Here is a 72,089-nt window from a genome sequence, read left to right as displayed (position 1 = left end):
ACCTGTGGGCAGACTCAAGCTTAACACAAATGCGGCTTTTTGAGCCGCTAGGGCTGTGGGAGAAGCTTGCTTGCGGGACTCTTGTGGGAACCTTATAACAGGGCTTAGTGACTTAATGTTGGTTTAATGAGGGACGGGGATAGCTTAGTTGGGAGAGCGTCAGACTGAAGATCTGAAGGTCACGTGTTCGATCCACGTTCATCGCAACTTAGTTTTGATGGTTTTAAAATGTAAACCATACATTTATAAGTTAATAGTTTTCAAAAGATGATTTTCAACAGATAATCCATGGAAGCGTTCCGTTGTCGTCCAGCGGTTAGCATATCTGGCTTTCACCCAGGAGAACCGGGTCTGATTCCTGGCAACGCAAGATTTCATATCTATCAATTTAGTGAAGTATTTTTTAATGTTGGCTTTCTCTCTGGGTATGCCCAGTGTATTTGTTTAGATGGTTATTCTCGCCATGATGCCAATATAATAAACCAAACATTGCTTAAATACATTTTTCTTTATTTCTTTTTGTATAAATAAAATCAATCTATAATAGTAATGTCGTTAAAAATATCTCAAAGAGTTATTTTAAATTCACTCATATTGATACATTTTTTCAATATGTTCTTTCAATAAATGTGTGATATATTAATAATATAGATGACCTATGATGACTTACTATACCTACAATAGTGGCTTAATGAGTATGCAATAGTAATTTAATGAAGTTGTAATAATGTTTTGATGGACGAGCATAAATGACTTAATGATCTTGTAGTAGTGACTTTTTTTTTTTTAAAGGACTTGCAGTAGTGACTTAATCAACTTGCAATAGTAATTTAAAGAACATTGTAAGATATATATATATATATATATATATATATATATATATATATATATATATATATATATAATATATCTATGTATTTATATATAATAATATATAAATAGGAAGAGAGAGAGAGAGAAAGATTAGAATGAATAATGTTTATTCACTGGGATGATTTAACAAATGAAAATACACCACATATTTATACTAATACAAAGCTAATAAATAGGAAGTTAATGCTCCATGTACTACTCCTATAATCTAGGCATGTTCTACATTAACATACATGACTCACCCATGTTTGTTTTTATTAAATTCTTTGACTTGGTTTAATTACTAATAATAATAATAATATTATTATTATTATTATTATTATAACATTGCCTCCTTTAAACCAAGTTGGATGTATTGGTCATCCCAATATCTCCTTCTTCAATTTAAGAAATGTCTCTGTCTTCAAGTTGGATATACTGACTTGTATTTCGTTCTGTAAACCCACTTTACTGCAATTGGCTTCTTCCCAGGAGGTAAATCTGTGAACTCCCCGGTACCATTCTTTTCAATGACACGTATCTCCTCATCCATCGCCTTAAGCCAATGAGTTTCTGTAGTAGCCTCCTCAAAAGTTAAAGGATCACAATCTGCAAAGAGAGCAAATTGAATAATATCTTCATCAGACAGGTCATTATCATGACCCAAAACATAATCTTGCAAGCGAGCTGGTATGTGGCGCTCGCGCTGAGATTGTCGAACTGACGATTCTGGCTGTGAAGGAGACTAGTCATGATCTGGAATCGGTTGCTCATCAACAATATTTTCAACAACAGGAATAACAACTGAACTTTCATCTTTAGCTAACCAATCCCAGGCACCATATTCATCAAAAGTGACATCACGACTTATAACAACCTTCTTAGTTTCAGGATTGTATAGTTTATAAGCCTTTGAAGCGTCACTATAACCAATGAATATGCATTTCTCACATTTATCATCCAACTTCTTTCTCAATGGATCTGGCACATGTGCATATGCCAAACATCCAAAAACCTTGAGATATTTGATAGAGGGTTTTCTCCCACTCCATGCTTCTTTGGGTGTCTTATCACGGACACTTTTAGTTGGACACCTATTCAACACATAGACAGCACAAGCAACAGCTTCTGCCCAAAAAGGCTTAGGCAGATTCTTGGATTTCAACATGCACCTTACCATATCCATGATAGACCTATTCTTCCTCTCAGCCACTCCGTTTTGTTGTGGAGTGTATCTAGCTGTCATTTGGTGCTGAATACCCTTTTCTTTCAGAAAATCATCACAGGCAATATATTCTGTACCTCTATCAGTTCTCAAGATTTTAATGTCATAACCACTTTGCTTTTCAACAAAAGTCTTAAATTGTTTGAAAACATTACACGCTTCAGACTTTTGCTTCAGAAAGTAAACCCATGTTTTCCTACTGAAATCATCAATGAAAGTAATAAAGTACTTACAACCTCCATGTGAGGGAACCTCCAATGAACACAGGTCTGAGTGAACAATCTCCAACTGTTTTGTAGCTCTCCTTGACTTGCCCACGGGAAAGGGATCTCTATGCTTCTTCCCAATCACACAAATCTCACATATTCGATTAGGGACATTCACAACAGGTAAATAAAAAACAAGTTCCTTTCTCGCAAGATAGTTTAATCCAGAGAAATGAAAATGCCCAAACCGCATATGCCATAACCAATTATCATCACAAACTTCAGAATTAAAGCAATCAAGGAGAGTATGCTTAATTTTCAAAGGAAATAGTCGATTTTGGGACATATTTACCTTTGCAATCAAAACTCCTTTAGCATCTTCAATGGTACAACACCCTTGAGCAATATGTATCTTATATCCTTTTACTGACAACTGACCCAAACTCAACAAATTTTGGTCTAGTTCAGGAACATAGAACACATCGGATATAAAATTGTGAGTACCATCCTTCAATTGAATAGAGATTTTACCTTTTCCCAAAATTGGCACCTTTGACTTATTGCCAAACGTTACTTCAGACCGGACTGATTCATCCAGTTCAGAAAACAATTATATTCTTTCTTCCCACACATATGGTTACTACACCCAGTATCCAAGAACCATATGTTCTTATCTGTAGAAAAACTATTGCTGGCAAAAAGTAAGGTTTCAGAACTCTCACCAGACTTTTCAGCAGTATTTTCAGCAATGTTTGCTTGATTTCCATGATTGTTGTCCTCATTATACCAACAATCTGCAATCTTGTGTCCATACTTGCCACAATTGTAGCAATGAAATGGAAATTTACCTTGTTTGGTATTACCTCCACCTCTTCCTTGGTTGGAGTTACCATGTCCTCCTCCTTGGTTGAAGTTACCACGACCTCTTCCACCAGAACCTCTTCTTCCTCTTCCACGACCTCTACCAGATCCTCCACCTCTTTGATTAGTGCCAGTCACATTAAGGGTGACTTAACTCTTCAAAGCTTCTTCTGCTAGTGGTTCCGATTTTGACGCAATCCTGTCAATATGACTTTCTACCATACCTTTCAGCTCTGCAATTGATAAGAGCTCGGTTTTGTGTGACTCTGTTATTGAAGCCATCACCACATGGTCATACTTCATCGGCATACTTCGAAGAACTTTTTCAACCACTGCACCATCTTCAATTGTATCTCCGTATAACCTCATCTTATTCACCATATCAATAAGACGAGTGAAATACATATCTACTGTTTCTGTAGAGGTCATCTCACAATTATCGTACAACCTTCTCAACGACTGCAACTTAGACTTCTACGCCCGATCAACTCCTTTGTGTGACACCTTTAAGATGTCCCAAGCTTGTTTTGCTGTTTGGGCACGAGCTAATTGCCCAAAAATGGAATAATGAAAACCTTGGTGAATCTGACCCAAGGCCAATTTATCTCGCCGTATAGCGGCTGCATCAGCTCCTTCGGGTGGACCGGGATCAACAAAGCTCCAAAGATTTTGAGCTTGCAAATGTGTAGACATCATAATTTGCCAATAATTGTAATCGAGTTTCCCGTCCAATTTGGGACCCGACCATACAATATTGAAATTTGTTGCCATATTTAACTACGAGAAATATTTCGGGGTTGAAAGGTTGAATTGACTGTCTCTGATACCAAATGTAAGATATATTAAATATAATATATATATTATATATAATATATCTATGTACTTATATATAATAATATATAAATAGGAAGAGAGAGAGAGAGAAAGATTAGAATGAATAATGTATATTCACTGGGATGATTTAACAAATGAAAATACACCACATATTTATACTAATAGAAAGCTAATAAATAGGAAGGTAATGCTCCGTGTACTACTCCTATAATCTAGGCATGTTCCACATTAACATACATGACTCACCCATGTTTGTTTTATTAAATTCTTTGACTTGGTTTAATTACTACTAATAATAATAATAATAATATTATTATTATTATTATTATAACAAACATGCAATAATATCTTGAAAAACTTGTTAATTTACTTAATGGAATTGTATTAATAGTAATTAAAAGAACCAAAAATTAGGGGTGGGAATTTCGATTTACAGTTCGGGTCCAGTTTTTTTTCTCGGTTTGATTTATATTTTTCGGTTTTGAAAATAGGAAACCATTCTATTTAACATTGAAGTTTAGTTTGGTTCGGTCAATTTGAGAACATTAACATTCTGTAGTTCTTTAGCGCAATTAATTAATTATTTATTTATTATTAATTAAAAATTTAAAATCGAATGAACACATCAACGATGCATATTTCAAATTCCTCAATCAATAATGAGTCCAACAAACAAGACAACACTACATATTTAAAAATCCAATGTCCAAACATAAAATAAAACTTAATTCAAATTACAAGATTGCAATCTAAGTGTCCAATAGAAATACAAAATTGGGATTTAAAGAATTGAGAATTTAGTAACTAGTAAGTCGTATATATACTCGCGTAATTTTCCAAATATAAAAACATTTAGGTATAGATAGATACATATATGTGATGAAAGGAAATGTCACAGTTTTTTATGCTTACATTAGACTTTATAATAATTATAGAGTTGTTATTAAAGATGATTGGCTTTGGCTTGTGGTAACAATTGAATCATGCACAAGAGATGTTTGATGTAGTGGAATGAAATCGGTTTGTTTCTCATGAACGTAATCATCGTGGCTATGTTTTAACTTTTAATCAGAGTTTGAAGACGCAATAATGACTGTGCGGAGCAATATGTGGAACATAATATCATATGGTTACAAAAAGCTAAACGTTCGTTTATTAAGAATAAAAAGTTCTTATGAGGTGCAGGGATAGCTCAGTTGGGAAAGCGTCAGACTGAAGATTTGAAGGTCACGTGTTCGATCCACGTTCACCGCAACTTAGCTTTGACGGTTTTAAAAAGTAAACCATACAATTATAAGTTAATATTTTCAAAAGATGATTTACAACAGATAATCCGTGGAAGCGTTCCGCTGTCGTCCAGCAGTTAGGATATCTGGCTTTCACCTAGGAGACCCGGGTTCGATTCTCAGCAACGGAAGATTTCAAATCTATCAATTTAGTGAAGATTTGTAGTGCAATGTATGGTTTAATGTTGGTTTTCTCTCTGGGTATGCCCAGTGTATTTTAATAAACCGAACATTTCTTAAATACATTTTTCTTTATTTCTTTTTGTATAAACAAAATCAATCTATAAAAGTAATGTCGTTAAAAATATCTCGTAGAGTTATTTTAAATTCATTCATATTGATATATTTTTTCAATATGTTCTTACAATAAATGTGTGATATATTAATAATATAGATGACCTATGATGACTTACTATACCAACAATAGTGGCTTAATGAGTATGCAATAGTAATTTAATGAACTTGTACCAATGTTTTGATGGACGAGCATAAATGACTTAATGAACTTGTAGTAGTGACTTTTTTTTTTAAAGGACTTGCAGTAGTGACTTAATCAACTTGCAATAGTAATTTAACCAACATGCAATAATATCTTGATAAACTTGTTTATTTACTTAATGGAATTGTATTGATAGTAATAAAAAGAACCTAAGTTTAAGAGTGGGAATTTCGATTTACAGTTCGGGTCCATTTTTTTTCTCGGTTTGAAAATCCAATGTCCAAACATAAAATAAAACTTAATTTAAATTACAAGATTGCAATCTAAGGTGTCTAATAGAAATACAAAATTGGGATTTAGAGAATTGAGAATTTAGTAATTAGTAATTTGTATATATACTCGCGTAATTTTCCAAATATAAAAACATTTAGGTATAGATAGATACATATATGTGATGAAAGGAAATGTCACAGTTTTTTATGCTTACATTAGACTTTATAATAATTATAGAGTTGTTATTAAAGATGATTGGCTTTGGCTTGTGGTAACAATTGAATCATGCACAAGAGATGTTTGGTGTAGTGGAAAGAAATCGGTTTGTTTCTCATGAACGTAACCATCGTGGCTATGTTTTAACTTTTAATCAGAGTTTGAAGACGCAATAATGACTATGCGAAGCAATATGTGGAACATAATATCATATGGTTAAAAAAGTTAAGCGTTCGTTTATTAAGAATAAAAAGTTTCTATGAGGTGCGGGGATAGCTCAGTTGCGAGAGCGTTAGACTGAAGATCACGTGTTCGATCCACGTTCACCGCAACTTAGCTTTGATGGTTTTAAAATGTAAACCATACAATTATAAGTTAATAATTTTCAAAAGATGATTTTCAATAGATAATCCATGGAAGCGTTTCGTTGTCGTCCAGCGCTTAGGATATTTAGCTTTCACCCAGGAGACCCGGGTTAAATTCCCGGCAACGGAAGATTTCATATCTATCAATTTAGTGAATATTTTTAGCGCAAAGTATGGTTTAATGTTGGCTTTATCTCTGGGTATGCCAAGTGTATTTTGAATAAGCCAAACATTGCTTAAATACATTTTTCTTTATTTCTTTTTGTATAAATAAAATCAATCAATAAAAGTAATGTCGTTAAAAATATCTCATAGAGTTATTTTAAATTCATTCATATTGATATATTTTTTCAATATGTTCTTACAATAAATGTGTGATATATTAATAATATAGATGACCAATGATGACTTACTATACCAACAATAGTGGCTTAATGAGTATGCAATAGTAATTTAATGAACTTGTAACAATGTTTTGATGGACGAGCATAAATGACTTAATGAACTTGTAGTAGTGACTTTTTTTTTTAAAGGACTTACAGTAGTGACTTACTCAACTTGCAATAGTAATTTAACCAACATGCAATAATATCTTGATAAACTTGTTTATTTACTTAATGGAATTGTATTAATAGTAATAAAAAGAACCTAAGTTTAAGGGTGGGAATTTCGATTTACAGTTCGGGTCCATTTTTTTTCTCGGTTTGAAAATCCAATGTCCAAACATAAAATAAAACTTAATTTAAATTACAAGATTGCAATCTAAGTGTCTAATAGAAATACAAAATTGGGATTTAGAGAATTGAGAATTTAGTAATTAGTAATTTGTATATATACTCGCGTAATTTTCCAAATATAAAAACATTTAGGTATAGATAGATACATATATGTGATGAAAGGAAATGTCACAGTTTTTTATGCTTACATTAGACTTTATAATAATTATAGAGTTGTTATTAAAGATGATTGGCTTTGGCTTGTGGTAACAATTGAATCATGCACAAGAGATGTTTGGTGTAGTGGAATGAAATCGGTTTGTTTCTCATGAACGTAATCATCGTGGCTATGTTTTAACTTTTAATAAGAGTTTGAAGACGCAATAATGACTATGCGAAGCAATATGTGGAACATAATATCATATGGTTACAAAAAGCTAAGCGTTCGTTTATTAAGAATAAAAAGTTTCTATGAGGTGCGGGGATAGCTCAGTTGCGAGAGCGTTAGACTGAAGATCACGTGTTCGATCCACGTTCACCGCAACTTAGCTTTGATGGTTTTAAAATGTAAACCATACAATTATAAGTTAATAATTTTCAAAAGATGATTTTCAACAGATAATCCATGGAAGCGTTTCGTTGTCGTCCACCGCTTAGGATATTTAGCTTTCACACAGGAGACCCGGGTTAAATTCCCGGCAACGGAAGATTTCATATCTATCAATTTAGTGAATATTTTTAGCGCAAAGTATGGTTTAATGTTGGCTTTATCTCTGGGCATGCCAAGTGTATTTTGAATAAGCCAAACATTGCTTAAATACATTTTTCTTTATTTCTTTTTGTATAAATAAAATCAATCAATAAAAGTAATGTCGTTAAAAATATCTCATAGAGTTATTTTAAATTCATTCATATTGATATATTTTTTCAATATGTTCTTACAATAAATGTGTGATATATTAATAATATAGATGACCTATGATGACTTACTATACCAACAATAGTGGCTTAATGAGTATGCAATAGTAATTTAATGAACTTGTAACAATGTTTTGATGGACGAGCATAAATGACTTAATGAACTTGTAGTAGTGACTTTTTTTTTTAAAGGACTTACAGTAGTGACTTACTCAACTTGCAATAGTAATTTAACCAACATGCAATAATATCTTGATAAACTTGTTTATTTACTTAATGGAATTGTATTAATAGTAATAAAAAGAACCTAAGTTTAAGGGTGGGAATTTCGATTTACAGTTCGGGTCCATTTTTTTTCTCGGTTTGAAAATCCAATGTCCAAACATAAAATAAAACTTAATTTAAATTACAAGATTGCAATCTAAGTTTCTAATAGAAATACAAAATTGGGATTTAGAGAATTGAGAATTTAGTAATTAGTAATTTGTATATATACTCGCGTAATTTTCCAAATATAAAAACATTTAGGTATAGATAGATACATATATGTGATGAAAGGAAATGTCACAGTTTTTTATGCTTACATTAGACTTTATAATAATTATAGAGTTGTTATTAAAGATGATTGGCTTTGGCTTGTGGTAACAATTGAATCATGCACAAGAGATGTTTGGTGTAGTGGAATGAAATCGGTTTGTTTCTCATGAACGTAATCATCGTGGCTATGTTTTAACTTTTAATAAGAGTTTGAAGACGCAATAATGACTATGCGAAGCAATATGTGGAACATAATATCATATGGTTACAAAAAGCTAAGCGTTCGTTTATTAAGAATAAAAAGTTTCTATGAGGTGCGGGGATAGCTCAGTTGCGAGAGCGTTAGACTGATGATCACGTGTTCGATCCATGTTCACCGCAACTTAGCTTTGATGGTTTTAAAATGTAAACCATACAATTATAAGTTAATAATTTTCAAAAGATGATTTTCAACAGATAATCCATGGAAGCGTTTCGTTGTCGTCCACCGCTTAGGATATTTAGCTTTCACACAGGAGACCCGGGTTAAATTCCCGGCAACGGAAGATTTCATATCTATCAATTTAGTGAATATTTTTAGCGCAAAGTATGGTTTAATGTTGGCTTTATCTCTGGGCATGCCAAGTGTATTTTGAATAAGCCAAACATTGCTTAAATACATTTTTCTTTATTTCTTTTTGTATAAATAAAATCAATCAATAAAAGTAATGTCGTTAAAAATATCTCATAGAGTTATTTTAAATTCATTCATATTGATATATTTTTTCAATATGTTCTTACAATAAATGTGTGATATATTAATAATATAGATGACCTATGATGACTTACTATACCAACAATAGTGGCTTAATGAGTATGCAATAGTAATTTAATGAACTTGTAACAATGTTTTGATGGACGAGCATAAATGACTTAATGAACTTGTAGTAGTGACTTTTTTTTTAAAGGACTTGCAGTAGTGACTTAATCAACTTGCAATAGTAATTTAACCAACATGCAATAATATCTTGATAAACTTGTTTATTTACTTAATGGAATTGTATTAATAGTAATAAAAAGAACCTAAGTTTAAGGGTGGGAATTTCGATTTACAGTTCGGGTCCATTTTTTTTCTCGGTTTGAAAATCCAATGTCCAAACATAAAATAAAACTTAATTTAAATTACAAGATTGCAATCTAAGTGTCTAATAGAAATACAAAATTGGGATTTAGAGAATTGAGAATTTAGTAATTAGTAATTTGTATATATACTCGCGTAATTTTCCAAATATAAAAACATTTAGGTATAGATAGATACATATATGTGATGAAAGGAAATGTCACAGTTTTTTATGCTTACATTAGACTTTATAATAATTATAGAGTTGTTATTAAAGATGATTGGCTTTGGCTTGTGGTAACAATTGAATCATGCACAAGAGATGTTTGGTGTAGTGGAATGAAATCGGTTTGTTTCTCATGAACGTAATCATCGTGGCTATGTTTTAACTTTTAATAAGAGTTTGAAGACGCAATAATGACTATGCGAAGCAATATGTGGAACACAATATCATATGGTTACAAAAAGCTAAGCGTTCGTTTATTAAGAATAAAAAGTTTCTATGAGGTACGGGGATAGCTCAGTTGCGAGAGCGTTAGACTGAAGATCACGTGTTCGATCCACGTTCACCGCAACTTAGCTTTGATGGTTTTAAAATGTAAACCATACAATTATAAGTTAATAATTTTCAAAAGATGATTTTCAACAGATAATCCATGGAAGCGTTTCGTTGTCGTCCACCGCTTAGGATATTTAGCTTTCACACAGGAGACCCGGGTTAAATTCCCGGCAACGGAAGATTTCATATCTATCAATTTAGTGAATATTTTTAGCGCAAAGTATGGTTTAATGTTGGCTTTATCTCTGGGCATGCCAAGTGTATTTTGAATAAGCCAAACATTGCTTAAATACATTTTTCTTTATTTCTTTTTGTATAAATAAAATCAATCAATAAAAGTAATGTCGTTAAAAATATCTCATAGAGTTATTTTAAATTCATTCATATTGATATATTTTTTCAATATGTTCTTACAATAAATGTGTGATATATTAATAATATAGATGACCTATGATGACTTACTATACCAACAATAGTGGCTTAATGAGTATGCAATAGTAATTTAATGAACTTGTAACAATGTTTTGATGGACGAGCATAAATGACTTAATGAACTTGTAGTAGTGACTTTTTTTTTAAAGGACTTGCAGTAGTGACTTAATCAACTTGCAATAGTAATTTAACCAACATGCAATAATATCTTGATAAACTTGTTTATTTACTTAATGGAATTGTATTAATAGTAATAAAAAGAACCTAAGTTTAAGGGTGGGAATTTCGATTTACAGTTCGGGTCCATTTTTTTTTCTCGGTTTGAAAATCCAATGTCCAAACATAAAATAAAACTTAATTTAAATTACAAGATTGCAATCTAAGTGTCTAATAGAAATACAAAATTGGGATTTAGAGAATTGAGAATTTAGTAATTAGTAATTTGTATATATACTCGCGTAATTTTCCAAATATAAAAACATTTAGGTATAGATAGATACATATATGTGATGAAAGGAAATGTCACAGTTTTTTATGCTTACATTAGACTTTATAATAATTATAGAGTTGTTATTAAAGATGATTGGCTTTGGCTTGTGGTAACAATTGAATCATGCACAAGAGATGTTTGGTGTAGTGGAAAGAAATCGGTTTGTTTCTCATGAACGTAACCATCGTGGCTATGTTTTAACTTTTAATCAGAGTTTGAAGACGCAATAATGACTATGCGAAGCAATATGTGGAACATAATATCATATGGTTAAAAAAGTTAAGCGTTCGTTTATTAAGAATAAAAAGTTTCTATGAGGTGCGGGGATAGCTCAGTTGCGAGAGCGTTAGACTGAAGATCACGTGTTCGATCCACGTTCACCGCAACTTAGCTTTGATGGTTTTAAAATGTAAACCATACAATTATAAGTTAATAATTTTCAAAAGATGATTTTCAATAGATAATCCATGGAAGCGTTTCGTTGTCGTCCAGCGCTTAGGATATTTAGCTTTCACCCAGGAGACCCGGGTTAAATTCCCGGCAACGGAAGATTTCATATCTATCAATTTAGTGAATATTTTTAGCGCAAAGTATGGTTTAATGTTGGCTTTATCTCTGGGTATGCCAAGTGTATTTTGAATAAGCCAAACATTGCTTAAATACATTTTTCTTTATTTCTTTTTGTATAAATAAAATCAATCAATAAAAGTAATGTCGTTAAAAATATCTCATAGAGTTATTTTAAATTCATTCATATTGATATATTTTTTCAATATGTTCTTACAATAAATGTGTGATATATTAATAATATAGATGACCAATGATGACTTACTATACCAACAATAGTGGCTTAATGAGTATGCAATAGTAATTTAATGAACTTGTAACAATGTTTTGATGGACGAGCATAAATGACTTAATGAACTTGTAGTAGTGACTTTTTTTTTTAAAGGACTTACAGTAGTGACTTACTCAACTTGCAATAGTAATTTAACCAACATGCAATAATATCTTGATAAACTTGTTTATTTACTTAATGGAATTGTATTAATAGTAATAAAAAGAACCTAAGTTTAAGGGTGGGAATTTCGATTTACAGTTCGGGTCCATTTTTTTTCTCGGTTTGAAAATCCAATGTCCAAACATAAAATAAAACTTAATTTAAATTACAGGATTGCAATCTAAGTGTCTAATAGAAATACAAAATTGGGATTTAGAGAATTGAGAATTTAGTAATTAGTAATTTGTATATATACTCGCGTAATTTTCCAAATATAAAAACATTTAGGTATAGATAGATACATATATGTGATGAAAGGAAATGTCACAGTTTTTTATGCTTACATTAGACTTTATAATAATTATAGAGTTGTTATTAAAGATGATTGGCTTTGGCTTGTGGTAACAATTGAATCATGCACAAGAGATGTTTGGTGTAGTGGAATGAAATCGGTTTGTTTCTCATGAACGTAATCATCGTGGCTATGTTTTAACTTTTAATAAGAGTTTGAAGACGCAATAATGACTATGCGAAGCAATATGTGGAACATAATATCATATGGTTACAAAAAGCTAAGCGTTCGTTTATTAAGAATAAAAAGTTTCTATGAGGTGCGGGGATAGCTCAGTTGCGAGAGCGTTAGACTGAAGATCACGTGTTCGATCCACGTTCACCGCAACTTAGCTTTGATGGTTTTAAAATGTAAACCATACAATTATAAGTTAATAATTTTCAAAAGATGATTTTCAACAGATAATCCATGGAAGCGTTTCGTTGTCGTCCACCGCTTAGGATATTTAGCTTTCACACAGGAGACCCGGGTTAAATTCCCGGCAACGGAAGATTTCATATCTATCAATTTAGTGAATATTTTTAGCGCAAAGTATGGTTTAATGTTGGCTTTATCTCTGGGCATGCCAAGTGTATTTTGAATAAGCCAAACATTGCTTAAATACATTTTTCTTTATTTCTTTTTGTATAAATAAAATCAATCAATAAAAGTAATGTCGTTAAAAATATCTCATAGAGTTATTTTAAATTCATTCATATTGATATATTTTTTCAATATGTTCTTACAATAAATGTGTGATATATTAATAATATAGATGACCTATGATGACTTACTATACCAACAATAGTGGCTTAATGAGTATGCAATAGTAATTTAATGAACTTGTAACAATGTTTTGATGGACGAGCATAAATGACTTAATGAACTTGTAGTAGTGACTTTTTTTTTAAAGGACTTACAGTAGTGACTTACTCAACTTGCAATAGTAATTTAACCAACATGCAATAATATCTTGATAAACTTGTTTATTTACTTAATGGAATTGTATTAATAGTAATAAAAAGAACCTAAGTTTAAGGGTGGGAATTTCGATTTAACAGTTCGGGTCCATTTTTTTTCTCGGTTTGAAAATCCAATGTCCAAACATAAAATAAAACTTAATTTAAATTACAAGATTGCAATCTAAGTTTCTAATAGAAATACAAAATTGGATTTAGAGAATTGAGAATTTAGTAATTAGTAATTTGTATATATACTCGCGTAATTTTCCAAATATAAAAACATTTAGGTATAGATAGATACATATATGTGATGAAAGGAAATGTCACAGTTTTTTATGCTTACATTAGACTTTATAATAATTATAGAGTTGTTATTAAAGATGATTGGCTTTGGCTTGTGGTAACAATTGAATCATGCACAAGAGATGTTTGGTGTAGTGGAATGAAATCGGTTTGTTTCTCATGAACGTAATCATCGTGGCTATGTTTTAACTTTTAATAAGAGTTTGAAGACGCAATAATGACTATGCGAAGCAATATGTGGAACATAATATCATATGGTTACAAAAAGCTAAGCGTTCGTTTATTAAGAATAAAAAGTTTCTATGAGGTGCGGGGATAGCTCAGTGCGAGAGCGTTAGACTGATGATCACGTGTTCGATCCATGTTCACCGCAACTTAGCTTTGATGGTTTTAAAATGTAAACCATACAATTATAAGTTAATAATTTTCAAAGATGATTTTCAACAGATAATCCATGGAAGCGTTTCGTTGTCGTCCACCGCTTAGGATATTTAGCTTTCACACAGGAGACCCGGGTTAAAATTCCCGGCAACGGAAGATTTCATATCTATCAATTTAGTGAATATTTTTAGCGCAAAGTATGGTTTAATGTTGGCTTTATCTCTGGGCATGCCAAGTGTATTTTGAATAAGCCAAACATTGCTTAAATACATTTTTCTTTATTTCTTTTTGTATAAATAAAATCAATCAATAAAAGTAATGTCGTTAAAAATATCTCATAGAGTTATTTTAAATTCATTCATATTGATATATTTTTTCAATATGTTCTTACAATAAATGTGTGATATATTAATAATATAGATGACCTATGATGACTTACTATACCAACAATAGTGGCTTAATGAGTATGCAATAGTAATTTAATGAACTTGTAACAATGTTTTGATGGACGAGCATAAATGACTTAATGAACTTGTAGTAGTGACTTTTTTTTTAAAGGACTTGCAGTAGTGACTTAATCAACTTGCAATAGTAATTTAACCAACATGCAATAATATCTTGATAAACTTGTTTATTTACTTAATGGAATTGTATTAATAGTAATAAAAAGAACCTAAGTTTAAGGGTGGGAATTTCGATTTACAGTTCGGGTCCATTTTTTTTTCTCGTTTGAAAATCCAATGTCCAAACATAAAATAAAACTTAATTTAAATTACAAGATTGCAATCTAAGTGTCTAATAGAAATACAAAATTGGGATTTAGAGAATTGAGAATTTAGTAATTAGTAATTTGTATATATATACTCGCGTAATTTTCCAAATATAAAAACATTTAGGTATAGATAGATACATATATGTGATGAAAGGAAATGTCACAGTTTTTTATGCTTACATTAGACTTTATAATAATTATAGAGTTGTTATTAAAGATGATTGGCTTTGGCTTGTGGTAACAATTGAATCATGCACAAGAGATGTTTGGTGTAGTGGAATGAAATCGTTTGTTTCTCATGAACGTAATCATCGTGGCTATGTTTTAACTTTTAATAAGAGTTTGAAGACGCAATAATGACTATGCGAAGCAATATGTGGAACATAATATCATATGGTTACAAAAAGCTAAGCGTTCGTTTATTAAGAATAAAAAGTTTCTATGAGGTGCGGGGATAGCTCAGTTGCGAGAGAGCGTTAGACTGAAGATCGTGTTCGATCCACGTTCACCGCAACTTAGCTTTGATGGTTTTAAAATGTAAACCATACAATTATAAGTTAATAATTTTCAAAAGATGATTTTCAACAGATAATCCATGGAAGCGTTTCGTTGTCGTCCACCGCTTAGGATATTTAGCTTTCACACAGGAGACCCGGGTTAAATTCCCGGCAACGAAGATTCATATCTATCAATTTAGTGAATATTTTAGCGCAAAGTATGGTTTAATGTTGCTTTATCTCTGGGCATGCCAAGTGTATTTTGAATAAGCAAACATTGCTTAAATACATTTTTCTTTATTTCTTTTGTATAAATAAAATCAATCAATAAAAGTAATGTCGTTAAAAAATATCTCATAGAGTTATTTTAAATTCATTCATATTGATATATTTTTTTTTCAATATGTTCAATAAATGTGTGATATATTAATAATATAGATGACCTATGATGACTTACTATACCAACAATAGTGGCTTAATGAGTATGCAATAGTAATTTAATGAACTTGTAACAATGTTTTGATGGACGAGCATAAATGACTTAATGAACTTGTAGTAGTGACTTTTTTTTAAAAGGACTTGCAGTAGTGACTTATCAACTTGCAATAGTAATTTTAACCAACATGCAATAATATCTTGATAAACTTGTTTATTTACTTAATGGAAATTGTATTAATAGTAATAAAAAGAACCTAAGTTTAAGGGTGGGAATTTCGATTTACAGTTCGGGTCCATTTTTTTTCTCGGTTTGAAAATCCAATGTCCAAACATAAATAAAACTTAATTTAAATTACAAGATTGCAATCTAAGTGTCTAATAGAAATACAAAATTGGGATTTAGAGAATTGAGAATTTAGTAATTAGTAATTTGTATATATACTCGCGTAATTTTCCAAATATAAAAACATTTAGGTATAGATAGATACATATATGTGATGAAAGGAAATGTCACAGTTTTTTATGCTTACATTAGACTTTATAATAATTATAGAGTTGTTATTAAAGATGATTGGCTTTGGCTTGTGTAACAATTGAATCATGCACAAGAGATGTTTGGTGTAGTGGAATGAATCGTTTGTTTCTCATGAACGTAATCATCGTGGCTATGTTTTAACTTTTATAAGAGTTTGAAGACGCAATAATGACTATGCGAAGCAATATGTGGAACATAATATCATATGGTTACAAAAGCTAAGCGTTCGTTTATTAAGAATAAAAGTTTCTATGAGGTGCGGGGATAGCTCAGTTGCGAGAGCGTTAGACTGAATCACGTGTTCGATCCATGTTCACCGCAACTTAGCTTTGATGGTTTAAAATGATACAATTATAAGTTTAATAATTTCAAAAGATGATTTTCAACAGATAATCCATGGAAGCGTTTCGTTGTCGTCTCTTTCACACAGGAGACCCGGGTTAAATTCCCGGAACGGAAGATTTCATATCTATCAATTTAGTGAATATTTTTAGCGCAAAGTATGGTTTAATGTTGGCTTTATCTCTGGGCATGCCAAGTGTATTTTGAATAAGCCAAACATTGCTTAAATACATTTTTCTTTATTTCTTTTTGTATAAATAAAATCAATCAATAAAAAGTAATGTCGTTAAAAATATCTCATAGAGTTATTTTAAATTCATTCATATTGATATATTTTTTCAATATGTTCTTACAATAAATGTGTGATATATTAATAATATAGATGACTATGATGACTTACTATACCAACAATAGTGGCTTAATGAGTATGCAATAGTAATTTAATGAACTTGTAACAATGTTTTGATGGACGAGCATAAATGACTTAATGAACTTGTAGTAGTGACTTTTTTTTTAAAGGACTTGCAGTAGTGACTTAATCAACTTGCAATAGTAATTTAACCAACATGCAATAATATCTTGATAAACTTGTTTATTTACTTAATGGAATTGTATTAATAGTAATAAAAAGAACCTAAGTTTAAGGGTGGGAATTTCGATTTACAGTTCGGGTCCATTTTTTTTCTCGGTTTGAAAATCCAATGTCCAAACATAAAATAAAACTTAATTTAAATTACAAGATTGCAATCTAAGTGTCTAATAGAAATACAAAATTGGGATTTAGAGAATTGAGAATTTAGTAATTAGTAATTTGTATATATACTCGCGTAATTTTCCAAATATAAAAACATTTAGGTATAGATAGATACATATATGTGATGAAAGGAAATGTCACAGTTTTTTATGCTTACATTAGACTTTATAATAATTATAGAGTTGTTATTAAAGATGATTGGCTTTGGCTTGTGGTAACAATTGAATCATGCACAAGAGATGTTTGGTGTAGTGGAATGAAATCGGTTTGTTTCTCATGAACGTAATCATCGTGGCTATGTTTTAACTTTTAATAAGAGTTTGAAGACGCAATAATGACTATGCGAAGCAATATGTGGAACATAATATCATATGGTTACAAAAAGCTAAGCGTTCGTTTATTAAGAATAAAAAGTTTCTATGAGGTGCGGGGATAGCTCAGTTGCGAGAGCGTTAGACTGAAGATCACGTGTTCGATCCACGTTCACCGCAACTTAGCTTTGATGGTTTTAAAATGTAAACCATACAATTATAAGTTAATAATTTTCAAAAGATGATTTTCAACAGATAATCCATGGAAGCGTTTCGTTGTCGTCCCCGCTTAGGATATTTAGCTTTCACACAGGAGACCCGGGTTAAATTCCCGGCAACGGAAGATTTCATATCTATCAATTTAGTGAATATTTTTAGCGCAAAGTATGGTTTAATGTTGGCTTTATCTCTGGGCATGCCAAGTGTATTTTGAATAAGCCAAACATTGCTTAAATACATTTTTCTTTATTTCTTTTTGTATAAATAAAATCAATCAATAAAAGTAATGTCGTTAAAAATATCTCATAGAGTTATTTTAAATTCATTCATATTGATATATTTTTTCAATATGTTCTTACAATAAATGTGTGATATATTAATAATATAGATGACCTATGATGACTTACTATACCAACAATAGTGGCTTAATGAGTATGCAATAGTAATTTAATGAACTTGTAACAATGTTTTGATGGACGAGCATAAATGACTTAATGAACTTGTAGTAGTGACTTTTTTTTTAAAGGACTTGCAGTAGTGACTTAATCAACTTGCAATAGTAATTTAACCAACATGCAATAATATCTTGATAAACTTGTTTATTTACTTAATGGAATTGTATTAATAGTAATAAAAAGAACCTAAGTTTAAGGGTGGGAATTTCGATTTACAGTTCGGGTCCATTTTTTTTCTCGGTTTGAAAATCCAATGTCCAAACATAAAATAAAACTTAATTTAAATTACAAGATTGCAATCTAAGTGTCTAATAGAAATACAAAATTGGGATTTAGAGAATTGAGAATTTAGTAATTAGTAATTTGTATATATACTCGCGTAATTTTCCAAATATAAAAACATTTAGGTATAGATAGATACATATATGTGATGAAAGGAAATGTCACAGTTTTTTATGCTTACATTAGACTTTATAATAATTATAGAGTTGTTATTAAAGATGATTGGCTTTGGCTTGTGGTAACAATTGAATCATGCACAAGAGATGTTTGGTGTAGTGGAATGAAATCGGTTTGTTTCTCATGAACGTAATCATCGTGGCTATGTTTTAACTTTTAATAAGAGTTTGAAGACGCAATAATGACTATGCGAAGCAATATGTGGAACATAATATCATATGGTTACAAAAAGCTAAGCGTTCGTTTATTAAGAATAAAAAGTTTCTATGAGGTACGGGGATAGCTCAGTTGCGAGAGCGTTAGACTGAAGATCACGTGTTCGATCCACGTTCACGCAACTTAGCTTTGATGGTTTTAAAATGTAAACCATACAATTATAAGTTAATAATTTTCAAAAGATGATTTTCAACAGATAATCCATGGAAGCGTTTCGTTGTCGTCCACCGCTTAGGATATTTAGCTTTCACACAGGAGACCCGGGTTAAATTCCCGGCAACGGAAGATTTCATATCTATCAATTTAGTGAATATTTTTAGCGCAAAGTATGGTTTAATGTTGGCTTTATCTCTGGGCATGCCAAGTGTATTTTGAATAAGCCAAACATTGCTTAAATACATTTTTCTTTATTTCTTTTTGTATAAATAAAATCAATCAATAAAGTAATGTCGTTAAAAATATCTCATAGAGTTATTTTAAATTCATTCATATTGATATATTTTTTCAATATGTTCTTACAATAAATGTGTGATATATTAATAATATAGATGACCTATGATGACTTACTATACCAACAATAGTGGCTTAATGAGTATGCAATAGTAATTTAATGAACTTGTAACAATGTTTTGATGGACGAGCATAAATGACTTAATGAACTTGTAGTAGTGACTTTTTTTTTAAAGGACTTGCAGTAGTGACTTAATCAACTTGCAATAGTAATTTAACCAACATGCAATAATATCTTGATAAACTTGTTTATTTACTTAATGGAATTGTATTAATAGTAATAAAAAGAACCTAAGTTTAAGGGTGGGAATTTCGATTTACAGTTCGGGTCCATTTTTTTTCTCGGTTTGAAAATCCAATGTCCAAACATAAAATAAAACTTAATTTAAATTACAAGATTGCAATCTAAGTGTCTAATAGAAATACAAAATTGGGATTTAGAGAATTGAGAATTTAGTAATTAGTAATTTGTATATATACTCGCGTAATTTTCCAAATATAAAAATTTAGGTATAGATAGATACATATATGTGATGAAAGGAAATGTCACAGTTTTTTATGCTTACATTAGACTTTATAATAATTATAGAGTTGTTATTAAAGATGATTGGCTTTGGCTTGTGGTAACAATTGAATCATGCACAAGAGATGTTTGGTGTAGTGGAATGAAATCGGTTTGTTTCTCATGAACGTAATCATCGTGGCTATGTTTTAACTTTTAATAAGAGTTTGAAGACGCAATAATGACTATGCGAAGCAATATGTGGAACATAATATCATATGGTTACAAAAAGCTAAGCGTTCGTTTATTAAGAATAAAAAGTTTCTATGAGGTGCGGGATAGCTCAGTTGCGAGAGCGTTAGACTGAAGATCACGTGTTCGATCCACGTTCACCGCAACTTAGCTTTGATGGTTTTAAAATGTAAACCATACAATTATAAGTTAATAATTTTCAAAAGATGATTTTCAACAGATAATCCATGGAAGCGTTTCGTTGTCGTCCACCGCTTAGGATATTTAGCTTTCACACAGGAGACCCGGGTTAAATTCCCGGCAACGGAAGATTTCATATCTATCAATTTAGTGAATATTTTTAGCGCAAAGTATGGTTTAATGTTGGCTTTATCTCTGGGCATGCCAAGTGTATTTTGAATAAGCCAAACATTGCTTAAATACATTTTTCTTTATTTCTTTTTGTATAATAAAAAATCAATCAATAAAAGTAATGTCGTTAAAAATATCTCATAGAGTTATTTTAAATTCATTCATATTGATATATTTTTTCAATATGTTCTTACAATAAATGTGTGATATATTAATAATATAGATGACCTATGATGACTTACTATACCAACAATAGTGGCTTAATGAGTATGCAATAGTAATTTAATGAACTTGTAACAATGTTTTGATGGACGAGCATAAATGACTTAATGAACTTGTAGTAGTGACTTTTTTTTTAAAGGACTTGCAGTAGTGACTTAATCAACTTGCAATAGTAATTTAACCAACATGCAATAATATCTTGATAAACTTGTTTATTTACTTAATGGAATTGTATTAATAGTAATAAAAAGAACCTAAGTTTAAGGGTGGGAATTTCGATTTACAGTTCGGGTCCATTTTTTTTCTCGGTTTGAAAATCCAATGTCCAAACATAAAATAAAACTTAATTTAAATTACAAGATTGCAATCTAAGTGTCTAATAGAAATACAAAATTGGGATTTAGAGAATTGAGAATTTAGTAATTAGTAATTTGTATATATACTCGCGTAATTTTCCAAATATAAAAACATTTAGGTATAGATAGATACATATATGTGATGAAAGGAAATGTCACAGTTTTTTATGCTTACATTAGACTTTATAATAATTATAGAGTTGTATTAAAGATGATTGGGCTTTGGCTTGTGGTAACAATTGAATCATGCACAAGAGATGTTTGGTGTAGTGGAAAGAAATCGGTTTGTTTCTCAATGAACGTAATCATCGTGGCTATGTTTTAACTTTTTAATCAGAGTTTGAAGACGCAATAATGACTATGCGAAGCAATATGTGGAACACAATATCATATGGTTACAAAAAGTAAGCCGTTCGTTTATTAAGAATAAAAAGTTTCTATGAGGTGCGGGGATAGCTCAGTTGCGAGAGCGTTAGACTGAAGATCACGTGTTCGATCCACGTTCACCGCAACTTAGCTTGATGGTTTTAAAATGTAAACCATACAATTATAAGTTAATAATTTTCAAAAAGATGATTTTCAACAGATAATCCATGGAAGCGTTCGTTGTCGTCCACGCTTAGGATATTTAGCTTTCACACAGGAGACCCGGGTTAAATTCCCGGCAACGGAAGATTTCATATCTATCAATTTAGTGAATATTTTTAGCGCAAAGTATGGTTTAATGTTGGCTTTATCTCTGGGTATGCAAGTGTATTTGAATAAGCCAAACATTGCTTAAATACATTTTCTTTATTTCTTTTTGTATAAATAAAATCAATCAATAAAAGTAATGTCGTTAAAAATATCTCATAGAGTTATTTTAAATTCATTCATATTGATATATTTTTTCAATATGTTCTTACAATAAATGTGTGATATATTAATAATATAGATGACCAATGATGACTTACTATACCAACAATAGTGGCTTAATGAGTATGCAATAGTAATTTAATGAACTTGTAACAATGTTTTGATGGACGAGCATAAATGACTTAATGAACTTGTAGTAGTGACTTTTTTTTTTTAAAGGACTTACAGTAGTGACTTACTCAACTTGCAATAGTAATTTAACCAACATGCAATAATATCTTGATAAACTTGTTTATTTACTTAATGGAATTGTATTAATAGTAATAAAAAGAACCTAAGTTTAAGGGTGGGAATTTCGATTTACAGTTCGGCGTCCATTTTTTTTCTCGGTTTGAAAATCCAATGTCCAAACATAAAATAAAACTTAATTTAAATTACAGGATTGCAATCTAAGTGTCTAATAGAAATACAAAATTGGGATTTAGAGAATTGAGAATTTAGTAATTAGTAATTTGTATATATACTCGCGTAATTTTCCAAATATAAAAACATTTAGGTATAGATAGATACATATATGTGATGAAAGGAAATGTCACAGTTTTTTATGCTTACATTAGACTTTATAATAATTATAGAGTTGTTATTAAAGATGATTGGCTTTGGCTTGTGGTAACAATTGAATCATGCACAAGAGATGTTTGGTGTAGTGGAATGAAAATCGGTTTGTTTCTCATGAACGTAATCATCGTGGCTATGTTTTAACTTTTAATAGAGTTTGAAGACGCAATAATGACTATGCGAAGCAATATGTGGAACATAATATCATATGGTTACAAAAAAGCTAAGCGTTCGTTTATTAAGAATAAAAAGTTTCTATGAGGTGCGGGGATAGCTCAGTTGCGAGAGCGTTAGACTGAAGATCACGTGTTCGATCCACGTTCACCGCAACTTAGCTTTGATGGTTTTAAAATGTAAACCATACAATTATAAGTTAATAATTTCAAAAGATGATTTTCAACAGATAATCCATGGAAGCGTTTCGTTGTCGTCCACCGCTTAGGATATTTAGCTTTCACACAGGAGACCCGGGTTAAATTCCGGCAACGGAAGATTTCATATCTATCAATTTAGTGAATATTTTTAGCGCAAAGTATGGTTTAATGTTGGCTTTATCTCTGGGCATGCCAAGTGTATTTTGAATAAGCCAAACATTGCTTAAATACATTTTTCTTTATTTCTTTTTGTATAAATAAAATCAATCAATAAAAAGTAATGTCGTTAAAAATATCTCATAGAGTTATTTTAAATTCATTCATATTGATATATTTTTTCAATATGTTCTTACAATAAATGTGTGATATATTAATAATATAGATGACCTATGATGACTTACTATACCAACAATAGTGGCTTAATGAGTATGCAATAGTAATTTAATGAACTTGTAACAATGTTTTGATGGACGAGCATAAATGACTTAATGAACTTGTAGTAGTGACTTTTTTTTTTAAAGGACTTACAGTAGTGACTTACTCAACTTGCAATAGTAATTTAACCAACATGCAATAATATCTTGATAAACTTGTTTATTTACTTAATGGAATTGTATTAATAGTAATAAAAAGAACCTAAGTTTAAGGGTGGGAATTTCGATTTACAGTTCGGGTCCATTTTTTTTTCTCGGTTTGAAAATCCAATGTCCAAACATAAAATAAAACTTAATTTAAATTACAAGATTGCAATCTAAGTTTCTAATAGAAATACAAAATTGGGATTTAGAGAATTGAGAATTTAGTAATTAGTAATTTGTATATATACTCGCGTAATTTTCCAAATATAAAAACATTTAGGTATAGATAGATACATATATGTGATGAAAGGAAATGTCACAGTTTTTTATGCTTACATTAGACTTTATAATAATTATAGAGTTGTTATTAAAGATGATTGGCTTTGGCTTGTGGTAACAATTGAATCATGCACAAGAGATGTTTGGTGTAGTGGAATGAAATCGGTTTGTTTCTCATGAACGTAATCATCGTGGCTATGTTTTAACTTTTAATAAGAGTTTGAAGACGCAATAATGACTATGCGAAGCAATATGTGGAACATAATATCATATGGTTACAAAAAGCTAAGCGTTCGTTTATTAAGAATAAAAAGTTTCTATGAGGTGCGGGGATAGCTCAGTTGCGAGAGCGTTAGACTGATGATCACGTGTTCGATCCATGTTCACCGCAACTTAGCTTTGATGGTTTTAAAATGTAAACCATACAATTATAAGTTAATAATTTTCAAAAGATGATTTTCAACAGATAATCCATGGAAGCGTTTCGTTGTCGTCCACCGCTTAGGATATTTAGCTTTCACACAGGAGACCCGGGTTAAATTCCCGGCAACGGAAGATTTCATATCTATCAATTTAGTGAATATTTTTAGCGCAAAGTATGGTTTAATGTTGGCTTTATCTCTGGGCATGCCAAGTGTATTTTGAATAAGCCAAACATTGCTTAAATACATTTTTCTTTATTTCTTTTTGTATAAATAAAATCAATCAATAAAAGTAATGTCGTTAAAAATATCTCATAGAGTTATTTTAAATTCATTCATATTGATATATTTTTTCAATATGTTCTTACAATAAATGTGTGATATATTAATAATATAGATGACCTATGATGACTTACTATACCAACAATAGTGGCTTAATGAGTATGCAATAGTAATTTAATGAACTTGTAACAATGTTTTGATGGACGAGCATAAATGACTTAATGAACTTGTAGTAGTGACTTTTTTTTTAAAGGACTTGCAGTAGTGACTTAATCAACTTGCAATAGTAATTTAACCAACATGCAATAATATCTTGATAAACTTGTTTATTTACTTAATGGAATTGTATTAATAGTAATAAAAAGAACCTAAGTTTAAGGGTGGGAATTTCGATTTACAGTTCGGGTCCATTTTTTTTCTCGGTTTGAAAATCCAATGTCCAAACATAAAATAAAACTTAATTTAAATTACAAGATTGCAATCTAAGTGTCTAATAGAAATACAAAATTGGGATTTAGAGAATTGAGAATTTAGTAATTAGTAATTTGTATATATACTCGCGTAATTTTCCAAATATAAAAACATTTAGGTATAGATAGATACATATATGTGATGAAAGGAAATGTCACAGTTTTTTATGCTTACATTAGACTTTATAATAATTATAGAGTTGTTATTAAAGATGATTGGCTTTGGCTTGTGGTAACAATTGAATCATGCACAAGAGATGTTTGGTGTAGTGGAATGAAATCGGTTTGTTTCTCATGAACGTAATCATCGTGGCTATGTTTTAACTTTTAATAAGAGTTTGAAGACGCAATAATGACTATGCGAAGCAATATGTGGAACACAATATCATATGGTTACAAAAAGCTAAGCGTTCGTTTATTAAGAATAAAAAGTTTCTATGAGGTACGGGGATAGCTCAGTTGCGAGAGCGTTAGACTGAAGATCACGTGTTCGATCCACGTTCACCGCAACTTAGCTTTGATGGTTTTAAAATGTAAACCATACAATTATAAGTTAATAATTTTCAAAAGATGATTTTCAACAGATAATCCATGGAAGCGTTTCGTTGTCGTCCACCGCTTAGGATATTTAGCTTTCACACAGGAGACCCGGGTTAAATTCCCGGCAACGGAAGATTTCATATCTATCAATTTAGTGAATATTTTTAGCGCAAAGTATGGTTTAATGTTGGCTTTATCTCTGGGCATGCCAAGTGTATTTTGAATAAGCCAAACATTGCTTAAATACATTTTTCTTTATTTCTTTTTGTATAAATAAAATCAATCAATAAAAGTAATGTCGTTAAAAATATCTCATAGAGTTATTTTAAATTCATTCATATTGATATATTTTTTCAATATGTTCTTACAATAAATGTGTGATATATTAATAATATAGATGACCTATGATGACTTACTATACCAACAATAGTGGCTTAATGAGTATGCAATAGTAATTTAATGAACTTGTAACAATGTTTTGATGGACGAGCATAAATGACTTAATGAACTTGTAGTAGTGACTTTTTTTTTAAAGGACTTGCAGTAGTGACTTAATCAACTTGCAATAGTAATTTAACCAACATGCAATAATATCTTGATAAACTTGTTTATTTACTTAATGGAATTGTATTAATAGTAATAAAAAGAACCTAAGTTTAAGGGTGGGAATTTCGATTTACAGTTCGGGTCCATTTTTTTTCTCGGTTTGAAAATCCAATGTCCAAACATAAAATAAAACTTAATTTAAATTACAAGATTGCAATCTAAGTGTCTAATAGAAATACAAAATTGGGATTTAGAGAATTGAGAATTTAGTAATTAGTAATTTGTATATATACTCGCGTAATTTTCCAAATATAAAAACATTTAGGTATAGATAGATACATATATGTGATGAAAGGAAATGTCACAGTTTTTTATGCTTACATTAGACTTTATAATAATTATAGAGTTGTTATTAAAGATGATTGGCTTTGGCTTGTGGTAACAATTGAATCATGCACAAGAGATGTTTGGTGTAGTGGAATGAAATCGGTTTGTTTCTCATGAACGTAATCATCGTGGCTATGTTTTAACTTTTAATAAGAGTTTGAAGACGCAATAATGACTATGCGAAGCAATATGTGGAACATAATATCATATGGTTACAAAAAGCTAAGCGTTCGTTTATTAAGAATAAAAAGTTTCTATGAGGTACGGGGATAGCTCAGTTGCGAGAGCGTTAGACTGAAGATCACGTGTTCGATCCACGTTCACCGCAACTTAGCTTTGATGGTTTTAAAATGTAAACCATACAATTATAAGTTAATAATTTTCAAAAGATGATTTTCAACAGATAATCCATGGAAGCGTTTCGTTGTCGTCCACCGCTTAGGATATTTAGCTTTCACACAGGAGACCCGGGTTAAATTCCCGGCAACGGAAGATTTCATATCTATCAATTTAGTGAATATTTTTAGCGCAAAGTATGGTTTAATGTTGGCTTTATCTCTGGGCATGCCAAGTGTATTTTGAATAAGCCAAACATTGCTTAAATACATTTTTCTTTATTTCTTTTTGTATAAATAAAATCAATCAATAAAAGTAATGTCGTTAAAAATATCTCATAGAGTTATTTTAAATTCATTCATATTGATATATTTTTTCAATATGTTCTTACAATAATTGTGTGATATATTAATAATATAGATGACCTATGATGACTTACTATACCAACAATAGTGGCTTAATGAGTATGCAATAGTAATTTAATGAACTTGTAACAATGTTTTGATGGACGAGCATAAATGACTTAATGAACTTGTAGTAGTGACTTTTTTTTTAAAGGACTTGCAGTAGTGACTTAATCAACTTGCAATAGTAATTTAACCAACATGCAATAATATCTTGATAAACTTGTTTATTTACTTAATGGAATTGTATTAATAGTAATAAAAAGAACCTAAGTTTAAGGGTGGGAATTTCGATTTACAGTTCGGGTCCATTTTTTTTCTCGGTTTGAAAATCCAATGTCCAAACATAAAATAAAACTTAATTTAAATTACAGGATTGCAATCTAAGTGTCTAATAGAAATACAAAATTGGGATTTAGAGAATTGAGAATTTAGTAATTAGTAATTTGTATATATACTCGCGTAATTTTCCAAATATAAAAACATTTAGGTATAGATAGATACATATATGTGATGAAAGGAAATGTCACAGTTTTTTATGCTTACATTAGACTTTATAATAATTATAGAGTTGTTATTAAAGATGATTGGCATTGGCTTGTGGTAACAATTGAATCATGCACAAGAGATGTTTGGTGTAGTGGAATGAAATCGGTTTGTTTCTCATGAACGTAATCATCGTGGCTATGTTTTAACTTTTAATAAGAGTTTGAAGACGCAATAATGACTATGCGAAGCAATATGTGGAACATAATATCATATGGTTACAAAAAGCTAAGCGTTCGTTTATTAAGAATAAAAAGTTTCTATGAGGTGCGGGGATAGCTCAGTTGCGAGAGCATTAGACTGAAGATCACGTGTTCGATCCACGTTCACCGCAACTTAGCTTTGATGGTTTTAAAATGTAAACCATACAATTATAAGTTAATAATTTTCAAAAGATGATTTTCAACAGATAATCCATGGAAGCGTTTCGTTGTCGTCCACCGCTTAGGATATTTAGCTTTCACACAGGAGACCCGGGTTAAATTCCCGACAACGGAAGATTTCATATCTATCAATTTAGTGAATATTTTTAGCGCAAAGTATGGTTTAATGTTGGCTTTATCTCTGGGCATGCCAAGTGTATTTTGAATAAGCCAAACATTGCTTAAATACATTTTTCTTTATTTCTTTTTGTATAAATAAAATCAATCAATAAAAGTAATGTCGTTAAAAATATCTCATAGAGTTATTTTAAATTCATTCATATTGATATATTTTTTCAATATGTTCTTACAATAAATGTGTGATATATTAATAATATAGATGACCTATGATGACTTACTATACCAACAATAGTGGCTTAATGAGTATGCAATAGTAATTTAATGAACTTGTAACAATGTTTTGATGGACGAGCATAAATGACTTAATGAACTTGTAGTAGTGACTTTTTTTTTAAAGGACTTGCAGTAGTGACTTAATCAACTTGCAATAGTAATTTAACCAACATGCAATAATATCTTGATAAACTTGTTTATTTACTTAATGGAATTGTATTAATAGTAATAAAAAGAACCTAAGTTTAAGGGTGGGAATTTCGATTTACAGTTCGGGTCCATTTTTTTTCTCGGTTTGAAAATCCAATGTCCAAACATAAAATAAAACTTAATTTAAATTACAAGATTGCAATCTAAGTGTCTAATAGAAATACAAAATTGGGATTTAGAGAATTGAGAATTTAGTAATTAGTAATTTGTATATATACTCGCGTAATTTTCCAAATATAAAAACATTTAGGTATAGATAGATACATATATGTGATGAAAGGAAATGTCACAGTTTTTTATGCTTACATTAGACTTTATAATAATTATAGAGTTGTTATTAAAGATGATTGGCTTTGGCTTGTGGTAACAATTGAATCATGCACAAGAGATGTTTGGTGTAGTGGAATGAAATCGGTTTGTTTCTCATGAACGTAATCATCGTGGCTATGTTTTAACTTTTAATAAGAGTTTGAAGACACAATAATGACTATGCGAAGCAATATGTGGAACATAATATCATATGGTTACAAAAAGCTAAGCGTTCGTTTATTAAGAATAAAAAGTTTCTATGAGGTACGGGGATAGCTCAGTTGCGAGAGCGTTAGACTGAAGATCACGTGTTCGATCCACGTTCACCGCAACTTAGCTTTGATGGTTTTAAAATGTAAACCATACAATTATAAGTTAATAATTTTCAAAAGATGATTTTCAACAGATAATCCATGGAAGCGTTTCGTTGTCGTCCACCGCTTAGGATATTTAGCTTTCACACAGGAGACCCGGGTTAAATTCCCGGCAACGGAAGATTTCATATCTATCAATTTAGTGAATATTTTTAGCGCAAAGTATGGTTTAATGTTGGCTTTATCTCTGGGCATGCCAAGTGTATTTTGAATAAGCCAAACATTGCTTAAATACATTTTTCTTTATTTCTTTTTGTATAAATAAAATCAATCAATAAAAGTAATGTCGTTAAAAATATCTCATAGAGTTATTTTAAATTCATTCATATTGATATATTTTTTCAATATGTTCTTACAATAATTGTGTGATATATTAATAATATAGATGACCTATGATGACTTACTATACCAACAATAGTGGCTTAATGAGTATGCAATAGTAATTTAATGAACTTGTAACAATGTTTTGATGGACGAGCATAAATGACTTAATGAACTTGTAGTAGTGACTTTTTTTTTAAAGGACTTGCAGTAGTGACTTAATCAACTTGCAATAGTAATTTAACCAACATGCAATAATATCTTGATAAACTTGTTTATTTACTTAATGGAATTGTATTAATAGTAATAAAAAGAACCTAAGTTTAAGGGTGGGAATTTCGATTTACAGTTCGGGTCCATTTTTTTTCTCGGTTTGAAAATCCAATGTCCAAACATAAAATAAAACTTAATTTAAATTACAAGATTGCAATCTAAGTGTCTAATAGAAATACAAAATTGGGATTTAGAGAATTGAGAATTTAGTAATTAGTAATTTGTATATATACTCGCGTAATTTTCCAAATATAAAAACATTTAGGTATAGATAGATACATATATGTGATGAAAGGAAATGTCACAGTTTTTTATGCTTACATTAGACTTTATAATAATCATAGAGTTGTTATTAAAGATGATTGGCTTTGGCTTGTGGTAACAATTGAATCATGCACAAGAGATGTTTGGCGTAGTGGAATGAAATCGGTTTGTTTCTCATGAACGTAATCATCGTGGCTATGTTTTAACTTTTAATAAGAGTTTGAAGACGCAATAATGACTATGCGAAGCAATATGTGGAACATAATATCATATGGTTACAAAAAGCTAAGCGTTCGTTTATTAAGAATAAAAAGTTTCTATGAGGTACGGGGATAGCTCAGTTGCGAGAGCGTTAGACTGAAGATCACGTGTTCGATCCACGTTCACCGCAACTTAGCTTTGATGGTTTTAAAATGTAAACCATACAATTATAAGTTAATAATTTTCAAAAGATGATTTTCAACAGATAATCCATGGAAGCGTTTCGTTGTCGTCCACCGCTTAGGATATTTAGCTTTCACACAGGAGACCCGGGTTAAATTCCCGGCAACGGAAGATTTCATATCTATCAATTTAGTGAATATTTTTAGCGCAAAGTATGGTTTAATGTTGGCTTTATCTCTGGGCATGCCAAGTGTATTTTGAATAAGCCAAACATTGCTTAAATACATTTTTCTTTATTTCTTTTTGTATAAATAAAATCAATCAATAAAAGTAATGTCGTTAAAAATATCTCATAGAGTTATTTTAAATTCATTCATATTGATATATTTTTTCAATATGTTCTTACAATAAATGTGTGATATATTAATAATATAGATGACCTATGATGACTTACTATACCAACAATAGTGGCTTAATGAGTATGCAATAGTAATTTAATGAACTTGTAACAATGTTTTGATGGACGAGCATAAATGACTTAATGAACTTGTAGTAGTGACTTTTTTTTTTAAAGGACTTGCAGTAGTGACTTAATCAACTTGCAATAGTAATTTAACCAACATGCAATAATATCTTGATAAACTTGTTTATTTACTTAATGGAATTGTATTAATAGTAATAAAAAGAACCTAAGTTTAAGGGTGGGAATTTCGATTTACAGTTCGGGTCCATTTTTTTTCTCGCTTTGAAAATCCAATGTCCAAACATAAAATAAAACTTAATTTAAATTACAAGATTGCAATCTAAGTGTCTAATAGAAATACAAAATTGGGATTTAGAGAATTGAGAATTTAGTAATTAGTAATTTGTATATATACTCGCGTAATTTTCCAAATATAAAAACATTTAGGTATAGATAGATACATATATGTGATGAAAGGAAATGTCACAGTTTTTTATGCTTACATTAGACTTTATAATAATTATAGAGTTGTTATTAAAGATGATTGGCTTTGGCTTGTGGCAACAATTGAATCATGCACAAGAGATGTTTGGCGTAGTGGAATGAAATCGGTTTGTTTCTCATGAACGTAATCATCGTGGCTATGTTTTAACTTTTAATAAGAGTTTGATGACGCAATAATGACTATGCGAAGCAATATGTGGAACATAATATGATATGGTTACAAAAAGCTAAGCGTTCGTTTATTAAGAATAAAAAGTTTCTATGAGGTACGGGGATAGCTCAGTTGCGAGAGCGTTAGACTGAAGATCACGTGTTCGATCCACGTTCACCGCAACTTAGCTTTGATGGTTTTAAAATGTAAACCATACAATTATAAGTTAATAATTTTCAAAAGATGATTTTCAACAGATAATCCATGGAAGCGTTTCATTGTCGTCCACCGCTTAGGATATTTAGCTTTCACACAGGAGACCCGGGTTAAATTCCCGGCAACGGAAGATTTCATATCTATCAATTTAGTGAATATTTTTAGCGCAAAGTATGGTTTAATGTTGGCTTTATCTCTGGGCATGCCAAGTGTATTTTAAATAAGCCAAACATTGCTTAAATACATTTTTCTTTATTTCTTTTTGTATAAATAAAATCAATCAATAAAAGTAATGTCGTTAAAAATATCTCATAGAGTTATTTTAAATTCATTCATATTGATATATTTTTTCAATATGTTCTTACAATAAATGTGTGATATATTAATAATATAGATGACCTATGATGACTTACTATACCAACAATAGTGGCTTAATGAGTATGCAATAGTAATTTAATGAACTTGTAACAATGTTTTGATGGACGAGCATAAATGACTTAATGAACTTGTAGTAGTGACTTTTTTTTTAAAGGACTTGCAGTAGTGACTTAATCAACTTGCAATAGTAATTTAACCAACATGCAATAATATCTTGATAAACTTGTTTATTTACTTAATGGAATTGTATTAATAGTAATAAAAAGAACCTAAGTTTAAGGGTGGGAATTTCGATTTACAGTTCGGGTCCATTTTTTTTCTCGGTTTGAAAATCCAATGTCCAAACATAAAATAAAACTTAATTTAAATTACAAGATTGCAATCTAAGTGTCTAATAGAAATACAAAATTGGGATTTAGAGAATTGAGAATTTAGTAATTAGTAATTTGTATATATACTCGCGTAATTATCCAAATATAAAAACATTTAGGTATAGATAGATACATATATGTGATGAAAGGAAATGTCACAGTTTTTTATGCTTACATTAGACTTTATAATAATTATAGAGTTGTTATTAAAGATGATTGGCTTTGGCTTGTGGTAACAATTGAATCATGCACAAGAGATGTTTGGTGTAGTGGAATGAAATCGGTTTGTTTCTCATGAACGTAATCATCGTGGCTATGTTTTAACTTTTAATCTGAGTTTGAAGACGCAATAATGACTATGCGAAGCAATATGTGGAACATAATATCATATGGTTACAAAAAGCTAAGCGTTCGTTTATTAAGAATAAAAAGTTTCTATGAGGTGCGGGGATAGCTCAGTTGTGAGAGCGTTAGACGGAAGATCACGTGTTCGATCCACGTTCACCGCAACTTAGCTTTGATGGTTTTAAAATGTAAACCATACAATTATAAGTTAATAATTTTCAAAAGATGATTTTCAACAGATAATCCATGGAAGCGTTTCGTTGTCGTCCACCGCTTAGGATATTTAGCTTTTACCCAGGAGACCCGGGTTAAATTCTCGGCAACGGAAGATTTCATATCTATCAATTTAGTGAATATTTTTAGCGCAAAGTATGGTTTAATGTTGGCTTTATCTCTGGGTATGCCAAGTGTATTTGAATAAGCCAAACATTGCTTAAATACATTTTTCTTTATTTCTTTTTTTATAAATAAAATCAATCAATAAAAGTAATGTCGTTAAAAATATCTCATAGAGTTATTTTAAATTCACTCATATTGATATATTTTTTCAATATGTTCTTACAAAAAATGTGTGATATATTAATAATATAGATGACCTATGATGACTTACTATACCTACAATAGTGGCTTAATGAGTATGCCATAGTAATTTTATGAACTTGTAATAATGTTTTGATGGACGAGCATAAATGACTTAATGAACTTGTAGTAGTGACTTTTTTTTTTTTAAGAACTTGTAGTAGTGACTTAATCAACTTGCAATAGTAATTTAAGGAACATGCAATAATATCTTGATAAACTTGTTAATTTACTTAATGGAATTGTATTTATAGTACTTAAAAGAACCTAAAATTAGGGGTGGGAATTTCGATTTACAGTTCGGGTCCATTTTTTTTGCAAGGTTTGATTTATATGTTTCAGTTTTGAAAATACGAAACCATTCGATTTAACAATGTAGTTTAGTTTGAGTCGGTCAATTTGAGAACTTAAACATTCTCTAGTTCTTTAGCGCAATTAATTAATTATTTATTTTTTATTAAATTAAAATTTAAAATCGAATGAAGACGTCAACATATTTCAAATTCCTCAATCAATAATGAGTCCAAACAACATGACAACAATACATATTTAAAAATCCAAAGTCCAAACATAACATAAAACTTAATTCAAATTACAAGATAGCAATCTAAGTGTCTAATAGAAATATAAAATTTGGATTTAGAGAATTGAGAATTTTGTAATTAGTAATTAGTATATATACTCGGGTAATTTTTCAAATGTAAAAACATTTATGTATAGATAGATACATATATGTGATGAAAGCAAATGTCACAGTTTTTTATGCTTACATTAGAATTTAAAATAATTATAGAGTTGTTATTAAAGATGATTGGCTTTGGCTTGTGGTAACAATTGAATCATGCACAAGAGATGTTTGGTGTAGTGGAATGAAATCGGTTTGTTTCTCATGAACGTAATCATCGTGGCTATGTTTTAACTTTTAATCAGAGTTTGAAGACGCAATAATGACTATGCGGAGCAATATGTGGAAAATAATATCATATGGTTACAAAAAGCTAAACGTTCGTTTATTAAGAATAAAAAGTTTCTATGAGGTGCGGGGATAGCTTAGTTGGGAGAGCGTCAGACTGAAGATCTGAAGGTCACGTGTTCGATCCACGTTCACCGCTACTTAGCTTTGATGGTTTTAAAATGTAAAACATTCAATTATAAGTTAATAATTTTCAAAAGATTGTTTTCAACAGATAATCCATGGAAGTGTTCCGTTGTCGTCTAGCGGTTAGGATATCTGGCTTTCACCCAGGAGACCCGGGTTCGATTCCCGGCAACGGAAGATTTCATATCAATCAATTTAGTGAAGATTTGTAGTGCAAAGTATGGTTTAATGTTGGCATTCTCTTGGCTTAAATAGATTTTTCTTTATTTCTTTTTGTATAAATAAAATCTATCAATAAAAGTAATGTCGTTAAAAATATCTCATAGAGTTATTTTAAATTCACTCATATTGATATATTTTTTCAATATGTTCTTACAATAAATGTGTGATATATTAATAATATAGATGACCTATGATGACTTACTATACCTACAATAGTGGCTTAATGAGTATGCAATAGTAATTTAATGAACTTGAAATAATGTTTTCATGGACGAGCATAAATGACTTAATAAACTTGTAGTAGTGATTTTTTTTTTAAAGGACTTGCAGTAGTGACTTAATCAACTTGCAATAGTAATTTAACGAACATGCAATAATATCTTGAAAAACTTGTTAATTTACTTAATGGAATTGTATTAATAGTAATTAAAAGAACCAAAAATTAGGGGTGGGAATTTCGATTTACAGTTTGGGTCCATTTTCTTTTCTCGGTTTGATTAATATTTTTCAGTTTTGAAAATACGAAACCATTCCATTTAACATTGTAGTTTAGTTTGGTTCGGTCAAATTGAGAACATTAACATTCTCTAGTTCTTTAGCGCAATTAATTAATTAATTAATTATTATTAATTTAAAATTTAAAATCGAATGAACACATCAACGAGGCATATTTCAAATTTCTCAATCAATAATGAGTTCAAACTACACGACAACACTACATATTTAAAAATCCAATGTCCAAACATAAAGTAAAACTTAATTCAAATTACAAGATTGAAATCTAAGTGTCCAATAGAAATAAAAAATTTGGATTTAGAGAACTGAGAATTTAGTAACTAGTAAGTAGTATATATACTCGCGTAATTTTCCAAATATAAAAACATTTAGGTACAGATAGATACATATATGTGATGAAAGGAAATGTCGCAGTTTTTTATTCTTACATTAGAATTTATAATAATTATAGAGTTGTTATTAAAGATGATTGGCTTTGGCTTGTGGTAACAATTGAATCATGCACAAGAGATGTTTGGTGTAGTGGAATGAAATTGGTTTGTTTCTCATGAACGTAATCATCGTGGCTATGTTTTAACTTTTAATCAGAGATTGAAGACGCAATAATGACTATGCGAAGCAATATGTGGAAAATAATATCATATGGTTGCAAAAAGCTAAACGTTCGTTTATTAAGAATAAAAAGTTTCTATGAGGTGTGGGGATAGCTCAGTTGGGAGAGCGTCAGATTGAAGATCTGAAGGTCACGTATTCGATCCACGTTCACCGCTACTTAGCTTTGATGGTTTTAAAATGTAAACCATTCAATTATAAGTTAATAATTTTCAAAAGATTGTTTTCAACAGATAATCCATGGAAGCGTTCCGTTGTCGTCCAGCGGTTAGGATATCTGGCTTTCACCCAGGAGACCCGGGTTCAATTCCCGGCAACGGAAGATTTCATATCAATCAATTTAGTGAAGATTTGTAGTGCAAAGTATGGTTTAATGTTGGCATTCTCTTGGCTTAAATAGATTTTTCTTTATTTCTTTTTGTATAAATAAAATCTATCAATAAAAGTAATGTCGTTAAAAATATCACATAGAGTTATTTTAAATTCACTCATATTGATATATTTTTTCAATATGTTCTTACAATAAATGTGTGATATATTAATAATATAGATGACCTATGATGACTTACTATACCTACAATAGTGGCTTAATGAGTATGCAATAGTAATTTAATGAACTTGTAATAATGTTTTGATGGACGAGCATAAATGACTTAATAAACTTGTAGTAGTGATTTTTTTTTTAAAGGACTTGCAGTAGTGACTTAATCAACTTGCAATAGTAATTTAACGAACATGCAATAATATCTTGAAAAACTTGTTAATTTACTTAATCGAATTGTATTAATAGTAATTAAAAGAACCAAAAATTAGGGGTGGGAATTTCGATTTACAGTTCGGGTCCATTTTTTTTTCTCGGTTTGATTTATATTTTTCAGTTTTGAAAATACGAAACCATTCCATTTAACATTGTAGTTTAGTTTGGTTCGGTCAAATTGAGAACATTAACATTCTCTAGTTCTTTAGCGCAATTAATTAATTAATTAATTATTATTAATTTAAAATATAAAATTGAATGAACACATCAACGATGCATATTTCAAATTCCTCAATCAATAATGAGTTCAAACAACAAGACAACACTTCATATTTAAAAATCCAATGTCCAAACATAAAGTAAAACTTAATTCAAATTAAAAGATTGCAATCTAAGTCTCCAATAGAAATAAAAAATTTGGATTTAGAGAACTGAGAATTTAGTAACTAGTAAGTAGTATATATACTCGCGTAATTTTCCAAATATAAAAACATTTAGGTACAGATAGATACATATATGTGATGAAAGGAAATGTCGCAGTTTTTTATGCTTACATTAGAATTTAAAATAATTATAGAGTTGTTATTAAAGATGATTGGCTTTGGCTTGTGGTAACAATTGAATCATGCACAAGAGATGTTTGGTGTAGTGGAATGAAATCGGTTTGTTTCTCATGAACGTAATCATCGTGGCTATGTTTTAACTTTTAATCAGAGTTTGAAGACGCAATAATGACTATGCGAAGCAATATGTGGAAAATAATATCATATGGTTACAAAAAGCTAAACGTTCGTTTATTAAGAATAAAAAGTTTCTATGAGGTGTGGGGATAGCTCAGTTGGGAGAGCTTCAGACTGAAGATCTGAAGGTCACGTGTTCAATCCACGTTCACCGCAATTTAGCTTTGATGGTTTTAAAATGTAAACCATTCAATTATAAGTTAATAATTTTCAAAAGATTATTTTCAACAAATAATCCATGGAAGCGTTCCGTTGTCGTCCAGCGGTTAGGATATCTGGCTTTCACCCAGGAGACCCGGGTTCGATTCCCGGCAACGGAAGGTTTCATATCAATCAATTTAGTGAAGATTTGTAGTGCAAAGTATGGTTTAATGTTGGCATTCTCTTGGCTTAAATAGATTTTTCTTTATTTCTTTTTGTATAAATAAAATCTATCAATAAAAGTAATGTCGTTAAAAATATCTCATAGAGTTATTTTAAATTCACTCATATTGATATATTTTTTCAATATGTTCTTACAATAAATGTGTGATATATTAATAATATAGATGACCTATGATGACTTACTATACCTACAATAGTGGCTTAATGAGTATGCAATAGTAATTTAATGAACTTGTAATAATGTTTTGATGGACGAGCATAAATGACTTAATAAACTTGTAGTAGTGATTTTTTTTTAAAGGACTTGCAGTAGTGACTTAATCAACTTGCAATAGTAATTTAACGAACATGCAATAATATCTTGAAAAACTTGTTAATTTACTTAATGGAATTGTATTAATAGTAATTAAAAGAACCAAAAATTAGGGGTGGGAATTTCGATTTATAGTTTGGGTCCATTTTCTTTTCTCGGTTTGATTTATATTTTTCAGTTTTGAAAATACGAAACCATTCCATTTAACATTGTAGTTTAGTTTGGTTCGGTCAAATTGAGAACATTAACATTCTCTAGTTCTTTAGCGCAATTAATTAATTAATTAATTATTATTAATTTAAAATTTAAAATCGAATGAACACATCAACGATGCATATTTCAAATTTCTCAATCAATAATGAGTTCAAACTACACGACAACACTACATATTTAAAAATCCAATGTCCAAACATAAAGTAAAACTTAATTCAAATTACAAGATTGAAATCTAAGTGTCCGATAGAAATAAAAAATTTGGATTTAGAGAACTGAGAATTTAGTAACTAGTAAGTAGTATATATACTCACGTAATTTTCCAAATATAAAAACATTTAGGTACAGATAGATACATATAAGTGATGAAAGGAAATGTCGCAGTTTTTTATGCTTACATTAGAATTTATAATAATTATAGAGTTGTTATTAAAGATGATTGGCTTTGGCTTGTGGTAACAATTGAATCATGCACAAGAGATGTTTGGTGTAGTGGAATGAAATTGGTTTGTTTCTCATGAACGTAATCATCGTGGCTATGTTTTAACTTTTAATCAGAGATTGAAGACGCAATAATGACTATGCGAAGCAATATGTGGAAAATAATATCATATGGTTGCAAAAAGCTAAACGTTCGTTTATTAAGAATAAAAAGTTTCTATGAGGTGTGGGGATAGCTCAGTTGGGAGAGCGTCAGATTGAAGATCTGAAGGTCACGTATTCGATCCACGTTCACCGCTACTTAGCTTTGATGGTTTTAAAATGTAAACCATTCAATTATAAGTTAATAATTTTCAAAAGATTGTTTTCAACAGATAATCCATGGAAGCGTTCTGTTGTCGTCCAGCGGTTAGGATATCTCGCTTTCACCCAGGACACCCGGGTTCGATTCCTGGCAACGGAAGATTTCATATCAATCAATTTAGTGAAGATTTGTAGTGCAAAGTATGGTTTAATGTTGGCATTCTCTTGGCTTAAATAGATTTTTCTTTATTTCTTTTTGTATAAATAAAATCTATCAATAAAAGTAATGTCGTTAAAAATATCTCATAGAGTTATTTTAAATTCACTCATATTGATATATTTTTTCAATATGTTCTTACAATAAATGTGTGATATATTAATAATATAGATGACCTATGATGACTTACTATACCTACAATAGTGGCTTAATGAGTATGCAATAGTAATTTAATGAACTTGTAATAATGTTTTGATGAACGAGCATAAATGACTTAATAAACTTGTAGTAGTGATTTTTTTTTTAAAGGACTTGCAGTAGTGACTTAATCAACTTGCAATAGTAATTTAACGAACATGCAATAATATCTTGAAAAAGTTGTTAATTTACTTAATCGAATTGTATTAATAGTAATTAAATGAACCAAAAATTAGGGGTGGGAATTTCGATTTACAGTTCGGGTCCATTTTTTTTTCTCGGTTTGATTTATATTTTTCAGTTTTGAAAATACGAAACCATTCCATTTAACATTGTAGTTTAGTTTGGTTCGGTCAAATTGAGAACATTAACATTCTCTAGTTCTTTAGCGCAATTAATTAATTAATTAATTATTATTAATTTAAAATATAAAATTGAATGAACACATCAACGATGCATATTTCAAATTCCTCAATCAATAATGAGTTCAAACAACAAGACAACACTTCATATTTAAAAATCCAATGTCCAAACATAAAGTAAAACTTAATTCAAATTAAAAGATTGCAATCTAAGTCTCCAATAGAAATAAAAAATTTGGATTTAGAGAACTGAGAATTTAGTAACTAGTAAGTAGTATATATACTCGCGTAATTTTCCAAATATAAAAACATTTAGGTACAGATAGATACATATATGTGATGAAAGGAAATGTCGCAGTTTTTTATGCTTACATTAGAATTTATAATAATTATAGAGTTGTTATTAAAGATGATTGGCTTTGGCTTGTGGTAACAATTGAATCATCCACAAGAGATGTTTGGTGTAGTGGAATGAAATCGGTTTGTTTCTCATGAACGTAATCATCGCGGCTATGTTTTAACTTTTAATCAGAGTTTGAAGACGCAATAATGACTATGCGAAGCAATATGTGGAAAATAATATCATATGGTTACAAAAAGCTAAACGTTCGTTTATTAAGAATAAAAAGTTTCTATGAGGTGTGGGGATAGCTCAGTTGGGAGAGCTTCAGACTGAAGATCTGAAGGTCATGTGTTCAATCCACGTTTAGCGCAACTTAGCTTTGATTGTTTTAAAATGTAAACCATTCAATTATAAGTTAATAATTTTCAAAAGAAGATTTTCAACAGATAATAAATGGAAGTGTTCCGTTGTCGTCCAGCGGTTAGGATATTTGGCTTTCACCCAGGAGACCCGGGTTCGATTCCCGGTAACGGAAGATTTCATATCAATCAATTTAGTGAAGATTTGTAGTGCAAAGTATGGTTTAATGTTGGCTTTCTCTCTGGGTATGTCCAGTGTATTTGTTTAGACGGTTATTCTCGCCATGTTGCCAATATAATAAGCCAAACATTGCTTAAATACATTTTTCTTTATTTTTTTTGTATAAATAAAATCAATCAATAAAAGTTATGTCGTTAAAAATATCTCATAGAGTTATTTTAAATTCACTCATATTGATATATTTTTTCAATATGTTCTTACAATAAATGTGTGATATATTAATAATATAGATGACCTATGATGACTTACTACACCTACAATAGTGGCTTAATGAGTATGCAATAGTAATTTAATGAACTTGTAATAATGTTTTGATGGACGAGCATAAATGACTTAATAAACTTGTAGTAGTGATTTTTTTTTAAAGGACTTGCAGTAGTGACTTAATCAACTTGCAATAGTAATTTAACGAACATGCAATAATATCTTGAAAAACTTGTTAATTTACTTAATGGAATTGTATTAATAGTAATTAAAAGAACCAAAAATTAGGGGTGGGAATTTCGATTTACAGTTCGGGTCCATTTTTTTTCTCGGTTTGATTTATATTTTTCAGTTTTGAAAATACGAAACCATTCCATTTAACATTGTAGTTTAGTTTGGTTCGGTCAAATTGAGAACATTAACATTCTCTAGTTCTTTAGCACAATTAATTAATTAATTATTATTAATTTAAAATTTAAAATCGAATGAACACATCAACGATGCATATTTCAAATTCCTCAATCAATAATGAGTTCAAACTACAAGACAACACTATATATTTAAAAATCCAATGTCCAAACATAAAGTAAAACTTAATTCAAATTACAAGATTGCAATCTAAGTGTCCAATAGAAATAAAAAATTTGGATTTAGAGAATTGAGAATTAGTAACTAGTAAGTAGTATATATACTCGCGTAATTTTCCAAATATAAAAACATTTAGGTATAGATAGATACATATATGTGATGAAAGGAAATGTCGCAGTTTTTTATGCTTACATTAGAATTTATAATAATTATAGAGTTGTTATTAAAGATGATTGGCTTTGGCTTGTGGTAACAATTGAATCATGCACAAGAGATGTTTGGTGTAGTGGAATGAAATCGGTTTGTTTCTCATGAACGTAATCATCATGGCTATGTTTTAACTTTTAATCAAAGTTTGAAGACGCAATAATGACTATGCGAAGCAATATGTGGAAAATAATATCATATGGTTACAAAAAGCTAAACATTCGTTTATTAAGAATAAAAAGTTTCTATGAGGTGTGGGGATAGCTCAGTTGGGAGAGCTTCAGACTGAAGATCTGAAGGTCACGTGTTTGATCCACGTTCACCGCAACTTAGCTTTGATGGTTTTTAAATGTAAACCATTCAATTATAAGTTAATAATTTTCAAAAGATGATTTTCAACAGATAATCCATGGAAGTGTTCTGTTGTCGTCCAGCGGTTAGGATATCTGGCTTTCACCCAGGAGACCCGGGTTCGATTCCCGGTAACAGAAGATTTCATATCAATCAATTTAGTGAAGATTTGTAGTGCAAAGTATGGTTTAATGTTGGCTTTCTCTCTGGGTATGTCCAGTGTATTTGTTTTAGACGGTTATTCTCGCCATGTTGCCAATATAATAAGCCAAACATTGCTTAAATACATTTTTCTTTATTTCTTTTTGTATAAATAAAATCAATCAATTCAAGTTATGTCGTTAAAAATATCTCATAGAGTTATTTTAAATTCACTCATATTGATATATTTTTTCAATATGTTCTTACAATAAATGTGTGATATATTAATAATATAGATGACCTATGATGACTTACTATACCTACAATAGTGGCTTAATGAGTATGCAATAGTAATTTAATGATCTTGTAATAATGTTTTGATGGACGGGCATAAATGACTTAATAAACTTGTAGTAGTGATTTTTTTTAAAGGACTTGCAGTAGTGACTTAATCAACTTGCAATAGTAATTTAACGAACATGCAATAATATCTTGAAAAACTTGTTAATTTACTTAATGGAATTGTATTAATAGTAATTAAAACAACCAAAAATTAGGGGTGGGAATTTCAATTTACAGTTCGGGTCCATTTTTTTTCTCGGTTTGATTTATATTTTTTCAGTTTTGAAAATACGAAACCATTCTATTTAACATTGTAGTTTAGTTTGGTTCGGTGAAATTGAGAACATTAACATTCTCTAGTTTTTTAGCGCAATTAATTAATTAATTAATTATTATTAATTTAAAATTTAAAATCGAATGAACACATCAACGATGCATATTTCAAATTCCTCAATCAATAATGAGTTCAAACTACAAGCCAACACTACATATTTAAAAATCCAATGTCCAAACATAAAGTAAAACTAAATTCAAATTACAAGATTGCAATCTAAGTGTCCAATAGAAATAAAAAATTTGGATTTAGAGAATTGAGAATTAGTAACTAGTAAGTAGTATATATACTCGCGTAATTTCCCAAATATAAAAACATTTAGGTATAGATAGATACATATATGTGATGAAAGGAAATGTCACAGTTTTTTATGCTTACATTAGAATTTATAATAATTATAGAGTTGTTATTAAAGATGATTGGCTTTGGCTTGTGGTAACAATTGAATCATGCACAAGAGATGTTTGGTGTAGTGGAATGAAATCGGTTTGTTTCTCATGAACGTAATCATCATGGCTATGTTTTAACTTTTAATCAAAGTTTGAAGATGCAATAATGACTATGCGAAGCAATATGTGGAAAATAATATCATATGGTTACAAAAAGCTAAACATTCGTTTATTAAGAATAAAAAGTTTCTATGAGGTGTGGGGATAGCTCAGTTGGGAGAGCTTCAGACTGAAGATCTGAAGGTCACGTGTTTGATCCACGTTCACCGCAACTTAGCTTTGATGGTTTTTAAATGTAAACCATTCAATTATAAGTTAATAATTTTCAAAAGATGATTTTCAACAGATAATCCATGGAAGTGTTCTGTTGTCGTCCAGCGGTTAGGATATCTGGCTTTCACCCAGGAGACCCGGGTTCGATTCCCGGTAACAGAAGATTTCATATCAATCAATTTAGTGAAGATTTGTAGTGCAAAGTATGGTTTAATGTTGGCTTTCTCTCTGGGTATGTCCAGTGTATTTGTTTTAGACGGTTATTCTCGCCATGTTGCCAATATAATAAGCCAAACATTGCTTAAATACATTTTTCTTTATTTCTTTTTGTATAAATAAAATCAATCAATTCAAGTTATGTCGTTAAAAATATCTCATAGAGTTATTTTAAATTCACTCATATTGATATATTTTTTCAATATGTTCTTACAATAAATGTGTGATATATTAATAATATAGATGACCTATGATGACTTACTATACCTACAATAGTGGCTTAATGAGTATGCAATAGTAATTTAATGATCTTGTAATAATGTTTTGATGGACGGGCATAAATGACTTAATAAACTTGTAGTAGTGATTTTTTTTAAAGGACTTGCAGTAGTGACTTAATCAACTTGCAATAGTAATTTAACGAACATGCAATAATATCTTGAAAAACTTGTTAATTTACTTAATGGAATTGTATTAATAGTAATTAAAACAACCAAAAATTAGGGGTGGGAATTTCAATTTACAGTTCGGGTCCATTTTTTTTCTCGGTTTGATTTATATTTTTTCAGTTTTGAAAATACGAAACCATTCCATTTAACATTGTAGTTTAGTTTGGTTCGGTGAAATTGAGAACATTAACATTCTCTAGTTTTTTAGCGCAATTAATTAATTAATTAATTATTATTAATTTAAAATTTAAAATCGAATGAACACATCAACGATGCATATTTCAAATTCCTCAATCAATAATGAGTTCAAACTACAAGCCAACACTACATATTTAAAAATCCAATGTCCAAACATAAAGTAAAACTAAATTCAAATTACAAGATTGCATTCTAAGTGTCCAATAGAAATAAAAAATTTGGATTTGGAGAATTGAGAATTTAGTAACTAGTAAGTAGTATATATACTTGCGTAATTTTCCAAATATAAAAACATTTAGGTATAGATAGATACATATATGTGATGAAAGGAAATGTTGCAATTTTTTATGCTTACATTAGAATTTATAATAATTATAGAGTTGCTATTAAAGATGATTGGCTTTGGCTTGTGGTAACAATTGAATCATGCACAAGAGATGTTTGGCGTAGTGGAATGAAATCAGTTTGTTTCTCATGAACGTAATCATCGTGGCAATGTTTTAACTTTTAATCAGAGTTTGAAGACGCAATAATGACTATGCGAAGCAATATGTGGAAAATAATATCATATGGTTACAAAAAACTAAACATTCGTTTATAAAGAATAAAAAATTTCTATGAGGTGTGGGGATAGCTCAGTTGGGAGAGCTTCAGACTGAAGATCTGAAGGTCACGTGTTCGATCCACGTTCACCGCAACTTAGCTTTGATGGTTTTAAAATGTAAACCATTCAATTATAAGTTAATAATTTTCAAAAGATTGTTTTCAACATATAATCTATGGAAGCGTTCCGTTGTCGTCCAGCGGTTAGGATATCTGGCTTTCACCTAGGAGACCCGGGTTTGATTCCCCGCAACGGAAGATTTCATATCAATCAATTTAGTGAAGATTTGTAGTGCAAAGTATGGTTTAATGTTGGCTTTCTCTCTGGGTATGTCCAGTGTATTTGTTTAGACGGTTATTCTCGCCATGAAGCCAAACATTGCTTAAATACATTTTTCTTTATTTCTTTTTGTATAAATAAAATCAGTCAAGTTATGTCGTTAAAAATATCTCATAGAGTTATTTTAAATTCACTCATATTGATATATTTTTTCAATATGTTCTTACAATAAATGTGTGATATATTAATAATATAGATGACCTATGATGACTTACTATACCTACAATAGTGGCTTAATGAGTATGCAATAGTAATTTAATGATCTTGTAATAATGTTTTGATGGACGGGCATAAATGACTTAATGAACTTGAAGTAGTGACTTTTTTTTTTTTTAAAGGACTTGCAGTAGTGACTTAATCAACTTGCAATAGTAATTTTAGGAACATGCAATAATATCTTGATAAACTTGTTAATTTACTTAATGGAATTGTATTTATAGTACTTAAAACAACCTAAAATTAGGGGTGGGAATTTCGATTTACAGTTCGGGTCCATTTTTTTTTCTCGGTTTGATTTATATTTTTCAGTTTTGAAAATACGAAACCATTCTATTTAACATTGTAGTTTAGTTTGGTTCGGTCAATTTGAGAACATTAACATTCTCTAGTTCTTTAGCGCAATTAATTAATTAATTAATTATTAATAATTTAAAATTTAAAATCGAATGAACACATCAACGATGCATATTTCAAATTCGTCAATCAATAATGAGTTCAAACTACAATACAACAGTACATATTTAAAAATCCAATGTCCAAACATAAAGTAAAACTTAATTCAAATTACAAGATTGCAATCTAAGTGTCCAATAGAAATACAAAATTTGGATTTAGAGAATTGAAAATTTAGTAACTAGTAAGTAGTATATATACTCGCGTAATTTTCCAAATATAAAAACATTTAGGTATAGATAGATACATATATGTGATGAAAGGAAATGTCGCAGTTTTTTATGCTTACATTAGAATTTATAATAATTATTGAGTTTTTATTAAAGATGATTGGCTTTGGCTTGTGGTAACAATTGAATCATGCACAAGAGATGTTTGGTGTAGTGGAATGAAATCGGTTTGTTTCTCATGAACGTAATCATCGTGGCTATGTTTTAACTTTTAATCAGAGTTTGAAGACGCAATAATGACTATGCGAAGCAATATGTGGAAAATAATATCATATGGTTACAAAAAGCTAAACGTTCGTTTATTAAGAATAAAAAGTTTCTATGAGTTGTGGGGATAGCTCAGTTGGGAGAGCGTCAGACTGAAGATCTGCAGGTCACGTGTTCGATCCACGTTCATCGCAACTTAGCTTTGATGGTTTAAAAATGTAAACCATTCAATTATAAGTTAATAATTTTCAAAAGATTGTTTTCAACAGATAATCCATGGAAGCGTTCCGTTGTCGTCCAGCGGTTAGGATATATGGCTTTCACCCAGGAGACCTGGGTTCGATTCCCGGCAACGGAAGATTTCATATCAATCAATTTAGTGAAGATTTGTAGTGCAAAGTATGGTTTAATGTTGGCTTTCTCTCTGGGTATGTCCAGTGTATTTGTTTAGACGGTTACTCTCGCCATGTTGCCAATATAATAAGCCAAAAATTACTTAAATAGATTTTTCTTTATTTCTTTTTGTATAAATAAAATCCATCAATAAAAGTAATGTCGTTAAAAATATCTCATAGAGTTATTTTAAATTCACTCATATTGATATAATTTTTCAATATGTTCTTACAATAAATGTGTGATATATTAATAATATAGATGAGCTATGATGACTTACTATACCTACAATAGTGGCTTAATGAGTATGCAATAGTAATTTAATGAACTTGTTGTTGCTAGATGGTCCCACCAATGTGGGTAGGGTGGTGACCAAAAGCTTAACAATTAAGCTTGGAAGATGAAGTGAAAGGTTTTTTGATTAATGGCTTCATTCATGTCCACTTAATGGGAGATTAAAGTGGGCAAATTAAAAGACAAAATAGTTGGCTTTGTAAAGCCTATATAAAGGCCATGGATTTGGTTACCTTGGACATGAGAGAGTTCAAGAAGAAGAAAAAGAGAGGAGAGAAAATTTATTGAGATATACAAGTGTGAGAAAATTAGCCGAGAAGAAGTTGGTGGATTTCGTAGAAATTCTTGTGCCTCGGGGTATGTTATTTTCTCTTGTATTTTGTGTTGCCTCTAATCGTTGAATTAGAGAAGCCTCCTCTGTTGTACCCATTATCTATATAGTGGAAGGTTTACTGGCTTGTGCCCATGGTTTTTTACTCCTTGCCTTGAGGAGGTTTTTCCACGTTAAAATTCTTGGTGCCGTTTATTTATTTTCATTGTGCTAATTATATATTCTTGCGAGCTTTCTTCCCAACAACTGGTATCAGAGCCTTGTTCAAGTGCGAAGCTATGGAAGGAAAGTTCAATAGAATTACAAGTTTGAATGGCACAAATTATCACATATGGAGAAATAAGATAAAAGATCTACTATATGTGATGAAGTTGCATTTACCCGTGTTTGCTACCCAGAAACCTGAAAATAAATCAGATGAAGAGTGGGCCTTTGAGCATGAACAGGTATGTGGTTTTATTCGGCAATTTGTTGAAGATAATGTGTATAATCATATTTGTAGTGAAACCCACGCAAGGACACTGTGGAGTAAACTTGAAGATTTATATGCTTCAAAGATTGGCAACAACAAACTGTTTTATCTCACAAAATTGGTGCAGTTCAGATATAATGAGGGTAGTTCTGTTGCGGATCACTTGAATGATTTTCAAGGGATTGTTGATCAATTGTCAGGTATGGTAGTTAATTTTGATGATGAGGTCCTTGCTCTTATGGTACTAGCATCATTGCCCGGATTCTTGGGAAACTTTAAAAATTTCTTTGACTAATTCTGCTCCTAACGGTGTTGTAACGATGGAACTTGTTAAAAGTGGTGTCCTGAATGAAGAGATGAGACGAAGGTCACAAGGTACTTCCTCTCAACATTCAGAGGTCTTGGCTACAACAAATAGGGGGAGAAGTCAAAGCAAGGGTCCAAGGAGTAAAGATAAAAACAGAGATAACAGTAGAGGTAAATCTAATAAATTTGCTAATGTTGAATGTTATCATTGTCACAAAAAGGGGCATATTAAGAAATTTTGCCGACTACGGAAGAAAGAAAATCAGAAAAATAAAGACTCTGAAAAGAATAATGGTAGTGATGATGATAGTGTAGCTGCTACAGTTGAACATGATTTTCTTATCTTCTATGATGGTGACACAGATGCCATTAATTTGGCAAGTCATGATACAAACTGGGTAATTGATAGTGGTGCATCCATTCATGCTACAGCTCGAAAGGAATTTTTTGTTAGTTATGCAACAGGTGAATTTGGAGTTGTGAAAATGGGCAATGATGGTAATGCAATTAAAGATTGTTGGTGTTGGCGATGTTCAGTTAGAAACCAACAATGGCACCAAGTTAGTTCTGAAAAATGTGAAGCATGTTCCAGATATCAGGTATAATTTAATTTCTGCTGGAAAATTAGATGATGAAGGGTATTGTAATACTTTCCAAAATGGCCAATGGAAACTCACAAGAGGTTCTCTAGTTGTGGCTCGAGGCACAAAGTGTTCTACACTTTATGTTTTACAGGCCAAGATCTCAGGAAATATTGTCAATACGGTTGAGAACGATGATACGAATGATATATGGCATAAGAGGCTTGCACATATATCTGAGGAGAGGATGTCCATGCTGGTCAGAAAAAAGAGCTTAGCTGGGTTGAACAATGTTCATTTGAAGAGGTGTGCTCATTGTCTAGCAGGGAAGCAGAACCGAGTATCCTTTAAAAGTTCTGCTGAGACTAAGAAGAAACCAGAGGTATTGGAACTGATACACTCTGATGTGTGTGGACCTTTCAAAACTAGGTCACTTGGTGGTGCTCGCTATTTTGTTACCTTCATTGATGACTGCTCAAGGAAATTATGGGTTTATTCTTTGAGGCATAAAAGTCAAGTTGTGGACATATTCAAGCAATTTCATGCCCTAGTTGAGAGATAGACTGGGAAGAAGCTAAAATGCATAAAGTCAGATAATGGAGGAGAGTATATTGGGCCACTCAATAGGTATTGCGTAGAGCAGGGTATTCGCCATAAGAAAACACCACCAAAGACTCCTCAGTTAAATGGTGTTACTGAGAGGATGAACAGGACTTTGATTGAGAGAGTTAGATGTTTGTTGTCACATGCAAAGTTACCAAAGACATTCTGGGCTGAGGCACTAAGTACTGTTGCGCATGTGTTGAATCTCTCACCATGTGCTCCTTTAAGGTTTGACATACCAAATCGGGTATGGACAAGAAATGATGTTTCCTATGATTATCTACGTGTCTTCGGGTGCAAAGCATTTGTGCACATTCCGAAAGATGAAAGATCGAAACTTGATGTTAAGACACGACAGTGTGTCTTTATTGGCTATGGTCTAGATGACTTTGGTTACAGATTTTATGATCCGGTTGAAAAGAAGCTTGTGAGAAGCCGAGATGCTGTGTTCGTGGAGAATCAAACCATAGAGGATATTGACCGGGTTAAAGAATTGGGATCTCATAACGGTGATTCAGTTGATACTGAGATAGTACCTCCAACAGTGGTTCCTGAAGAGGTTGGAGAGGATGACCAAATTGAGCAGCAAGATGTTACTGATGCTTCCATTAATGATGATGAACTCCCAGTTCCAGAAGCTTCAACTCCACCACAGCTTCGAAGAAGTTCAAGAGTTAGACAGCCTTCCACAAGGTACTCTTCTGATATTTATGAAATTAATTTTGTTGATAATGGTGAACCAGAATGTTATGCAGAAGCTGTGGAGGATGAACACAAGGAAAAGTGGATTGAAGCCATGAAAGATGAGATGAAATCCTTGTATGAGAATAATACCTTTGAGTTAGTAAAGCTACCTAAAGGTAAGAGAGCTTTGACAAACAAGTGGGTGTACAGAGTGAAGCAGGAAGAACACTCCTCACGACCAAGGTACAAAGCTAGACTGGTTGTCAAGGGATTCAACCAGAGAAAAGGTATTGACTTTGATGAGATATTTTCTCCAGTTGTTAAAATGTCTTCCATCCGTATTGTTCTTGGACTAGCAGCCAGCCTAGATTTAGAAATTGAGCAAATGGATGTAAAGACTGCTTTTCTCCATGGTGATTTGGATGAAGAAATATAGATGGAGCAACCAGAAAGTTTTGAAGTCAAGGGAAAAGAGGACTATGTCTGTAAGCTAAAGAAGAGTCTATATGGCTTAAAACAGGCACCAAGGCAGTGGTACAAGAAGTTTGAGTCAGTTATGGCGAAGCAAGGTTACATGAAGACTACTTCTGACCATTGTGTGTTCTTTCAAAAACTCTTTGATGATGATTTTATTATTCTCCTGTTGTACGTTGATGATATGTTGATCTTCGACAAGAGTGCTTCTAGTATTAATCAACTAAAGGAACAGTTGAGCAAGTCTTTTGCTATGAAAGACTTGGGGCCAGCGAAACAGATTCTTGGGATAAGAATTACACGAGACAGGAACGCCAAAAAGTTGTGGTTGTCTCAGGAGAAGTACATTGAGAAAATACTTTGTAGGTTTAACATGGACAATGCTAAAGCGGTTAGTTCTCCTCTTGCTAATCACTTTAAATTAAGTAGTAAGCAAAGTCCTTCTACAGAGGAAGAAAAGGCAAGTATGCACCAAGTCCCTTATAATTCTGCAGTTGGCAGTTTGATGTATGCTATGGTATGTACAAGGCCAGATATTGCTCATGCAGTTGGAGTTGTGAGTAGGTTCCTTTCTAATCCTGGCAAGGAACATTGGATAGCTGTTAAATGGATTTTCAGATATCTTAGAGGTACTTCTAAATTATGCCTATGTTTTGGTTCTAATAAGTCTATGTTGGTTAGATACACAGATGCAGACATGGCAGGTGACATTGACTCTAGAAAGTCGAATTCGGGATATCTAATAACATTTGCAGAGGGAGCAGTATCATGGCAGTCTAAGTTACAAAAGTGTGTTGCACTTTCTACCACAGAGGCTGAGTTTATTGCAGCAACTGAAGCTTGTAAAGAGTTGCTATGGATGAAGAAATTTCTTCAAGAACTCGGGATCAAACAAGACAAATATGAGTTATTTTGTGATAGTCAGAGTGCTATACACCTTGGTAAGAATTCCTCTTTCCATTCAAGATCGAAACATATCGATGTAAGATATCACTGGATACGAGATGTTTTGGAGATGAACCAGTTACAACTTGTAAAGATCCATACAGATGAAAATGGGTCTGACATGTTAACAAAGTCATTACCAAGGGAAAAGCTTGAGATATGTCGTTCAGCTGCAGGGATACAAGTCCCTCCCACATTGGCGTGAGGAGGAGTTTGTTGCTAGATGGTCCCACCAATGTGGGTAGGGTGGTGACCAAAAGCTTAACAATTAAGCTTGGAAGATGAAGTGAAAGGTTTTTTGATTAATGGCTTCATTCATGTCCACTTAATGGGAGATTAAAGTGGGCAAATGAAAAGACAAAAGAGTTGGCTTTGTAAAGCCTATATAAAGGCCATGGATTTGGCTACCTTGGACATGAGAGAGTTCAAGAAGAAGAAAAAGAGAGGAGAGAAAATTTGTTGAGATATACAAGTGTGAGAAAATTAGCCGAGAAGAAGTTGGTGGATTTTGTAGAAATTCTTGTGCCTCGGGGTATGTTATTTTCTCTTGTATTTTGTGTTGCCTCTAATCGTTGAATTAGAGAAGCCTCCTCTATTGTACCCATTATCTATATAGTGGAAGGTTTACTGGCTTGTGCCCGTGGTTTTTTACTCCTCGCCTTGAGGAGGTTTTTCCACGTTAAAATTCTTGGTACCGTTTATTTATTTTCATTGTGCTAATTATATATGCTTGCGAGCTTTCTTCCCAACACTTGTAATAATGTTTTGATGGACGAGCATAAATGACTTAATAAACTTGTAGTAGTGATTTTTTTTTAAAGGACTTGCAGTAGTGACTTAATCAACTTGCAATAGTAATTTAACGAACATGCAATAATATCTTGAAAAACTTGTTAATTTACGTAATGGAATTGTATTAATAGTAATTAAAAGAACCAAAAATTAGGGGTGGGAATTTCGATTTACAGTTCGGGTCCATTTTTTTTTCTCGGTTTGATTTATAATTTTCAGTTTTGAAAATACGAAACCATTCTATTTAACGTTGTAGTTTAGTTTGGTTCGGTCAATTTGAGAACATTAACATTCTCTAGTTCTTTAGCGCAATTAATTAATTAATTAATTATTATTAATTTAAAATTTCAAATCGAATGAACACATCAACGATGCATATTTCAAACTCCTCAATCAATAATGAGTTCAAACTACAAGACAACACTACATATTCAAAAATCCAATGTCCAAACATAAAGTAAAACTTAATTCAAATTACAAGATTGCAATCTAAGTGTCCAATACAAATACAAAATTTGGATTTAGAGAATTTAGAATTTAGTAACTAGTAAGTAGTATATATACTCGCGTAATTTTCCAAATATAAAAACATTTAGGTATAGATAGATACATATATGCGATGAAAGGAAATGTCACAGTTTTTTATGCTTACATTAGAATTTATAATAATTAAAGAGTTGTTATTAAAGATGATTGGCTTTGGCTTGTGGTAACAATTGAATCATGCACAAGAGATGTTTGGTGTAGTGGAATGAAATCGGTTTGTTTCTCATGAACGTAATCATCGTGGCTATGTTTTAACTTTTAATCAGAGTTTGAAGACGCAATAATGACTATGCGAAGCAATATGTGGAAAATAATATCATACGGTTACAAAAAGCTAAACGTTTGTTTATTAAGAATAAAAAATTTCTATGAGGTGCGGGGATAGCTCAGTTGGGAGAGCGTCAGACTGAAGATCTGAAGGTCACGTGTTCGATCCATGTTCACCGCAACTTAGCTTTAATGTTTTTAAAATGTAAACCATTCAATTAGAAGTTAATAATTTTAAAAGATTGTTTTCAACAGATAATCCGTGGAAGCGTTCTGTTGTCGTCCAGCGGTTAGGATATTTGGCTTTCACCCAGGAGACCCGGGTTCGATTCCTGGCAACGGAAGATTTCATATCAATCAATTTAGTGAAGATTTGTAGTGCAAAGTATGATTTAATGTTGGCTTTCTCTCTGGGTATGTCCAGTGTATTTGTTTAGACGGTTATTCTCGCCATGTTGACAATATAATAAACCAAACTTTGTTTAAATACATTTTTCTTTATTTCTTTTTGTATAAATAAAATCAATCAATAAAAGTTATATCGTTAAAAATACCTCATAGTGTTATTTTAAATTCACTCATATTGATATATTTTTTCAATATGTTCTTACAATAAATGTGTGATATATTAATAATATAGATGACCTATGATGACTTACTATACCTACAACAGTGGCTTAATGAGTATGCAATAGTAATTTAATGAACTTGTAATAATGTTTTGATGGACGAGCATAAATGACTTAATAAACTTGTAGTACTGATTTTTTTTTAAAGGACTTGCAGTAGTGACTTAATCAACTTGCAATAGTAATTTAACGAACATGCAATAATATCTTGAAAAACTTGTTAATTTACATAATGGAATTGTATTAATAGTAATTAAAAGAACCAAAAATTAGGGGTGGGAATTTCGATTTCCAGTAAGGGTCCATTTTTTTTTCTCGGTTTGATTTATATTTTTCAGTTTTGAAAATACGAAACCATTCTATTTAACATTGTAGTTTAGTTTGGGTCGGTCAATTTGAGAACATTAACATTCTCTAGTTCTTTAGCGCAATTAATTAATTAATTATTTTTTATTAATTTAAAATTTAAAATCGAATGAAGACGTCAACGATGCAAATTTTAAATTCCTCAATCAATAATGAGTCCAAACAACAAGACAACAATACATATTTAAAAATCCAATGTCCAAACATAACAATGATAAAACTTAATTCAAATTACAAGATAGCAATCTAAGAGTCTAACAGAAAAAAAAAATTTGGATTTAGAGAATTGAGAATTTAGTAATTAGTAATTAGTATATATACTCGCGTAATTTTCCAAATATAAAAACATTTAGGTATAGATAGATACATATATGTGATGAAGGGAAATTTAACAGTTTTTTATGCTTACATTAGAATTTATAATAATTATAGAGTTGTTATTAAAGATGATTGGCTTTGGCTTGTGGTAACAATTGAATCATGCACAAGAGATGTTTGGTGTAGTGGAATGAAATCGGTTTGTTTCTCATGAACGTAATCATCGTGGCTATGTTTTAACTTTTAATCAGAGTTTGAAGACGCAATAATGACTATGCGAAGCAATATGTGGAAAATAATATCATATGGTTACAAAAAGCTAAACGTTCGTTTATTAAGAATAAAAAGTCTCTATGAGGTGTGGGGATAACTCAGTTGGGAGAGCGTCAGACTGAAGATCTGAAGGTCATGTGTTCGATCCATGTTCATCGCAACATAGCTTTGATGGTTTTAAAATGTAAACCATTCAAATATAAGTTAATAATTTTCAAAAGATTGTTTTCAACAGATAATCCATGGAAGCGTTAGGTTGTCGTCCAGCGGTTGGGATATCTGGCTTTCAACCAGGAGACCTGGGTTCGATTTCCGGCAACGGAAGATTTCATATCTATCAATTTAGTGAAGATTTGTAGTGCAAAGTATGGTTTAATGTTGGCTTTCTTTATTCTCGCCATGTTGCCAATATAATAAGCCAAACATTGCTTAAATACATTTTTCTTTATTTCTTTTTGTATAAATAAAATCAATCAATAAAAGTAATGTCGTTAAAAATATCTTATAGAGTTATTTTAAATTCACTCATATTGATATATTTTTTCAATATGTTCTTACAATAAATGTGTGATATATTAATAATATAGATGACCTATGATGACTTACTATACCTACAACAGTGGCTTAATGAGTATGCAATAGTAATTTAATGAACTTGTAATAATGTTTTGATGGACGAGCATAAATGACTTAATAAACTTGTAGTAGTGATTTTTTTTTAAAGGACTTGCAGTAGTGACTTAATCAACTTGCAATAGTAATTTTAGGAACATGCAATAATATCTTGATAAACTTGTTAATTTACTTAATGGAATTGTATTTATAGTACTTAAAACAACCTAAAATTAGGGGTGGGAATTTCGATTTACAGTAAGGGTCCATTTTTTTTTCTCTGTTTGATTTATATTTTTCAGTTTTGAAAATACGAAACCATTCTATTTAACATTGTAGTTTAGTTTGGGTCGGTCAATTTGAGAACATTAACATTCTCTAGTTCTTTAGCGCAATTAATTAATTATTTATTTTTTATTAATTTAAAATTTAAAATCGAATGAAGACGTCAACGATGCAAATTTCAAATTCCTCAATCAATAATGAGTCCAAACAACAAGACAACAATACATATTTAAAAATCCAATGTGCAAACATAACAATGATAAAACTTAATTCAAATTACAAGATAGCAATCTAAGTGTCTAACAGAAAAAAAAAGTTTGGATTTAGAGAATTGAGAATTTAGTAATTAGTAATTAGTATATATACTCACGTAATTTTCCAAATATAAAAACATTTAGGTATAGATAGATACATATATGTGATGAAGGGAAATGTCACAGTTTTTTATGCTTACATTAGAATTTATAATAATTATAGAGTTGTTATTAAAGATGATTGGCTTTGGCTTGTGGTAACAATTGAATCATGCACAAGAGATGTTTGGTGTAGTGGAATGAAATCGGTTTGTTTCTCATGAACGTAATCATCGTGGCTATGTTTTAACTTTTAATCAGAGTTTGAAGACGCAATAATGACTATGCGAAGCAATATGTGGAAAATAATATCATATGGTTACAAAAAGCTAAACGTTCGTTTATTAAGAATAAAAAGTCTCTATGAGGTGTGGGGATAACTCAGTTGGGAGAGCGTCAGACTGAAGATCTAAAGGTCATGTGTTCGATCCACGTTCATCGCAACATAGCTTTGATGGTTATAAAATGTAAACCATTCAAATATAAGTTAATAATTTTCAAAAGATTGTTTTCAACAGATAATCCGTGGAAGCGTTAGGTTGTCGTCCAGCGGTTGGGATATCTGGCTTTCAACCAGGAGACCCGGGTTCGATTCCCGGCAACGGAAGATTTCATATCTATCAATTTAGTGAAGATTTGTAGTGCAAAGTATGGTTTAATGTTGGCTTTCTTTATTCTCGCCATGTTGCCAATATAATAAGCCAAACATTGCTTAAATACATTTTTCTTTATTTCTTTTTGTATAAATAAAATCAATCAATAAAAGTAATGTCGTTAAAAATATCTCATAGAGTTATTTTAAATTCACTCATATTGATATATTTTTTCAATATGTTCTTACAATAAATGTGTGATATATTAATAATATAGATGACCTATGATGACTTACTATACCTACAATAGTGGCTTAATGAGTATGCAATAGTAATTTAATGAACTTGTAATAATGTTTTGATGGACGAGCATAAATGAATTAATGAACTTGAAGTAGTGACTTTTTTTGTTTTAAAGGACTTGCAGTAGTGACTTAATCAACTTGCAATAGTAATTTAAGGAACATGCAATAATATCTTGATAAACTTGTTAATTTACTTAATGGAATTGTATTTATTGTACTTAAAAGAACTTAAAATTAGTGGTGGGAATTTCGATTTACAGTTCGGGTCCATTTTTTTTCTCGGTTTGATTTATATTTTTCAGTTTTGAAAATACGAAACCATTCTATTTAACATTGTAGTTTAGTTTGGTTCGGTCAAATTGAGAACATTAACATTCTCTAGTTCTTTAGCGCAATTAATTAATTAATTAATTATTATTAATTTAAAATTTAAAATCGAATGAACACATCAACGATGCATATTTCAAATTCCTCAATTAATAATGAGTTCAAACTACAAGACAACACTACATATTTAAAAATCCAATGTCCAAACATAAAGTAAAACTTAATTCAAATTACAAGATTGCAATCTAAGGGTCCAATAGAAATACAAAATTTGGATTTAGAGAATTGAGAATTTAGAAACTAGTATGTAGTATATATACTCGCGTAATTTTCCAAATATAAAAACATTTAGGTATAGATATATACATATATGTGATGAAAGGAAATGTCACAGTTTTTATGCTTACATTAGAATTTATAATAATTATAGATTTGTTATTAAAGATGATTGGCTTTGGCTTGTGGTAACAATTGAATCATGCACAAGAGATGTTTGGTGTAGTGGAATGAAATCGGTTTGTTTCTCATGAACGTAATCATCGTGGCTATGTTTTAACTTTTAATCAGAGTTTAAAAACGCAATAATGACTATGCGAAGCAATATGTTGAAAATAATATCATATGGTTACAAAAAGCTAAACGTTCGTTTATTAAGAATAAAAAGTTTCTATGAGGTGCGGGGATAGCTCAGTTGGGAGACCGTCAGACTAAAGATCTGAAGGTCACGTGTTCGATCCACGTTCACCACAACTTAGCTTTGATGGTTTTAAAATGTAAAACATACAATTATAAGTTAATAATTTTCAAAAGATGATACTCAACAGATAATCCATGGAAGCGTTCCGTTGTCGTCCTGCGGTTAGGATATCTGGCTTTCACCCAGGAGACCCGGGTTCGATTCCCGGCAACGGAAGATTTCATATATATCAATTTAGAGAAGATTTGTAGTGCAAATATCAATTTAGAGAAGATTTGTAGTGCAAAGTATAGTTTAATGTTGGCTTTCTCTCTGGGTATGTCCAGTGTATTTGTTTAGACGTCTCGGGTTTGCTTCCCTAATTATTCAATACATTGCTTCCCTAGTTATTCTTGCCATGTTGCCAATATAATAAACCAAACATTGCTTAAATACATTTATCTTTATTTCTTTTTGTATAAATAAAATCAATCTATAAAAGTAATGTCGTTAAAAATATCTCATAGAGTGATTTTAAATTCACTCATATTGATATATTTTTTCAATATGTTCTTACAATAAATGTGTGATATATTAATAATATAGATTACCTATGATGACTTACTATACCTACAATGGTGGCATAATGAGTATGCAATAGTAATTTAATGAACTTGTAATAATGTCTTTATGGACGAGCATAAATGACTTAATGAACTTCTAGTAGTGACTTTTTTTTTTTAAAGGACTTGCAGTAGTGACTTAATCAACTTGCAATAGTAATTTAACGACCATGCAATAATATCTTGATAAACTTGTAAATTTACTTAATGGAATTGTATTAAAATTAATTAAAAGAACCTAAAATTAGGGGTGGGAATTTCGATTTACAGTTCGGGTCCATTTTTTTTTTCACGGTTTGATTTATATTTTTCAGTTTTGAAAATACGGAACCGTTCTGTTTAACATTGTAGTTTAGTTTGGTTCGGTCAAATTGAGAACATTAACATTCTCTAGTTCTTTAGCGCAATTAATTAATTAATTAATTATTATTAATTTAAAATTTAAAATCGAATGAACACATCAACGATGCATATTTCAAATTCTTCAATCAATAATGAGTCCAAACAACAAGACAACACTACATATTTAAAAATCCAATGTCAAAACATAACATAAAACTTAATTCAAATTACAAGATAGCAATCTAAGTGTCTAATAGAAATACAAAATTGGGATTTAGGGAATTGAGAATTTTGTAATTCGTAATTAGTATATATTCTCGCGTAATTTTCCAAATATAAAAACATTTAGGTATAGATAGATACATATATGTGATGAAAGGAAATGTCATAGTTTTTTATGCTTACATTAGACTTTATAATAATTATAGAGTTGTTATTAAAGATGATTGGCTTTGGCCTGTGGTAACAATTGAATCATGAACAAGAGATGTTTGGTGTAGTGGAATGAAATCGGTTTGTTTATCATGAGCGTAATCATCGTGGCTATGTTTTAACTTTTAATGCGAGTTTGAAGACGCAATAATGACTATGCGAAGCAATATGTGGAACATAATAACTTATGGTTACAAAAAGCTAAACGTTCGTTTATTAAGAATAAAAAGTTTCTATGAGATGCGGGGATAGCTCCGTTGGGAGAGCGTCAGACTGAAGATCTGAAGGTCAAGGGTTTGATCCATGTTCACTGGAACTTAGCTTTCATGGTTTTTAAATGTAAACCATACAATTATAAGTTAATAATTTTCAAAAGATGATTTTCAACAGATAATCCATGGAAGCGTTCCGTTGTCGTCCAGCGATTAGGATAGAATATTTGTAGTGCAAAGTGTTAGGAACATTGTATTAGGATTTTGATGATACCAATGTAATGTAGAAAAGTAGACCCCTAACCATTCGCTTTTTGTTTTGCTGCTTTGGTCCTAGACGAGAGTTGCCATAACTCCTCTGTAATTCGTGTTAAGCTAGACAAACACACTAAAATGAGTTATGACTAGATGTTAGGGTCTCCAAGGCGAAAGAAGACACGAGACATGAAGAACAACAACGAGAGTCAAGCAGGAGTTGTCAACAAGCACGAAAGGACAGTGTTTGTGAAAGACGATCTTTATCAAGCATTACTTCTCTTCAACAACGAGAAGAATGTTTCACCCGTCTGATTTGACAACATTCTAGGACAATAAGGACTTCATCTTATGGGACACACTTTTCAAGAAGCATTAAATGAAGATGTACCGTCTCTTGGAGCTAAAGGACAAAACCCTAATGCTTACCATACCTTCAACGGCTACATGGTACAACCTCATTAATGGAGCATTTAATGTATGAAGCTCCCCGGTCCTTGTCCAATGGTTAAAAGGTTCGAAAATCTCATCTCCCTCCAACGGATGGATTTTCATCACCTATATAAACTCACCTTCATCAACTAAGAAGGTGCTGGTTCATTATCACTCGACTTACTCTCTTACAAAAGCTCTTGAAAAGTCTACAATTTACTAAAAGCTTTTGTGAACCAGTTTTTGTGGTGCTAAGTTACTTGGAGAATCATTTGTCTTACACCTCAAGGAAGTCTTGACATCTGTTTGAAGCAATCATATCTCAGAGTCAAGACCTCATCGTTGGAGAATTCAAGAAATCATTTTCTACCAACCTCAACTCAGGAGAAGAAGTTGATAGAGGCGGAGTAAACTCGAGGAGTTGAAAAACCTACGAAGGCTGTCCGGCTTAGTGATCAAGGAAGTCTTTGTGTATTTGTACTAAGAGTGATAGTGCAATCCTTCCAACAGTTGTGGAAGAAGAGTGGAGTAGGCAACATTGGCTGAACCACTATAAAATCTTGTGTCCTCTCTATCTCCTTACTTACGCTTTTCCTTTTTGCTCTCATATCATTCCTTTATTATCGTTACCGAAAGTTTGTCTAATTACGCAAACTCGTGCAAAGTACCTAAAACAAATCTATCTTATCCGCTGCGCCAAGACACCGAAAGGTGACGTTTAGGGCTTCTAACGAAAAGAGTCTATTCACCCCCCCCCCCTCTAGACTCTCATCTCATTCTATCGGGACCAACAAGTGGTATCAGAGCCAATACCTTGATCGGTAAAGGCTTTGCATTTACTGCCTGGTAGATCCCTATTCAAAAATCTCTTGAAAATCTTGCATATTTTCTTTGCACATTTTTTAAAAAAAAAAATTATGGAAAAGGAACATGCTCATCGCTCCAAACAACTTGCATTTAGTCTTGCTAAATTTGATGACTAGAAGTTAAGAATGCAGGCTCTCCTATGCTCCATTCATGATGAAATGTGGGACGTCATAACAACCGGACCAATCACAGTCATGATGGCGAATGCTCAAGCAGCCGCACAGGGAGCAGGAGCTCCACAAATGATACTAAAACCAAAAGACCAGTACTCATCAGAAGAAAGAACAAGTGCGAATCTGGACAATGTAGCAAGAAATATTCTTTACAACTCTCTGGATGATTCCCTGTTTCCCAGAGTTCGGAAATGCAAGAATGCTATGGAAGTGTGGAATGTCCTAATGAGTTTGGGAGAAGGAGACGAGCAAGAAAAGGACAACAAGCTGACAATGGCTATGAAAAAATTCGAAGATTTCAAAATGCTGCCAAATGAATCAATCATGGATATGGAACTCAGATTCACCAGACTGATGGGCGATTTATCAGATCTTGGAAAAGAACTTACTGAGAAGGAAATGAATCTGAAGATCCTTCGTGGTCTACCTAAATCATGGGAAATGAAGGTTATTGCAATGAGGGACAGTCGAGATATGAAAACAACAAGCACTGTCAAAATTTTCAGTGATCTCAAAGCTTATGAGTTCGAACATGAACCAAAAGATGCCGAAGATTCAGAAACAAGAAACATTGCTCTCATGGCAAATCAATCAGCATCAACATCCAACAGGTCAAAACCTAACTCTTTTGATTTTTTATCTGATGAACAATATGCACTATTTGTCAGGAAAATGAAAAGATTCATGAGAAAGAACAACTTTCAAGATCCACAACGTTCGAGCCACCGAAAGAAGCACGAGAACTTCCCTCAAACCTCAAAATCTGAAACCATGGACTCTCAGCTATTGTGCTATAATTGCCGAAAGCCAGGACACTTCAAGGCGAACTGTCCACATCCCATAGTAAGCAAACATCAAGATAACAATGCTACCACAAGTCCCTCAAAAGAGACTGGAGAAAGATATAAAAGAAGCGACAAACCTGAATCATCAAACTCCAGAAAGAAAGGAAGAAGGAAGGCAATGGTAGTGAACGAAACTTCTGACACAGTCGCAACCGAAAGTAGCTCCTCAAGCTCTAGTTCAGAAGACGAAAGCACTGATGAGGAGAAAGGACTGTTGTGCCTATTCAGTCAAGAGTCAGATGAACTATGTCTCATGGCAGATGAAGACGAGGTAAATTGTCATTCATCCTCTTGTTATTCAGCTGAGTCGAGTTCTGTGAGAAGTCTTACCTCTAATGAATCTGTCACCGAAATGACAAGGAGGTTCAATGTGATAAATAGCACTTACTCCAAACTCAAGGAGGAGAACTCTCGGCTCATGCTTAGCTATAATGAACTAAAGCAAGTTCGTATTGAGAACAATGTGCTAGTCATTGCTAAGGAGCAGCTTGAGAAAGATGTTCTCGCTCTAAAGGAGCTGTGCACAGCAAAAGAGAAGAGAGAGCAAGAACTGCTTGAAGTTTTGGATAAATTCAATAATTCATCCAACCTAATGGATAGAATGATGAATGAATCCAGACTGCCCGGGGAAAGAACTGGAATTGGTTTTAACCCCAGTTCCTCTTCACAAGTCGAATTGAACAAATCCACGAATGCATATTCACACGAAAGCTTCGAGGCCGCATTTGTTCAAGGACCCACCCAGGTGTCTGAGCCTATGACGGTAGTTAACAATGTCGAAACACCACAATCAACAAGCCAACCGAAAGGTATGGCTGTACAACGAATTGTGGAATCTGGAAAGAAGAAATCTAGTAATGGCAATCCTAGACAAATCTATGTCAAAAGGAATGGACCAAATGGCAATAAACAGAATCCACGCCATAAAAAGGGTCAGCCTAACTGGAATACTCAATCCAACAAAAAGACGAATGGTAACCAGAGGCAATATCGTCTGAAATTCACACGAAAGAATCCTGCACAAGGAATCTCAAGAAGCGGACAAATCAGACAACCCAAAAGATCCTTCAAAAGATCTAGGTATGGCAATGGATGGACTGGGCCATCAGAAGAAGATTGGTTTGATTACCCAGAACCTCTCCCAAGAGCAGTATTTGAAATGGTTCATCTGCGTAAACAAACCAATCATCTCAAGCATTATGAAAATCTTCCTCAGGAAGATCAACGTAAGAAATATAATGCTAAAGTCTTTGCCAGCATCCATTATGATTATCGCACATCCAATGGATATAGAGGACCAAGGATGAGTCGTGGATATTCTAGGTTAATATGGGTTCCAAAATTGATTGCTAACCCCCAAGGACCCGAAACTAAATGGGTACCTAAAAACACATAATCTTTGATGCAGGAAAAACAGGTCATATGGTATATTGATAGTGGATGCTCAAGACATATGACTGGTGACAAAACAATGTTGAGCAACTTTAAGGAATTTGATGGACCCAAAGTTATCTTTGGAGGTGAAAATAGCGGCAAAACTCGTGGAAAAGGGGACATCATCAACAAGGGAATAACAATTCAAGATGTCTCTTATGTTGAAGGACTGAAGTTCAATCTTCTAAGCACAAGTCAATTTTGTGACAAAGGATACAAAGTAGAATTTCTCAAAGACGAATGCAAAATTGTGAACACGAAAGATAACAAGACAGCTTTAACGGGACAACGAAAGAAGAATATGTATGTATTATCTTTAAATTCTTCTAATGCTAACATTTGCCTTGTAGCCAAAAGTAATGCAGATCTCAATCAAGAATGGCACAACAAACTAAGTCATCTGAACTTGAAGACGATAAACAAGCTTGCCAAGAGAAATCTCGTAAGTGGGCTACCCGAAGCATCTTAAACGAAAGATAAAATATGTGAGGCATGTCAAAAAGGAAAACAATTCAAGTCATCCTTCAAGTCAAAAGATGTAGATGCAAAGTCTCGATCTCTAAGCCTTCTACATATGGACCTCTTTGGACCAGTTGATCCAGCAAGTTTGAGTGGAAGAAAGTATACTCTTGTTATAGTAGATGACTACACAAGATATACATGGGTACTTTTCTTGAAAAAGAAGAATGAAACAGAAACAGCTCTTCCAAATCTTTTGAGACAACTTCAAACAGAAAAGGAGCTCAAAATAATACGAATAAGATCAGATCAGGGAACGGAATTTGTCAACAAAGTCATAAAGGAATTTTGTGCGCAAAATGGAATTTTCCACCAACTTTCGGCAGCACGAACTCCTCAGCAAAACGGAGTAGCCGAAAGAAGAAACAGAACCTTAAAAGAAGCTGCACGAACGATGATCTCTCACTCAGCACTACCTAAGAGATTTTGGGCTGAAGCCATAAACACGGCATGCTATACACAAAATAGATCCTTGATCAACAAATCTCACAACAAGACACCATATGAGTTATGGAAAGGTAAAACACCTAGTATCGGTTATTTTCATGTCTTTGGTTGCAGGTGCTTCATACATAACAACGGAAAGAATCATTTAAGAGCGTTTGACGAAAGAGCTGATGAAGGGTTATTCATGGGATACTCCTCTGTAAGCAAAGCATTCAGAGTTCTGAACAAACGAACAATGGTAATTGAGGAATCCATTCATGTCAAGTTTGATGAACAATCTGAGATGAACCCATCAGCATGTAAAACATCAATCAAGTCAAATCAAAATCCTCAGCAACCTGTTGACGAAAATACCTCAGACGATGAAGACATACTCTCGTCCTACACGAAATATCAACTAAAGGTTCATGAACCCGAACCTGTGTCTCAAGAAAAGGTTGGAATTCAACATAATGATCCTTCATCTATCACAACATCTGAACCAATGATTTACATTGATCTACCTTATATTCCTAAAATGGACGATCAAAATCAACAAGATGTTTTTGAACCAGACCTTCGATGGTTAAAAGATCATCTATCAGATCAGGTTATTGGAAATATTCAAGAAGGTGTAGGAACAAGAGCTTCTTTGCAGGAAAGTATGATGGCGTGTTTCCTGTCACAAATGGAACCAAAAACCATAGAAGAAGCTCTAAAAGACCCAGACTGGGTAATAGCCATGCAAGAAGAGCTCCATCAATTTGAACGAAATAAGGTGTGGGAACTTGTCCCGAGACCATCTCATCAGAATGTCATTGGAACTAAATGGGTGTTTAGAAACAAAATGAGTGAAGATGGGCTCATTGTTAGGAACAAAGCTCGTCTTGTTGCTAAGGGGTATTGCCAGGAAGAAGGTATTGATTTTGATGAAACCTTCGCCACTGTAGCTAGATTGGAAGCTATTCGCATATTTCTAGCTTTTGCAGCCTATAAGAACTTCAAAGTCTATCAAATGGATGTCAAGAGCGCTTTCCTAAATGGACTTCTTGAAGAAGAAGTGTATGTTGAACAACCACCTGGCTTTGCAATCAATAATGAGCTTGAAAAGGTGTATCATCTCAAAAAGGCTCTTTATGGCTTAAAGCAAGCTCCACGAGCCTGGTATGATACTCTCTCATACTTTCTTATCAATTGCAGCTTCACAAAAGGAGTAGTTGATAAAACACTCTTTCGTATAAAAGATAATGACCATATTCTTTTGGTACAAATCTACGTTAATGACATTATCTTCGGAAGTACGAATCCAATCTTGTGTGAAAAGTTCTCCAATCTTATGAAAGGAAAATTTGAGATGAGTATGATGAGTGAACTGAACTATTTTCTGGGTTTGCAAGTCAAACAATGCCCAGATGGAATATTCATAAATCAAGCCAAATATACCAAGGATTTAATCCGAAAATTTGGCATTGATGGAAAAAATTCGGTTAAAATTCCAATGAGCACATCCCTCAGAATGGACATTGATAATGAAGGAAAGGATTTTGATCAAACAAACTTTCGGGGTATTATTGGTTCTCTCCTATACCTGACAGCAAGCAGACCTGACATTTCGTTTGTTGTTGGTGTATGTGCACGATTTCAAGCTAAGCCGAAAAAAAGTCACCTAAGTGCAACTAAAAAGATATTAAGATATCTTAAGGGAACGCAAAGTGTCAGTCTCTGGTATCCAAAAGATGGATCATTTGATCTAGTTGGATACTCAGATGCTGATTTCGCTGGATGTCGGATTGATCGAAAGAGTACCTCAGGAACCTGTCAGTTCCTAGGAGGATGAATTGTGTCTTGGTTTAGTAAAAAGCAAAACTCTATTGCCACAAGTACGGCTGAAGCCGAATATATAGCAGCTGGAAGCTGCTGTGCTCAAATCTTATGGATGAGACACCAATTGAGAGATTATGGCATAAATGCACGAGGAGTGAGCATAAAATGCGATAACACGAGTGCTATCGCCATTACGAATAATCCTGTGCTGCACTCTCGGACCAAGCATATTGACATCAAGTATCACTTCATTCGTGATCATGTCAAGAAAAAGGACATATCTCTTGAGTATGTTAATACTGATGATCAACTTGCAGATATACTCACGAAACCCTTAAGTGAAGCAAGATTCTCTTCTTTAAGGCATGAACTCGGAATGATTGAAATGACATAAAGCTAAGAGAATCAGATCTGCAAAGATTCTTGCTCTCGAAAATCAAAAGATTTGATTCCTCCTCACACGCAAGGATCTTTATAAATGAAGTACTCTATGAGAATAAACTTCTCATCTAAAGAAAATTCTAGTGTTTGTTTTTGCATGTGCAGGAATGAGTACGGGAGGCGAAAGAACCATTACGAAGGCACGAGAAGGAAAGAGTGAAGTTCTCAGTGAGCCACTAGTGACTGAGCAACAGCTTAATCAGTTCCTTGAACACGCTCAACACATACGAAACCTTCTCCGTGACACGTCCAATAATGACTCACGAGAATCCTTATACTCTGTTGGCAACCCCATTGGATATATCAAAGAAAACAGTGTGCTGGAGAAGGTTTTGACTACTCACCCTCAGGCACCCCCACCAAGATAGCATCTCCTCTCAAGTCCACCGCAAGAAGCAAGAAAAAGAAAGCTTGAATAACTTTGTTAGGCCACGGTGACAAATTGTGATGTTATCTTGTTCATGATCTTTTTAGTTTATGACTCCATCATGCAAATATGATGTCAGTATCTAAAAGATTTTGTTAAGATTCGCACGTTATCTTTTGCCTATATATTATTCTTCTATTTCATGAGCTTTACTCATTCACAAAGATCTTAGAGAAGGATAAAGATTGCAGGAATGGATAAGGGGAAGGAAAAGAGCAACGAAGTTGAAAAAAGGGCCAAACGTCTAAAACATCATATGCAAGAAGCCAACAAGCTTCCGAATGCCACCCTCATAAGGCTGGAAGAAAATGGGGAAAGGGTCATCGTAACCTACTCCATGCCCAACACAGCACCAAAGGATAAGGAAACTCATGACAAATTGGTCAACGAGTCCAGGGTTAAGAAGGCTTACTGCATGGAACAAGCCACTCGGCTTGCTAAAGAGAGAATTCTGATGATGAAAAGCTCTAATGAGCAAGCATCTTATGAAGTTCCTCAACCTAGTGAACAATCTTCTGAAGATGTCACTATGGTTCACTCTCGGCCCTTAACTCAGTCACCCGAACCCACTCTCTCACTTGAGGAGTTGGATGAATATGCAAAGATGGCAAATCTGACTGATGTGACCGAAGAGATGACTCGTCTGGAACTTCACGTGCCTTATCGTTTTCTCTAAGCTTTTGTATGTTGTACTCTCGTGACCTGGAATCCTCGTGATCTAATAAAAATGCTATCCTTTCGTACTTAAAATGACTGCTTATCTTGTCTATGCCTAACTTTATATGTTACTTGTCCAAATCACAGGAAAGCTCATCACTCATACGGTTTCTGGTCAAAATGGCCATAATTTTATACGTTACATAATTTTAAAAGTTCATTGAAGTTGGAGTTTCATAAAGAAACAAGTTAACAGTCAAAGTCCTGCTTGGAACTGATAACTTCTTGACTACAGTTATGAGCATTAATTGTAACGTTGAAATTAATGGCTTGCTATAAAAGGAGGTGAATTCTTCACATTAAACTCATCCTTCTTTTCTTTACCATGGCTCCAAAGAAACCTTTCACCAGAGGTGATTCTCACAAGCTGAAAGAAGGTGCCAGACGCCTCAGGGAGGAACAGGGTGACCTCTACCCTGGTAACAGTCCACAAGCACCAGTGGAAATTCCCTCTGATTCCGACTCGTCTCTTAAGTATGATGATATGGCGGGTTTTATTGTTGAAAGTGAAGAGAAGACTTCGAAAGATCCTACCAAGATTCCAGATCGATACTATATGGCTTTTCTGGCTCAAGAGGACTTAATGGAGAAATATGATCAGGAGGAAGAACCTGAATCCTCATCTGGCTCAAACTACCCACGAACCGGGAAATGGTTCAAGCAAATGCTGGGAAATTTGAAAAAGGCCAAAGGTGAACCATCTGAAGTCAAGAAAAACGAGAGGAAGAAAAATTGATCTTTTTTTTCTTATCCTATGTACTTTCTTCTCTCGGTTCTATGAATAATAAAGCTTAACTGGCTTTGGTTTCCTTTGATCGAGACTTTATATATCTTATCTATCACCTGTCTAAAAATCTCGAATCAAGGACAAAATTCTTGAAAAAGAATATATTCCCTAAGCAGTGTCTTGGTCAAGTCAGTTGGACACATTCTTGAGAGGTTCGGTCTCTCTATTTAATAGACCCTCTCAATCTTCTATGGACTCACTCTTCTCTTTCTTCAACTCATGGATAAAGGGAAAGAAAAGACACTCTCATCCAAGAGCTTATCTGAGACTGGAAAAATGTCTCACCGAAATCTCGGGAACTCGGTCGAGAAAGGCTCATCATCTGAGAAAGAACCTGAAATTTCAGAGATCTACTCTCTTGTTGAACTTACCCCTCTTCTAAAGCACGAAGAGAAATATCGTGCACTGTACTCTTTTGCTAAGGCCAAGGTAATGGCTGAACTAAATGACATGGAGAGACGAGGTCTCTCTAGAGAAACCTTGGGAGCAGATCATGAGACCCTCATTGCTGAAGTCTTTGCTCATGAGATCCGAAAGAGGGAATACCTTGAGTACGAACGAAAGAAGAAGGGTTGCAATGTGTAGAAGGGAAGTCTGCCTTCAAATGCACGAGAGATTGTAATTGTTTATGTTACGTATTGTTCTGTGTAATAATTCTCTCGGGAGAAGCATTTCTGTTGATGTAAAAACGACTTGTTCGACTTTTATCTGTCTTACAAGTCTGATGTTATGAAATCTCTATCTTCTTTCGGGTTTGGAATCATCACTAAATATGCTTAATGCTTTAAGCTTTTATTTCCAACCGTTCAGATGAATCCTAATGGGATCATGTGGCCGGGAAAAGTGGTCCACTCTCCACTCTGTTTGTTACATGATGTGACGTGCATTTAATGCACCCATAAGCACTCGAGTGTTTTTCTCTCACCTCATTAAATGAGGGAATGATCGTTTTTGATCTGCACACGATCTTATCACTCCCCCATGTTGATCAGTTACCTTTTTGGAGAAGAAAAACCAGGAGTGTTTTGAATTTTAAACCTTTCATCTCTAAATGGATCATCCATACCCGGATACCCGGAGTTCTATAAAACCCCTCTTAAACCTTTTTGATCTTTTTACCCTACCTTTCTCACTCTCATTCTTCATAACCCTCTGTCTCTCTCGAATCCTCAACTATGGCAGAACATCCACAAGCATCACCATCTAATCCTGAACCAGCAACTCCTTCCAACTTGGAAGTCCAAGCTTTCCAACTGAGGACCTGAGATTCATTGAATCCAGAGTACCCTTCATCGTAGGGGGAAATATGTGGGACGCGCATGGATCCCTTGAGTATATCCTGGACAGAAAATTTGGTGAAAACATCATACATCTCCTCACAGAAACAGGATTATATAGCTTCATCACACACCTTTATACTGTTTGGCACCCGGTTGATGTAACCCAGTTTTATATGAATGCTTCAATATCTTCTTATTATTTGACTCTCACTTCCAGAGTCAATAATCATCATGTGGTTCTTACCTCGGAGGACGTTCGATCAACATACGGGTTTCCACAAAGAGATGAGTCTTACAAGACAGATATTATCTATTATCATCTCGACCCAGAGGAGTTGTACGAATCCATCAAGAACAATCACGCACCATCCAAGGCAGAAATCACATGGCCGTTGAAGAAGAAATGGTTCCGGCTAGATTATGAGTTCACTGTTGATATCTTCAATAAACTCGTCGATCACAAGACCTCGGGCACTGATGATGTGACGAAGGAGAAGTTGAAAATGCTGCATGCCTTCTTGAATGGATTTAAAGTCGATTGGTCGAAGATCATATTCAACAATATTGTTCACACCATCACCTTTCATCGAAAAAGTCCAGGAGACATTGCGAAGAAGTTAGGATATGGTTTTGTGATAAGCCATCTTCTAGCAACGAAAGGAGTCGTTCTGCGCCCAGGAATTCGGCCTGGACAGAAAGCATGTCACATGAAACAAAAACCGTCGGGGTATGACAAGCAAAAGGCGTTGGAATTGGGAATCCATATTGAGCAAGTCAAAGCCAAGAGGAAATCAAGAACACCTAGGGTTTCAGAAGATGATCAACCCAAGCCGAAACGACAAAAACGAGAAAAGCACTCTCTCGGAGTAAGGCGAAAAAGGCAGAAGAAACTTTAGCTGTTCCAATCCCTTCAAAATCTCCACAAGAGAAGAACGACCTTATTCCATCCTCTCCTCTACCAGAAACAATCGTTGTCAAAGACTCATCGAAGACGAAGATAATTTGATTCTCTCCATAATTATCAAAAAGAGTCACTTTCGGTCTCCCGTCAAGGCGAAATCTTTCCCGAAGGAATCTTCTACACCGAAAGAAGAAGACACGAAAGAGGCATCCCCACAGGGGGAAATAATCATGAATGAAGCACTTTCTGAGGGGGAAGCTCAACCGAAAGATGTTCTTCCTGAGAAAATTCCCGATGATCAAGAACCCAAGTCTGATCTCGGTTCTCCTCAAGACCACCATCCACAGGAACCTACTTTGCCAGATCAACTCCTTCGAGAGCTGACACAAGAACCTGCTAATGTAGACGTGGAGGCCAGTCGCTTAAGTCTTCCACAAGAACCTGGGTCACCAGAAAAGACGAAAGAGGCGACTGATGCTCTGATTTCTTTGCCTTGTTTCCACAAGAACCTACCAATACAGAGCAGGTAATTCTGACACAAGAACCTGTGTTGGTAGACGAGGCAGCCGTTG

At 32.3% G+C, this 72,089-nt stretch overlaps 20 non-coding genes across 20 annotated transcripts; all 20 read left to right on the top strand.

Moving 5' to 3' along the window:
* Positions 1-133: 133 nt before the first annotated feature.
* On the top strand, positions 134-206 carry TRNAF-GAA. Its single transcript has one exon. It is a non-coding gene; the product is annotated as a tRNA-Phe (tRNA).
* Positions 207-5,159: 4,953 nt separating this feature from the next.
* TRNAF-GAA lies at positions 5,160-5,232 on the top strand. Its single transcript has one exon. It is a non-coding gene; the product is annotated as a tRNA-Phe (tRNA).
* A 29,838-nt stretch (positions 5,233-35,070) lies between these two features.
* Positions 35,071-35,143, top strand: TRNAF-GAA. The gene has a single exon. It is a non-coding gene; the product is annotated as a tRNA-Phe (tRNA).
* Positions 35,144-35,235: 92 nt separating this feature from the next.
* Positions 35,236-35,307, top strand: TRNAE-UUC. Its single transcript has one exon. It is a non-coding gene; the product is annotated as a tRNA-Glu (tRNA).
* Positions 35,308-36,730: 1,423 nt separating this feature from the next.
* TRNAE-UUC lies at positions 36,731-36,802 on the top strand. Its single transcript has one exon. It is a non-coding gene; the product is annotated as a tRNA-Glu (tRNA).
* Positions 36,803-38,060: 1,258 nt separating this feature from the next.
* On the top strand, positions 38,061-38,133 carry TRNAF-GAA. The gene has a single exon. It is a non-coding gene; the product is annotated as a tRNA-Phe (tRNA).
* A 92-nt stretch (positions 38,134-38,225) lies between these two features.
* On the top strand, positions 38,226-38,297 carry TRNAE-UUC. The gene has a single exon. It is a non-coding gene; the product is annotated as a tRNA-Glu (tRNA).
* A 2,752-nt stretch (positions 38,298-41,049) lies between these two features.
* On the top strand, positions 41,050-41,122 carry TRNAF-GAA. Its single transcript has one exon. It is a non-coding gene; the product is annotated as a tRNA-Phe (tRNA).
* Positions 41,123-41,214: 92 nt separating this feature from the next.
* On the top strand, positions 41,215-41,286 carry TRNAE-UUC. Its single transcript has one exon. It is a non-coding gene; the product is annotated as a tRNA-Glu (tRNA).
* A 1,318-nt stretch (positions 41,287-42,604) lies between these two features.
* TRNAF-GAA lies at positions 42,605-42,677 on the top strand. The gene has a single exon. It is a non-coding gene; the product is annotated as a tRNA-Phe (tRNA).
* Positions 42,678-42,769: 92 nt separating this feature from the next.
* TRNAE-UUC lies at positions 42,770-42,841 on the top strand. Its single transcript has one exon. It is a non-coding gene; the product is annotated as a tRNA-Glu (tRNA).
* Positions 42,842-44,165: 1,324 nt separating this feature from the next.
* On the top strand, positions 44,166-44,238 carry TRNAF-GAA. Its single transcript has one exon. It is a non-coding gene; the product is annotated as a tRNA-Phe (tRNA).
* A 92-nt stretch (positions 44,239-44,330) lies between these two features.
* TRNAE-UUC lies at positions 44,331-44,402 on the top strand. The gene has a single exon. It is a non-coding gene; the product is annotated as a tRNA-Glu (tRNA).
* Positions 44,403-45,727: 1,325 nt separating this feature from the next.
* On the top strand, positions 45,728-45,800 carry TRNAF-GAA. Its single transcript has one exon. It is a non-coding gene; the product is annotated as a tRNA-Phe (tRNA).
* Positions 45,801-47,276: 1,476 nt separating this feature from the next.
* On the top strand, positions 47,277-47,349 carry TRNAF-GAA. The gene has a single exon. It is a non-coding gene; the product is annotated as a tRNA-Phe (tRNA).
* A 92-nt stretch (positions 47,350-47,441) lies between these two features.
* On the top strand, positions 47,442-47,513 carry TRNAE-UUC. Its single transcript has one exon. It is a non-coding gene; the product is annotated as a tRNA-Glu (tRNA).
* Positions 47,514-53,951: 6,438 nt separating this feature from the next.
* TRNAF-GAA lies at positions 53,952-54,024 on the top strand. Its single transcript has one exon. It is a non-coding gene; the product is annotated as a tRNA-Phe (tRNA).
* Positions 54,025-54,115: 91 nt separating this feature from the next.
* Positions 54,116-54,187, top strand: TRNAE-UUC. The gene has a single exon. It is a non-coding gene; the product is annotated as a tRNA-Glu (tRNA).
* Positions 54,188-58,580: 4,393 nt separating this feature from the next.
* TRNAF-AAA lies at positions 58,581-58,653 on the top strand. The gene has a single exon. It is a non-coding gene; the product is annotated as a tRNA-Phe (tRNA).
* A 92-nt stretch (positions 58,654-58,745) lies between these two features.
* TRNAE-UUC lies at positions 58,746-58,817 on the top strand. The gene has a single exon. It is a non-coding gene; the product is annotated as a tRNA-Glu (tRNA).
* Positions 58,818-72,089: the final 13,272 nt, after the last annotated feature.

This window comes from Ipomoea nil, unplaced genomic scaffold (assembly GCF_001879475.1).
Source record: "Ipomoea nil cultivar Tokyo-kokei standard unplaced genomic scaffold, Asagao_1.1 scaffold0209, whole genome shotgun sequence".
NCBI classification, from domain to species: Eukaryota; Viridiplantae; Streptophyta; class Magnoliopsida; order Solanales; family Convolvulaceae; genus Ipomoea; species Ipomoea nil.
Note: the sequence above shows the minus strand (reverse complement) of the source record. Positions and strands in the feature narration are given on the sequence as shown.